General features: G+C 44.3%; 2 protein-coding genes across 2 annotated transcripts; both read left to right on the forward strand.

The window, feature by feature from the left end:
- The first annotated feature begins 10,744 nt into the window (after positions 1-10,744).
- Positions 10,745-40,493, forward strand: LOC137544840 (keratin, type II cytoskeletal cochleal-like). The gene is made up of 14 exons (XM_068265931.1): positions 10,745-10,758; positions 15,296-15,737; positions 16,181-16,389; positions 16,480-16,540; positions 16,640-16,735; positions 19,008-19,172; positions 19,355-19,480; positions 19,660-19,880; positions 21,623-21,657; positions 21,750-21,824; positions 21,948-21,995; positions 22,089-22,275; positions 37,887-37,995; positions 40,470-40,493. The coding sequence occupies exons 1-14, from the start codon at positions 10,745-10,747 to the stop codon at positions 40,491-40,493; spliced, it is 1,812 nt and encodes a 603-aa protein (XP_068122032.1).
- LOC137544033 (keratin, type II cytoskeletal cochleal-like) lies at positions 37,165-55,784 on the forward strand. The gene is made up of 10 exons (XM_068265102.1): positions 37,165-37,198; positions 40,917-41,377; positions 44,015-44,223; positions 46,588-46,648; positions 46,729-46,824; positions 49,026-49,190; positions 49,592-49,717; positions 53,926-54,146; positions 54,512-54,546; positions 55,430-55,784. Exons 2-10 carry the CDS (start codon positions 40,949-40,951, stop codon positions 55,540-55,542), a joined length of 1,455 nt encoding a protein of 484 aa, XP_068121203.1. The 5' UTR covers positions 37,165-37,198; positions 40,917-40,948; the 3' UTR covers positions 55,543-55,784.
- Positions 55,785-72,089: the final 16,305 nt, after the last annotated feature.

A 72,089-nucleotide genomic window follows, 5' to 3' on the forward strand; every position in this document is an offset into this window, starting at 1 on the left:
GGATCGCCACGTGGAGGCCCCCCCAGGATCCCAGGAAAAGGGGGGCCAACAGGGCACTCCAAGCACCCTCACTGCTCAGAGACCCTGCAGCCGCCCCCCCGGGGGGGAGGCTGAGAAGCGCGGGCGGCCCCCCCAAGCGCTGCCACCGCCAGAGAGAGCCGCCCCCACCCGCCTCCCAAAGGATAGGACCTACCTTAATTCGTACTGCGTCCAAGTGCATTATTATGCCAGGCCAAATGTGCGCAACTTGGGAGCACTACGAAAGGGGGGGGAGTGGAACAGAGGTCACCCCAAGCCAGGTAAAGCTCAGGGGTGACTCTACAGCTCCACACCCCAATGGGGAAGCAGGCTGCAGACAGCCCTTAGAGAGGGTCATCCACCACCTGCCTCCAGAAGAAAGAAACAAACAACATTTTGCAAAAAAGGGTGTGTGCATCAGCCAAGTGAACCCTTAAATACCTGGCTTAGCAGATGAGGCCTAATTAGCTTATTAACTGAGGCATAGCTCCAGCAAATCTGCATTCGCTTTCGCATGCCAGGATTTGCAGGGTTTTGCCAACTAATTCACCGCAAAATTTTTGCCCTGCGGGGGATTAGTTTGCGCAGCATTTAGCACTTATCCAGGATCGCCACGTGGAGGCCCCCCCAGGATCCCAGGAAAAGGGGGGCCAACAGGGCACTCCAAGCACCCTCACTGCTCAGAGACCCTGCAGCCGCCGCCCCGGGGGGGAGGCTGAGAAGCGCGGGCGGCCCCCCCAAGCGCTGCCACCGTCAGAGAGAGCAGCCCCCACCCGCCTCCCAAAGGATAGGACCTACCTTAATTCGTACTGCGTCCAAGTGCATTATTATGCCAGGCCAAATGTGCGCAACTTGGGAGCACTACGAAAGGGGGGGGAGTGGAACAGAGGTCACCCCAAGCCAGGTAAAGCTCAGGGGTGACTCTACAGCTCCACACCCTAATGGGAAAGCAGGCTGCAGACAGCCCTTAGAGAGGGTCATCCACCACCTGCCTCCAGAAGAAAGAAACAAACAACATTTTGCAAAAAAGGGTGTGTGCATCAACCAAGTGAACCCTTAAATACCTGGCTTAGCAGATGAGGCCTAATTAGCTTATTAACTGAGGCATAGCTCCAGCAAATCTGCATTCGCTTTCGCATGCCAGGATTTGCAGGGTTTTGCCAACTAATTCACCGCAAAATTTTTGCCCTGCGGGGGATTAGTTTGCGCAGCATTTAGCACTTATCCAGGATCGCCACGTGGAGGCCCCCCCAGGATCCCAGGAAAAGGGGGGCCAACAGGGCACTCCAAGCACCCTCACTGCTCAGAGACCCTGCAGCCGCCCCCCCGGGGGGGAGGCTGAGAAGCGCGGGCGGCCCCCCCAAGCGCTGCCATCGCCAGAGAGAGCCGCCCCCACCCGCCTCCCAAAGGATAGGACCTACCTTAATTCGTACTGCGTCCAAGTGCATTATTATGCCAGGCCAAATGTGCGCAACTTGGGAGCACTACGAAAGGGGGGGGGAGTGGAACAGAGGTCACCCCAAGCCAGGTAAAGCTCAGGGGTGACTCTACAGCTCCACACCCCAATGGGGAAGCAGGCTGCAGACAGCCCTTAGAGAGGGGCAATGGGAAGCCTCCTCGTGGCGCCCCTGGATAGTGCTATATAGCATGAACTAATTCCCGCAGGGCGATTGTTTTGCGGTTTTTGGTTTTTGACCCTGCATATTTAGGCATGCGAAAGCAAATGCTTATTTGCATGAGCAATGTCTCGTGATTAGCCAATAGGCCAAATTTGCAAAGCCAGATTTGTCAGGTTCACTTGGTTGATGCACACATGTTCTTTCTCTGTTGTGATTAGCATTGCATTTCTTTCTTCTGAGGGCGGGTGGTGAGTGGCTTGTTTTGGGAGGTGAGGGCCCTGGAGCAGGCTATTTGCACCTGTCCGCCCCTTATGTGTCGCGCCCAGGTTATGCGCATATAGCAGAACGCAATGGACGTCAAGGTAAGTGCCTGTTTTTAATCTTGGGAGGTGTGTGTGGGCGGCTCTTCCCGGCGTTGGCCACGCTGGGGAGATCGCCTGCACCCCCCAGCCTCCACCTCCGGGGTGCCGCTGTGTGGGTTCCAGGCGGTGAGAGTGCCTGGGACCCCCGCGGCCCCCCGGTTGTATGGGGGCAATGGGAAGCCTCCTCGTGGCGCCCCTGGATAGTGCTATATAGCATGAACTAATTCCCGCAGGGCGATTGTTTTGCGGTTTTTGGTTTTTGACCCTGCATATTTAGGCATGCGAAAGCAAATGCTTATTTGCATGAGCAATGTCTCGTGATTAGCCAATAGGCCAAATTTGCAAAGCCAGATTTGTCAGGTTCACTTGGTTGATGCACACATGTTCTTTCTCTGTTGTGATTACCAAAGTCCAATGAGTACCTTTAGGATTTCACAGGTCATTTTGCGACATTTGGTTGCAAATCTACTCCACACGGTTTAGGGCCCCTAAAATGCCAGGGCAGTATAGGAACCCCACAAATGACCCCATTCTAGAAAGAAGACACCCAAAGGTATTCCGTTAGGAGTATGGTGAGTTCATAGAAGATTTTATTTTTTGTCACAAGTTAGCGGAAAATGACACTTTGTGAAAAAAAAAATTAAAATCAATTTCCGCTAACTTGTGCCAAAAAATAAAATCTTCTATGAACTCACCATACTCCTAACGGAATACCTTGGCGTGTCTTCTTTCTAAAATGGGGTCATTAGTGGGGTTCCTATACTGCCCTGGCATTTTAGGGGCCCTAAACCGTGAGGAGTAGTCTTGAAACAAAAATGACCTGTGAAATCCTAAAGGTACTCATTGGACTTTGGGCCCCTTAGCGCAGTTAGGCTGCAAAAAAGTGCCACACATGTGGTATCGCCGTACTCAGGAGAAGTAATATAATGTGTTTTGGGGTGTATTTTTACACATACCCATGCTGAGTGGGAGAAATATCTCTGTAAATGGACAATTGTGTGTAAAAAAAAAAATCAAACAATTGTCATTTACAGAGATATTTCTCCCGAGTCCCACCCAGCATGGGTATGTGTAAAAATACACCACAAAACACATTATACTACTTCTCCTGAGTACGGCGGTACCACATGTGTGGCACTTTTTTACACTCTAAGTGCGCTAAGGGGCCCAAAGTCCAATGAGTACCTTTAGGATTTCACAGGTCATTTTGCAACATTTGGTTTCAAATCTACTCCACACGGTTTAGGGCCCCTAAAATGCCAGGGCAGTATAGGAACCCCACAAATGACCCCATTCTAGAAAGAAGACACCCAAAGGTATTCCGTTAGGAGTATGGTGAGTTCATAGAAGATTTTATTTTTTGTCACAAGTTAGCGGAAAATGACACTTTGTGAAAAAAAAAATTAAAATCAATTTCCGCTAACTTGTGACAAAAAATAAAATCTTCTATGAACTCACCATACTCCTAACAGAATACCTTGGCGTGTCTTCTTTCTAAAATGGGCTCATTAGTGGGGTTCCTATACTGCCCTGGCATTTTAGGGGCCCTAAACCGTGAGGAGTAGTCTTGAAACAAAAATGACCTGTGAAATCCTAAAGGTACTCATTGGACTTTGGGCCCCTTAGCGCAGTTAGGCTGCAAAAAAGTGCCACACATGTGGTATTGCCGTACTCAGGAGAAGTAGTATAATGTGTTTGGGGTGTATTTTTACACATACCCATGCTGAATGGGAGAAATATCTCTGTAAATGGACAATTGTGTGTAAAAAAAAATCAAACAATTGTCTTTTTTGATGAATATAATAAAAAGTAAAAATCGCAGCAGCAATCAAATAGCACCAAAAGAAAGCTTTATTAGTGACAAGAAAAGGAGCCAAAATTCATTTAGGTGGTAGGTTGTATGAGCGAGCAATAAACTGTGAAAGCTGCAGTGGTCTGAATGGAAAAAAAGGGTCTGGTCCTTAAGGGGGGGTAAAGCCTACGGTCCTCAAGTGGTTAAATGCAGATATAGAGTTTGCCATAACTACTTCCTGAGGTAAGATGTTCCAGATTTTAACCACTCTCACTGTGAAGGACTCCTTTCTAATTCTAAATAGATGCAAAAACTTTTTTCCTCCACACGCAAATCATGTCCCCTTGTGCGTTGTAAAACCCTAGGGACAAAAAGCTAATCTGCCAAGCTTTTGTATTGCCCTCCGATGTATTTATACATGTTAATCAGGTCACCTCTCAGTCGCCTTTTTTCCAAGCTAAATAAGCCCAGTTTGTCCAACCTTTCTTGGTAAATGAGACCTTCAATCCTTCTGATTAATTTAGTTGCCCGTCTTTGTACCTGTTCCAGAAGACCAATGTCCTTTCTATAGTTTGGTGCCCAAAACTGTATTCTATACTCCAGATGTGGCCTCCCAAGTGATTTATTCAGAGGGTGTAGTATACTAGCATTTCAGGATATTATTTCCCTTTTTATGCATGCTAGAATTTTATTTGTTTTAGATATCGCTGCTTGGTATTGTATACGATTATCTAACTGTTATCAACCAGTATTCCTTCCTACCATTTTATTAATTATGACCATAAAATTCAAACAATGAATATATCATTCTCACATACACTTCACACAAAGAAGGAGCTTCCTTGGCAACAGCATGCGGAATTTGAGTCTCTATGTACGGGAAAGGAGCCCATGCAGAAGACACTGTCTAGATCTTTTGGTGATAAAACAGGAGATGCCTCCTTTACCCTTTATGGACAAATTGGAGTCTAAACTATTTAGATCTTTTACCCCTGGTCAGAGAAGAAGGATGTACATATACGCTCACAAAACATCCCTGGCCATGAGAGTTCATGAGATTAACTATAACATTTTGACTGATTGGTACTGGAAACCTGTTAATCTTCAATGCATTTTTCGAGATAAGAACCTCCAACCCGCCACAATGTCGGGAACTCCCTCTACTGTGGCCATACAGAGGAGGACACAGGGGGCCAAATGGAGGACACAAGGGGGACACAAAGGGGCATAGAGGAGGACACAAGGAGGACAGAGGCAGACACATGGGGGACACAGGAGGACACAAAGGGGGAAGAGGAGGACACAGGGAGACACAAAATGTACAAGGGGGCATGAGGTACAAAGGGGGCATAATCCACAAGATGCTCCTTCACCATGGATGCACCAGGTTTAGTATATATTTATTTTCCCCTAGTTTTTGTCCTCTAAATCTAGGTGTGTCTTATGGTCAGGAGCACCTTATAGTCTGAAAAAAACAGTACTTCATTGGAATGGCTGGTCTATGAAAATTATCAGACACATTCTGAATGCAGCCAAATGTATTATAGTTTGCCATTGGAAGGATGTCTTGCCACCAGTAGCTCGGGAACTAGTCAATGAACTTGACCATGTCAACATTATGGACAAAAAAGTAGTGATAATAAAATTTGCACCCTGCAAAAAGAAAACACAGAGACAACAGGACCCCAAATGGTGCAGTATGTCACAGTACCAGAAGTAAATAAAATATGCAGATGGATTATACTCACAAAGGTGGGTAGCAGAAGTAAACCGACCCCTAGAAGCAGGTGGAGATGTATAACCCTGACTCCTCTCAGGTGACAAGACGGAGCTGGTTATGGTCACACTCTTGATAAAAAGCAAACCTCAAATGACCATAACTGGTGAAAGAGGCATGATCCCCCTCCGAAAGGAGGGTGAAGGCACAGGATAAAGGGGAAAAAGGCTCCCCGAGAAGATAAAATGCGTTAAAAACAAATAAAATGAAAAAAAGTGAGGTGGCTTACCTCAGTGAAGACAAATTCATGTATTAATAGAATTTTATTGCACTGGCATCGCGTTTGTGGGTGCATACCTACTTCCTCAGGCCAAATAGCAGTGCCTAATAGTGCTTGTAGCCACAAATAAGGCACATTATTATTTGCGGCTACAAGCACTATTAGGCACTGCTATTTGGCCTGAGGAAGTGGGTATGCACCCAAAAAATGCGTTTCCAGTGCAATAAAATTCTATTAATACGTACATTTTTCTTCATTGAGATAAGCCACCTCACCTTTTCATTTTGTTTGTTTTTAATGCATTTTATCTTCTCTGGGCGCCTGTTTCCCCTTTATCATGTCAACATTATGGAAGATATGGCTCATGCAGCCCTCCACAGATCTGAGGCTTTTCAAAAGACTTGGGCCTACTGGGCGATGTTTCAAGAGTCAGAAGCTGAGAGGAGTTGATGATATTTAAAAATTAAATATGATATTGATGATTCAGGGAGGGATGCGAGGTCGCACCTGGGAAGGGAGGTACAAGGGGTCTCTTTCTAGAGATGAGCCCTCCTGCTTTACCTATGCAGGGTCCTGAGCAGAGTGTAATTGAGGTTACTAACCTGGGTCTTGGCATTCCACTGACCTGATCTCCCTTCAGTCTGGGCCACCTCTAGCTACCTATGATGGGCAAGGTATGTAAGGGTGAAGTGACAGCAGGGCCAGCCAGCACACTTGCGGTGCAGTTTGGTGGGTGTTTATTAGTTCATGGAGGGCGAAGTCTAGGGTGCCAGGACATCTGTGCCGATAGGCTCCTGTGATGTAAATCCGGGCCTGTGAATTAGACTAAGGATTTTACATTCTTATCTTGTATACTGCAATCATTTATTTGTATAGATTTGAAGTTTGTTTGTATTTCATTGACGACATCAAATGCAAAATAAAAAATATTTTAAAAAAGGAGCTTCATGGTGTCCCTTAAAAAATACTAATATAAGTAGGTAGTTCCTTCCACTTAAAAATTACATGATCAAAAAGATTCACCCTTAAAAAGTCTTTCAGCAAAAAAGTAATCTCTATATATGGTAAAAACGCTGCTGCTTCCTATGGCCAGGTACTGTGACCCGTGATGTCACTTACTGCTTGTGTCGTTGATGTTCGTTCCGTGCGTTCCCACGCACTCAGCCATTTTCCTCTGTTACTTCCTGAATACTCAATCCTCCACCCATTGCTGATGTTTCCTTGCGATCCACAGCCAAGGTACAATCACAGTGTTATATGTGGCGATGTAGGCACAGGAACTGAAGGTGGCTCCAGACATACAATACAGATTAGATCAACATGTTTTGACGGACGCAGCCATCTTCCTCAGGATCAGTGGGTCTCTCCCTGCCATACTTGGGCTATATATGCTAATCAGATCCAATGTGTCATAACACTTCACCCATCTTCCTTCACTCAATTTGTTAAACGAGACAGGTCCTATTTAAATCACACAATCATGTAAATTCCTTCCAGCTCTTCAATAATACATGGAAAGATAAAATCATCTAGTTGTAAAACGATAAATCCAGATTGGAAGATCTCCCCTATTGCCATAATTAAGCATAATATAATTAAAATACATAGAAGAGAATAGAGAATAGATAAAACAGTTACTTTTCACTAAAGGTATCCATAGATTTGAGATTATGGGCAGATTCGACAAAGAGACAAATTTATCTGTAATCGAATCTGATTAGAGATAAATTTGTTTTTTGTTGATTCTGCCTCTACACTACAGTCCGATTCCCATCCGATTTCAGCATGAAATTTTAAGGGAATCTATTGAGTCAGCACCACTGCTGCCCCCAATGTATAATGTGCCCCCCAGTGTGTGCATTTATACGTTACCTGTCCTGTAGCAGCCTCCACACAGTGTCCATAATCCTCTGGGTGGCTATCCATACATGCCATTGGCGCATAGCATCTGACGTCAGACGCTATGCGCCATGATCAGACACTATGCGCCAGTAGTGTGTACGGAGAGCCGCACGGAGGTTGCAGACACCGCGCGGAGGCTGCTACAGGACAGGCAACATATAAATGCACACACCAGGCACATTTATACATTGCGACGGTAACGCCGGGGGCTTTGTCGTCTCGTTGCTCGTTCCTGAATTTTTTGATGGGAAATGGCATAGGTGTCTCCTAAAAGATAATAAGACGATGTACAAAAGGCATTAGTGTGGGGAAAAAAACATTTCTCAGCTTTTATTTAAATTTGAGCAAAAAAGTGTCCAGTCCAAAATTATACATACCCTTCACAAACTGTCACAGTCTCTGGGAAAATCCAAAGTTCTATATCATTCCAAATAGTCCAAACTGTTCTAAAGCATCCTAATTACCCTGATTAATTGGGAACAGCTGTTTTAATCAATTGAACAGGTGAAAAACAGCAGCTCTCTGCAGTTGGTTTATGGGCAGTCATGGCTAAGTCAAAGGAGCTCAGTGAGGACCTGCGCATTGTGGCTGCTCACAAGTCAGGAAAGGGCTAGAAGGCCATTTCTAAATGTTTTCCAGTTCCAGTGGCTACAGTGCAAAGTATTATTAAAAAATACAAGATGTTCTGCACTGTGGAAAATCTCAGAGGACATGGTCGGAAGCCAAAAGTGAGACCTGTGCTGGCCAGGAGGATATTGAGAGAGGTGATAAAGAATCCAATGATCACCACCAAAGCCATCCTGGTGAATCTGGGCTCTGCTTGTGGTAATGTCTCAAGGCAGACAATCCAGCGGACACTGCACACTGCTGGATTCCACTGATGCAGAACAAGGAGGACACCACTTCTCTAAATAAAGCACAAAAGCTTGCTTAGCCTTTGCAAATGCTCATTTGGACAAAAAAGAAGAAAGAGGTCTTCTGTGAAACAAATATTGAATTGTTTGGTCACAGCGATGTTTCCTTCATTTGGCATAAAAAAGGAGAAGCCTTCAGCCCAAAGAACACCATCCCCACTGTCAAACATGGTGGTAGGAACCTAATGATTTGGGGTTGTTTTTTCAGCCAATGGACCAGGGAACCTAATCACAGTAAACGGCACCATAAAAAAGAGTAATACATGAGGATTCTCAATCCCAATGACAACATCAGGTAGTCTGCAGAGAAACTTGGCCTTGGCCACCAATGAACATTTCAGCATGACTATGACCCAAAACACACAGCAAAAGTGGCAGAGAAATGGTTAGCAGACAACAACATTAATGTTTTGGAGTGGCCCAGCCAGAGTCCTGACTTGAATCCAATTGAGAATCTGTGAAGGGAGCTAAAGATCAGGGTGATGGCAAGAACCTGAAAGATTTGGAGCTCACTGCTAAAGATGAATGGGCAAAAATACCTGTGGGGACATGCAAAAAGCTGTTCTGCAATTATAGGAAGCATTTGATTGCTGTAATAGCAAATAAAGGCTTTTCTATTGATTATTGAGAAGGGTATGAATAATTTTGGACTGGATACTATTTGCTCAAATGTAAATTAACTGCTGAGAAAAGTGTTTTTTCCGCAATAATTCCTCTTGTACATTGTCAAGTAGAAGATGGAGGAGCACCCAGTCAAAAAGATGAACTTCTGTGTACCCAAGCCAAAGATCTCAGTACCAATAAGTTCTATAAGCCACAAAAAAATAAAAGTAAAAATTAGCTCTATATTTTCAGCCATCATTTTAATAACATTCTAATAAAGAGCTAATTTTTACTTTTATTTTTTGTGGTGCCAGCCTTTTTGTGTACTTCTCTTGTACATCGCCTTATTATCTTTTGGGACACACCTATGTAATTTCCCCTCAAAAATTACTTGAGTACTTTAGTTGAATAAAAGTAATTTTAAGTCAAAATTTGCCAGGGTATGAATAATTGTGGGCAGCACTGTATATTCAACCAGTAGTGTTTGTATGCACCATGCTAACGAGATACAATGAACAAGCCACAAAGAAAAATTGGCTCTTGGGTGCATAAAAAACTTCTTTTATTTAATCCCAGATGAACAGGACGTGGTCAATAAAGTGTTTCCAGAGGACCAGGTCCATGCCGGAGCTACCACGCCTGTAAACATGGGATACTTTCCAATGTTCAATGAAGAGATTTGCAAACCCCAGTGTGAATTGGGTCCCCATCGTCGTCCCGCTCACCTGAAGGTAGAAATTTTACCTGGAGGTAGATGACCAATTTCCGCATGCATCTTCTGTACCTCTGGGCGCTTCACTAGTGTGCACAGCTTGAAAGTTGCTCCTTTTGTATTTTTTTCTGAGGAAGTGGGCTTGAGACCCGGGAAACGAGTTGCAAACTGTTTTTGAATTAAGAATAAATACCTTTTTTCTTGTGCTTATACAATATTTGCGTTTTTGTCGGGTAGGTAAGTTCACCCTTGCTGCTTATTTTATACCTTTTTAACTTGATACTTTGACTCTGTTGGCGCCTCTGTATTGAATTGTCTAAGTGATAATTATCCACCCGGTGGGTGGGTTTGACCACCCTTCTTTCTTGTTCTTCGGAGAGCAACTTCTTAGCCTGATTGGGGATGGGCCTAATCTCCCCTCTTGTTTTTTGAGTGGTTGTCTGGTCTCTGCAACCCATACTTGTGAGTATTATTCACTACATACCATATTTACATTGTATTATCAATAATACATGATTGGGGCTCTCAATTGTCTACATTCTTGTTTTACATATCTAAAGCAGAAGGTAACTGAGTTATGTCAACTGCAAGTGGACTTAACACATATGGATCAATGCAGAGAACTGAGACCAGGGTCCAATACATAAATCAACAATTTCTCGCTATGCTGTGCCTGTTATTAAATTATCTCGAATCAGGAATGGATCAACAACCTCAGGTCATAAGCCATTTTCCCATATTTTTTCCAACATCTCAAAGAAGTTATCTGCAGACATGTACACATTTCTCTAATTAGAAATGTTTATCCATATGCTGGACTGAGAAATGGGGCACAGGAGGTGTGTAATTTTTCCAGTGTTTAAAGGTTAAGATTCTTGCCTTGAAGAGAGATCTGTGTATCAATAAACCAGTTAGGGTTTGTGTATCCAATAAGTCTTTGGGATGTGAAGTAGGAATTTGTACCTAAAATATATTTTCCAAAAGTATAATGATTAATGATATCTGTCCAGGATCTAGCCAGTTTGGGGCATTTCCACATGTGATGTAGGTCACCATGATCTACACATTGCTTTTAAATTACAAAATCTTGCAGAAAACTGGTATACAATGCCACCATTTATGATATTAAACCTCTTGCCGAAAGCCTAACACCATATGGCGGCAGCAGAGTGGCTCTGTTGTTCCTACGTGCCGCCATATGATGTCATCTCACGAGGAGTGAGATTTGACGGGAGCTCGCACGAGCTCCCGTCACTGTAAAACAGGGGACTCTAGCGATCAGCCTGCCAGCGAACAGAGCTGGCAGGCTGTTTATTTAGGTAAATATTTCATTTTTATATAGCACTGACATCTTCGGCAGCACTGCACAGAGTATATTGTTTTGTCACTAACTGTCCCTCGGATTGGCTCACAATCTAATCCCTGTCACACAGGGACCGATCAAGACCAAGTTGCACCTGGGGCAAGGTCAGGTTTGGGCACCTAAAGGTCAGGTTTTGGCGCCTAAACTGCCATTCATTTTGCCGCCTTTTTAAGAATTCAACAAACTGCGTCTGGGGCAAGATACCCGCTTGCCCCCCCCCCCCCCCCTAGATCCGTCCCTGCTGCCACAACCATATGCCATGTATAGAATATGTATCTAAGTCTAGGACCAATTAAGGGGGAAGCCAATTAACATATCTGTATGTTGCTTTTTTTAAATAAAATTTAGTGCTTTTTTTATTAATTACAATTAAATAAAAGTAGCAGCAGCAAACAAATACCACCAAAAGAAAGCTCTATTTGTGACTAGTAAAGGTAAAATTCATTTGTGTGCTAAGTTGTATGACCGAGCAATGAACCGTTAAAGTTGTGAAGTTCTGAATTGTAAAAAATGGCCTGGTCACTAGGGGGGTATAAACCTCTGGTCTTCAAGTGGTTAAATAGGCTACAAGACTGTACAAGCTGAGCATCAGCCTTGGCACAGCTTTGACAAAGGGATTTTACACCCTGAAACATATGTTGGTATAACCTCCAGTGGTTTTTGCTGGTTCTTAAAGCCAGTGTTACCTGACATATAAAAACAAAAGTCAGATACTCACCTAAGGAGAGGGAAGGCTCTGAGTCCTAATGAGCCTACCCTCTCCTCTTCCGGTACCCTCAGGATCCTCCGATCAAATCCGTTTAAGAAGCCGAGTCCTCCCGAAGACAGACGGCTCCGTACTGCGCACGCGCGAGTGCGTCATAGAGGGCGCTCGCGTATGCGCAGTACGGTGCGGCCCATCTTCGGGAGCCCGAGTGCTCCCGAAGACTTCCAAAACCTCCCTGCGGCGGCGGAAGTGGCAGTATTTGACCGAACTGGTCGAATACTGCTACGGGGGATCCTGAGCGGGACCGGGCACCGGGAGAGGAGAGGGAAGTCTCATTAGGACTCAGAGCCTTCCCTCTCCTTAGGTGAGTATCTGACTTTTGTTTTTATAGGTCGGGTAACATTGACTTTCACTTTCCCTGAGCTTGGTACAATTTGTGTTTTATATACCAAACTTGGGTTTGAGTCCACCAGGAGAAAAGTGTGATATAAATGTTATTTGTCTTGTGTGTCTTTACTTTGGATATGCCAAGATGATTTTTTATACGATCTAAATTTTTATTCCAATTAAAAAACGTAGCAGCATGCAGTACTTTCTTAATCAGAATCAAAAATCGGATTGTATAAAAAAATCAGAATCACATGTAGGGGTTGATTTACTATTGTGCGATAACTGCTTTCACAGCAGTTATCATGCGAACTGGCAGCGGCAAACATTTTCACGTGAAAAGCCTCACTTCACGTGATAAAAGAATGTTTGGGCGCGATCGCTGTGAAAGCAGTGTTCACGCAATAGTGAATCGACCCCCTAGAGTGCAAAAAACCTTACACTGTAGTTATCATGAGAAAGCAACCTGTATAATGTTTTCACTCGTTTGCTTTACTTCACATGATTGGGAAACTGTGAAAATGCTTTTTCTAAAGTCAAAAATGTTAGTTTTGAACAAAGTGGGTTGAGGCTTTAAAGGGACACTTAAGTCTGAGGGAAAAAATGAGTTTAACTCACCTGGGGCTTCTTCTACCAGCCCCCTGCAGTTGTCCTGTGCTCACACAGTCTCGCTCGGATCCTCCTGTCCCCCGCTGGCACCTACGTTTACTTTCGGCGACAGGCCCGATAGACACATCTGCTTCTTCACGTTCCTTACCGTAATAGCAGCATAGAGGGCGCTATTGCAGACAGGAACGTGAAAAAGCAGACGCCTGACCAGGCCTGTCGGGCCTGTTGCCGAAAGTGAAAGTAGCTGCCAGCGGGGGACAGGAGGATCTGAGCAAGACTGTATGGGCACAGGACAGCTGCAGGGGGCTGGTAGAAGCCCCAGATTTTTTTTCCAGTCTTAAGCGTCCCTTTAACTTTGTATGTTTATGATATTGTATAACGTTGTAGATCTTTGATGTGTCCTGCAACTTATGTCACATTTGGGACATTCATGGCTTCAATGTAAGCCCTGGTGGTTCCCAAAAACAGGAAATGTCTGGCAGCAATAAAAACTTGATAAATGTTCCAATTTTTCCTCATTATGGAAAGATAAAAAAACAAAAACTTGAATTTACTGATTTACTTACAACTTCCTACTAGAATAGATCTCTGCTCCAGTATTTGATATTGGCCATGCTAATTGAATTTTCTGAAGTTTCTGAAATGTTTGCTAAAATGAGCAGCCAACCTGTCTAACTCAAAATATAGTCCTAATCTGCAAACAGAAATGCTCAGCGCTTACCAATCAATCGGTCAATCCACTACTGGAAGACCTGCAGTCACCCGGTGTTTAAGATGCAACAAACAGGCCGTCACCACAACAACCAAACAGGAGATCAGTAATCTTGTAAAATGAACACAATTTTGTTGAACTTTTAAGATAGTGAACAATACTTACATGGGGGACCCCTGTAACAATCTTACCAGGGAAGAGAGACTGGGCACATCTTTCTGCACTGAACTGTGTATATTGCATAACTTGGTTAAGCTCAAGGCGAGATTTTACTCCTGGGTCCTTGTTATAGGGGCCCACAATGTAAGTACCATTTACCATTTTAAACAGCCATCTGTTCATTTTACAAGATTACTAAACCTCGGTTTGGTTATTGTGGTGGCGTCCACCTGTTTGTTGCACCTTGACCACCAGGTGACAACAGGTCTTCCTGTAGTGGATTGACTGATTGATTGGTAAGTGCTGAGCATTTTCGTTTGTATTCTGTTCCACTGTGAAGTGGTAACCTTGTAAGTAGCTTGGATATACGTTTACCAGTCATGGATTCAGTGGAGTGCTTGTGTCTTGTCTGCAACATACTACAGGTAGTCACTGGTTAACGAATGAGATAGCGACTGTAGGTTCATTTTTAACCTGAATCTATCTATAAGTCAAAACACTGTGCCATCCCTGTCCCTGGTACCTCCTCTATACCCCATGTGCTTCCAGTATCCCCCTCTGTGGCACCTTTGTTCCCCTGTGCCTTCAGGTTCCCCTCTGTTCTCCCACTGTGGGGCCTCAGTCCCCCGTGCCCTCAGTGTACTACCACAAAATTTCATTTTACCAGTTTAGAAAACAATTTATCTTTGTTTTATTTTTTTATTTGATTTTTTCAAATCAAGAATCAAGTTTCCCATTTTCTACCTGCACTTTGCTTCTGCATTAAGGCTAAACCAGATATACTGCAAGCTGAATTGATTTAATAACACCTGATTTACATTCAGATTTATGTATATTCCAAACACTGATACATTTTTACGACTGAATATTTTTTTAATGAAAGGAAAGTACACTAGTATTATTTTTTTAAGAGAAATAAAAACTCGTAGAGTATACAAGAACAGTAAAAATAACTAACTTGTAAAGTTCAGGCAAGTTTCTAAAATTAACTTTATGTGAGTTTTTATTTTTACATACTAGGCCAGGCCAACACATTTAACTAGTCATCGCTAGTCAACTAGTCATCACAATGTCAAAAAGTAAGTCACTATAATGTATATAATTATTTTCTCCATTCAGCTAAAATTGCTGAATGTTGTTTTATAGGTACAAAAATAAGAAACCATATTTTTTATCCAAACATAATTTACACTTTGGAAGGTGTGTAGCTGTTTAGGTTCTGAAAATGATGGAGCCATGAAATGCTATGCCAGCATATTAAAATCATAAAAATACAATGACAGGGTAATTTTTATTTCAAGTGGACTGCCAAGCCCATTTGACAAATTATAAAAGGAGACTGTGCCTGTATTGTAGAATACATTTTGAGCCTTCATTGTATTCAGCCACTTCAGTATTCTACCCAGCCATGTCTTACCTAGGCAATCACTGCAGCAGTAGCAGCTCTAGCTACAAAAATTTCAGCTCTTCTTCCTTGCCAAGAAACGTAAGAGGAGGAAGCAGCATGTGCTCTCCAAGAAATGTCAGTGGAGGCTCCCGAGTGCAATCACACTACAGCAGAAGTGCATACAATGCTGGAGGAAGTCGGAAGATTTCAGTCGCTAGTAACACTGGAATGAGCGGCTTTGGATCTGGTGGAGCTGGTTTTGGTGGTGGCTATGGGTCCGGATACGGCTCAGGAGGATCAAGCTTTGCTCGAGGTGGCTATGGGGGTCCTGGTTTTGGCAATTGTGGACCTGCTGGCATCACAAACGTCACTGTCAACCAAAGTCTTCTGGTGCCCCTTAACTTAGAAATTGATCCATCTATTCAAAAAGTCAGGACAGAAGAGAAAGAGCAAATCAAAACCCTGAACAACAAATTTGCCTCCTTCATTGACAAGGTATGTATTCATGGATCAATATTCTTATAAAGTTTTATGTGCTCTTATATGTTTCTAGTAGTGATGGTCATGTCTAGGAGAACTCATGGAGAACATGTGATTTTTTTCATCCGCTGATAGATTTACAAAACTCTGATTTCATGTGATCATATCCTGCTTCAGCACATGATCATGTACTTACATATCTATCACCTGACCAAATTGATCACATGCTTCTCTGTGAGTTTTCCTACACATGACCATCACTAGTTTCTAGCAAGTATACTACACTGTGAATTATCAAATATGTGTAAAAGAGAGTGAATATTATATAGGCTTAAAAAACAAATCTTTTTGCCTTTTATTAGTTGTTGCCTTTATATAGACCTAATTTAAAATATTCTGTAGGCATTATTTCAACCCTAAGTAAGAAAATGACAAGATTTATCGCTTGAATTCTACAGGTGAGGTTCTTAGAACAGCAGAATAAGGTGTTGGAAACAAAATGGGCCTTCCTGCAAGAGCAAAAGGCCGTGAAGAGCAATATGGAACCCCTGTTTGATTCCTATATTAGCAATCTCAGAAGGCAGTTGGATTCCTTGGAAGCTGAAAAGGCACGTTTAGAAGCAGAGAAGAAGAACATGGAGGACTTAGTTGAGGAATTCAAAAAGAAGTATGATGATAGTCTTAAAACAGCAGAATGATGATGTAAGATGTGGACGCATCAGTATCATTGATTTATATTAATTTACATTCCATTTAGGTATGAAGATGAACTCAACAAGCGTACAGCTGCAGAGAATGAGTTTGTGATACTTAAAAAGGTACGTAAAGCACCTTATGTGAAGATAAAACCTTCCTCAATCAGTTTATGGCTTTGTAGCTCGACACCTCTTTTTACCAAAACTTTTATTTTGTTATAGGATGTTGATACAGCTTTTATGAACAAAACTGAACTACAGGCAAAGGTCGATGCCCTCAATGATGACATCAACTTCAAGAGGATGGTGTATGAAATGGTAACTTTGAATTTTGGCTCAGACCATTACAAACTTAACATCTTGGCTTCTGAGATTGATTTCTAAATGTTTTCTGAGTTATAAAGCCACATTTCAATATAACATAAGGTTTTAGAAAACATAATTAACTATGCAGTATAGAATTGCACCATATTATCCATTAAAGCAGGAACTTTTGAATCAGGATGATACATTTATTGGCCCGGATCAGTGAATAATGGTGCACAGCGCCTATGCATAAAAATGGCGCTGCATTAAAAAGATACGCTTATCGCTATTTATCGTTAGTACTGCATAATAATGGCGCACAGGGAAAAAAAAGAAAAACGGCACACACTAACGTTATTTATCAATAGTGACACACACTGACGTTATTTATCAATAGTGCCGTTCATTTGCCAAACAGCAGACGTTATTTAACTGCAAAAAGGTGAATAGATTTAATGTAAACACTGTGAAGGTTAGGGTTAGGCACCACTGGGGGGGTCATAGAGTTAGGCACCATCAGGGGGGTCTTAGGGTTAGGCACCACCAGGGGGGTGGTTAGGGTTAGGCACCACCAGGGGGGTGGTTAGGGTTAGGCACCAATCGGGGGGGTCTTAGGGTTAGGCGCCACCAGGGGGATCTTAGGGTTAGGCACCACCAGGGGAGTCTTAGGTTTAGGCACCACCAGGGGGGTGTTAGGGTTAGGCACCACCAGGGGGGTGTTAGGGTTAGGCACCACCAGGGGGGTGGTAAGGATTAGGCACCACCAGGGGGGTGTTAGGGTTAGGCACCACCAGGGGGGTGGTTAGGGTTAGGCACCACCAGGGGAGTTTAGGGGTTAGGGATAGGTACAGAGAGGGTTCTGTGTGTTAACGGTAAATAACAATAAGGCTTTAACGTTAAATAACAATAAGGCTTTAACGTTAAATAGCGATAAGCGGCAAACGGATTAGCGGCAACACCGTGCGCCATTATTCTCAGGCGCCATTTTCAGATGGATCCTTATTGGCCAACTTAAAAGAAAAAGCTTTCGGCTAATAAGCCTTCTTCCTGTATGCTAAGAAGATGTTAGAAGACACAGCTACATTTAACATCACAACAAGGTACATAAATTGTTTTGCAAATTTAAATACATTTTATTTGGAAGCCTTAATTACAACAGAACATCCAAAGGGGGTCTTGAAATGATGTTTGCTAATCTATGTTAAATACAATAACATTTGTAAAGCGATTTTCTCCTATAGGACTCAGAGCAGACATATCTCATATCAATACATAATTACAGAGTGAACAGTGTTACAGAGGCATTAGTCAGGTTTTTATAAATGTCAGACTAAACAGGTGGCTTTTCTGTTTGGACTTCAAGAGGAACTCTAGTGAAAATAACGTAATGAAAAAAAGTGCTTAATTTTTACAATAATTATGTACAAATGATTTAGTCAGTGTTTGCCCATTGTAAATTCTTTCCTCTCCCTGATTTACATTCTGAAATGTATCATATCGTGACATTTTTACTGCTGGCAGGTGATGTCAGTGGAAGTAGCTGCTGCTTGCTTTTTTGGCAGTTGGAAACAGCTGTTATTTCTCACAATGCAACAAGGCTCCCACAGTGTGATGTCAGCACCATGGTCCTGACATCACACTGTGGGAGGGATTTCAACACAATATCAGCCATACAGAGCCCTCTGATGATCCATTTGAGAAAAGGAAAAGATTTCTCATGGGAAAGGGGGTATCAGCTACTGATTGGGATGAAGTTCAATCCTTCGTCATGGGTTCTCTTTAAATATTTCCAGGGATAGAGATGTCCTGATTGGGTGTGGCAGGGAGACCCAAAGTAAAGTGGCAGCATGACAGAAAGCTCTGGCTCCAAAAGTTTTGAGATAGACTCTGAGAAATAGATAAATAAGACCCTATAGATAAGACCCTTTGTTTACTCACCCCTCAGACAACTAGAACTCAGGCTTGCTTGAAGAGATTGTAAATTCCGAGTTCAAAATTTAAATTAGAAGCAGAATGGAAACAGTATTTGTTCAGGATGGAACAAATAATGAACTATGACATCAGATGAACATGTCAAGCATTAAAGCAGTCAGCAGAGGGCCAACTTAAGTTCATGGCATGAATGATCTATTAAACATCACTTGGAATTTAAGTGCTTTGAGTGAAGATGAAGACTTATTATTTATGTGTGTCTCTTAATATATTACAGTAGAAACAATGAAAAGGTATATTTTCCTTCACAGAAAAAAATGACTAAATTCATGCCTATATTTCTCTTTAACAGGAAATTAACCAGCTGCAGTCTCAGATCTCAGACACCTCTGTCATTGTGTCCATGGACAACAACCGCGACCTGGACATGGAGAGCATCATTAATGACATCAAAACTCAGTACCAAGATATAGCTAACAAGAGCAGACTTGAAGCCGAATCCTGGTACCAGTCTAAAGTAAGTCCATGTTGCAAAAAATCCACGAAATACTGTTAAGTTTTATTGTTGCTTGCTGAGTACTACTGACTCAAGTACATTTTGAAAGCTATAGTCTTCCTTTCTCTGTGGGCAAACCGTTCATTTCATTGGTCTTTTATTCAGGCGTCACTAACTTGTAATCTTTGTTATCTTTGATACAGTATGAAGAGCTTCAGGCTAAAGCAGGGAAACATGGAGATGATCTGCGCAACACAAGAGATGAAATTGCTGATCTCAACAGACATATCCAAAGACTCAAAGCAGATATTGAAAGCATGAAAGCTCAGGTATGGTATGATTCTCAAATGTATCCATCTGATAAACTATTAGTAACCTGGATTGAATATTTTGTGGTATACACAATAGATTTAAGCAAATAATTTAAATAAAGCAACTTTTTTACATCTCCCCACTAGACATAGGATGGGCTATACTATGTAGACTCATTTGTATGTATTTTATCTAGCGAGCCAAGCTGGAAGCTGCCATTGCAGAGGCACAGGACCGTGGCGAGATGGCTCTTAAGGACGCCAAGAACAAACTGAATGAACTGGAGGACGCACTACAGAAGTCTAAGCAGGACATGGCTCGTCAACTGAAGGAATATCAAGAACTGATGAACACCAAAATGGCTCTGGACCTTGAAATTGCTGCCTACAAGAAACTGTTGGAAGGGGAAGAGATCCGGTGGGTGCATGACTCTAATGTTAAAATTCAACGGGTCTAAAATATTGATTATGATAAACATCTATACTGTATGGGAGACACGTTCCTTAAAAGCAATACTGGTTGAACTCGATGGACGTATGTCTTTTTTCAACCAAAATAACTATGTAATATAAGGGGAAAGTCCACACATTTTTGAAGCACCTTGGGTGTTTATGCAGGAAGAGGACCTGTGTATCCTTGGAATGATTGTTTGGACAACTAAAGCCACTTGGATCTGTGAAAACAGGCTACTGCTACAAGAGTGTTTGGATCCTCCCCATATATTGCTTGGCCACTGAAGGTCATAGCAGCCTCTTTCACTTTGAACTCTACAAGGTTGTTCTACTCCTAGTCCTTAACATATGGACTTATTTTTAGAAAAGCTCACATAGGCCAAGGTCTAGGGGAACTACTGCCTATAGTGACCAAGTAAGGAATTTGGAAAGGGGGGGAGGGGGACTTCTGCATTTGAAGGAACAGGTTGCAAGCGGAAAAGTAAGGCTGCAAATAGGGATCTGTGCATAGAAGAGGGGTGCTGCTGTCCAAAAGATGGAGATAGAGAGCAGCTACTGTACATGGAAGTTCCAAATGGGAGGGGGAGCAGCAGAAGAAAGTTCAGCTATGAGGTCAAGCAATATAAATGTGGCCCTATACTAATTATTTTTTGACAAGTATTGAAAAGTTTATCCTAAAATTCCTGTATGAGTATCCTCTTTTCTCCTGTCTGACACAATTTTTTCCCTTTTGTACTTTTTGAAACAAGAATGGTCCTTGTATTTCACTGCTAGCTTCCTCTTTGTGTGTAAATTCTTGTCTAAACCACTTTTATCTGCTGTGTCTGTGATAAAGTAATCTGAGCTTAAAGAATACAAAGAGGAAAAAACTTGGATTGGTTAGGTGGTGGTTAGAAGAAAGAGTACAGACCCACACTGATGTTTTCTGAAATGTGCTGAGATCATACAAACTGACGGTCATGGGGAACATTCTCTGACATAAAGTTTAAACTTCATAGGCCAAAGAAATACTGGGCAGAATAAAGAGCATCTTCTCCGTACTTTCTCTAAGACTTTTCTATATCTCATAATACTTTTTGAGACCTTTGGAACATATGTAAAGAAAAATGTGACTTTGTTCAGTGTCAAGGACAAGGGGATGTAACCCATCTCTGATACCCAGGGGAAGGTGGGGGTAGGTTCCCCAATGCATGGGGGGTTACATCCAAGTGGTAACATATGGTAGAATCTGGAAGCCGACTTTAGTAAAGGGGACTCTGACATATCAAATAACTGGAGTGGTGGGTAAAATATGAATGGCAGTACACAGATTTTATGCCGTGGAATAAAGTTTTCATGACACTAAATATTAATGTTGGCTTTTTGTGGCACCATAGCTGGAGTCTAATCAGTAGAGCTCCAGATACCAGTAAAAAGACGGATCGCTGCAACCACCAGCGTAACCAAAGGGAGCCTGGGATCCAAGTGCATCGATTCGGGCAGTAGCAGGGAAAGCATGTCCCGCTACACCGTTGTGAGGGTAAAAAGGATTTCTGATAGTTTAGAAGGTCTCCAGGATATCATTGAAGAAAATGGGTTTCAGATAAGAACATAATTGCTTTATGAAAAATATTACAGGCATTTATGGAAACACATACATTTGTTTTGTGATAATAATCTCCACTGGCTTTGTAACTTTAATACTAAAGTGTACATGTTTATATTTAGGCTCTCTGGAGAATGTGCAGGATCAGTTAAGATTTGTAAGTAATCTGCTTTAATATTTAGTTACTTTATTATGTAGACTGAAGTATACACTGAGCGATACTCATACTGTAAATTCTTGTTCACACAGCTGTTGTCACATCCTGTTTCGGAGGATCCACAGGAGGCGCAGGTGGTTACCATGGTGATAGCGGCATGAGTTCTGGTGCTACCACTGGAAGTATGAGCTCTGGAAGCAGTTATGGAGGTGTGAGTTCTGGAAGCAGCAACAGGGTAATGAGTTCTGGAAGTACCACTGGAGGAATGAGTTCTGGAAGCAGTCATGGAGCAGTGAGCTCTTCTAGCAGCAGCGCCAACAGAGGAATGAGTTCTGGAAGTAGCTATGGAGGAATGAGTTCCGGAAGTACCACTGGAGGAATGAGTTCTGGAAATAGCTATGGAGCAGTGAGTTCTGGAAGTAGCTATGGAGGAGCAGCAAGTGGCGGTATGAGTAGCAGTAGCAACCAGCTCACTCCTGGAGGAGGCTTCAGCTCAAGCAGCAGTTCTTCTACTCGTGGTTACGGCTCTGGTCCAGGATACTCAAGTGGGAGCACCTCAAGTATGATTAGCACTACTACTACTACAACAAAAAGTGTTTCTACAGGCCAGAAGAAGATGTAAGCCTATAAAGCAAAAGAAATTATTGAAAGCACAACTGATGTATTAACTTCTCTGGCATATCTAGCTGCAACCTCCTGCTTGATCTAGTCTATCTTTAACAGTCACAAATTAAGAATAGATATTAAAGGGATACTGTAGGGGGGTCGGGGGAAAATGAGTTGAAGTTACCCGGGGCTTCTAATGGTCCCCCGCAGGTATCCTGTGCAAGTGCAGTCACTCACCGATGCTCCGGCCCCACCTCCAGTTCACTTCTGGAATTTCAGACTTTAAAGTCTGAAAACCACTGCGCCTGCGTTGCCGTGTCTTCGTTTCCCCTGATGTCACCAGAAGCGCACGGCGCAGGCATGGCAACGCAGGTGCAGTGGTTTTCAGGCTTTAAAGTCTGAAATTCCAGAAGTGAACCAGAGGCGGGACCGGAGCATTGGGGAGTGGCTGCACTTGCACAGGATACCTGCGGGGGACCATTAGAAGCCCCGGGTAACTTCAACTCATTTTCCCCCGACCCCCTACAGTATCCCTTTAAGGCAGAACCATCATCAAAAGCCTTGAAAAATCCTAATTTCTTTGTACAAGCCCAAAAGTTATTTGTTATTTGAAAAATTCTAAATTCAATATTGCAGAATGATGCATATGTATTAAATGATATTTAATAGATGTGTTGTCATCCGGCAAATCAATTATTAGTATAAAGAAATTCCATAGATACATAATACTTCCCGCCGTGAAAGCATCCTGGCCAATACATTGATACTCACCTACTGAATACATTCATTGCTTTCTATTTTCTTCAAAATGTTTCCAACTGCACTTCTGTTAAATAAACTTCAGTTCATTCAAAGTATCTTTGTCTTTTAAATTATTGCTATTAGAAGTGGCACAAAACTTTCTTGATTTCCAAAGTTGGTGAATCTTTTTCACACTGAATGGTGTCTGATCGGAAAATGTTAAATTAGTCCCAGGTGAACCAAGAAAGCATGTAACACCTGTTTTACATTATTAATTGATTAATTTATAGAACAAATTAAATCAACAGTCTTATTCCCATGTAAAAATAATGTGGATCAGTGTTTTTAGTAAAATAGTAAGCACAATATTCTGTTTTAACTGATAAGATTCAGAACGATTCGTAGTCAGTTACCTCAAAAATTATATTTTACCTAGCAATTAAAGTGATGGATTTACCATAAAGTTTCTACCAGCATACTATGGCAAGACCTAAAGTAAATTCTAGAAGAGATGATAAAAAAATTGTTGATGTACAGTATATCAACCTGGATAATATTGCAAAACACTGAAAAAAAAACACAATAAGAACTGTTATTCTCAATGGAAAATATTTTGAAGTATTAAAACACTCAAAATTCCAAAGATTTTTGAAGGGCAGGTGCTGCTGACTCTTTCACTGTCAGTAGGTGCATGCTCTCCGAAGGTGTAGAATCTAAGTTTAGACTACAGACTATAGTTTTTTTTCCTAGAGAACCCCACAAAGGATGTCCCACATTTCTTTGCTGTTTAGTAGCCACCAGGTGGCAGTCCTTGGGATTGCCCCACCAGTGACATATGAGTAGTGGTGCTCAGCAGAGCTCGAATATTCGAGTAGCTCGAATATTCGAGCTCTTTTTCAGCTATTCGAGCTCGGTATTCGAGCTCCGAATAGCTGTAGCTATTCGAATGGGCTATTCGAGAACACTCGAATAGCCCATTCACTATTCGAGCTATTCGAGCAAACCGGCGCTATTCGAGCTCGGTACCGAGCTCGAATAGCGTCATAGCCCAGATTGATGTGCTTAGAGCCAATCAGAGGGCTCCCAGGCCCTCTGACGGCAGCCAATCACAGAGGGGGACCCTGGCCAGCCCCTACCCTATAAATAGCGGCCGCCATGTTCGGGTTTTCCATGCTTGCCTGAGACTTGTACAGAGAGAGATCTGCTCCTTTGTGCTTTGGCTTAGCAAGTGCTCTATTGTGTTCATTTACCTAGCGTTTTTGCTCACCTACACCTGCCATATACACCTGTATTGTTGTTATTTAGATAGACATTGTATTTTAGTTAGTAGCTTGTGTGTTACATTAGAGACAGGCAGCTGCTGCAAGCTTACAGGTTTAGGCCTCAGGGGGGCCTTGCCTCTGTGGGCAGCTGTCCTCTGTTTATTTCTCTCATCATCTATACCAGTATTTCTGCTGTCCTTTACTAATAGTATTGTAGTTATACTGTACTAGGAGTAGGACACTCACTGACTGTCACTGTTTATAGGCTACTAGCTAGCTCCTGCGTGTGTGCACTCACTCACTGTCTGTGTGTACACACACTCTATTTCCTTCTGATTACTGATTGATTATTGTTAGTTGTACTTACTTACTACTTACTCTTACTGTACCCGTAGGGACACTCACTGTCACTGTTCATATAGGCTACTAGCTCCTGCGTGTGCGCACTCACTGTCTGAGTGTACACACACAACACACACTCTATTTCCTTCTGATCGCTGATTGATTATTGTAATTAGTTAGTTCTACTTACTGTTACTACTTACTCTTACTGTACTAGGAGTCTAGGACACTCAGTCACTGTGTTCATAGGCTACTAGCTCCTGCGTGCGTGCACTCACTGTCTGAGTGTACACACACCCACACTCCATTTCCTTCTGATCGCTGATTGATTATTGTTATTAGTTAGTTCTACTTACTGTTACTACTTACTTACTCTTACTGTACTAGGAGTCTAGGACACTCAGTCACTGTGTCCATAGGCTACTAGCTCCTGCGTGCGTGCACTCACTGTCTGAGTGTACACACACCACCCACACTCCATTTCCTTCTGATCGCTGATTGATTATTGTTATTAGTTAGTTCTACTACTTACTGTTACTACTTACTGTACTAGGAGTCTAGGACACTCAGTCACTGTGTCCATAGGCTACTAGCTCCTGCGTGCGTGCACTCACTGTCTGAGTGTACACACACCACCCACACTCCATTTCCTTCTGATCGCTGATTGATTATTGTTATTAGTTAGTTCTACTACTTACTGTTACTACTTACTGTACTAGGAGTCTAGGACACTCAGTCACTGTGTCCATAGGCTACTAGCTCCTGCGTGCGTGCACTCACTGTCTGAGTGTACACACACCACCCACACTCCATTTCCTTCTGATCGCTGATTGATTATTGTTATTAGTTAGTTCTACTACTTACTGTTACTACTTACTTACTCTTACTGTACTAGGAGTCTAGGACACCCAGTCACTGTGTCCATAGGCTACTAGCTCCTGCGTGCGTGCACTCACTGTCTGAGTGTACACACACCACCCACACTCCATTTCCTTCTGATCGCTGATTGATTATTGTTATTAGTTAGTTCTACTTACTGTTACTACTTACTTACTCTTACTGTACTAGGAGTCTAGGACACTCAGTCACTGTGTCCATAGGCTACTAGCTCCTGCGTGCGTGCACTCACTGTCTGAGTGTACACACACCACCCACACTCCATTTCCTTCTGATCGCTGATTGATTATTGTTATTAGTTAGTTCTACTACTTACTGTTACTACTTACTGTACTAGGAGTCTAGGACACTCAGTCACTGTGTCCATAGGCTACTAGCTCCTGCGTGCGTGCACTCACTGTCTGAGTGTACACACACCACCCACACTCCATTTCCTTCTGATCGCTGATTGATTATTGTTATTAGTTAGTTCTACTACTTACTGTTACTACTTACTTACTCTTACTGTACTAGGAGTCTAGGACACCCAGTCACTGTGTCCATAGGCTACTAGCTCCTGCGTGCGTGCACTCACTGTCTGAGTGTACACACACCACCCACACTCCATTTCCTTCTGATCGCTGATTGATTATTGTTATTAGTTAGTTCTACTTACTGTTACTACTTACTTACTCTTACTGTACTAGGAGTCTAGGACACTCAGTCACTGTGTCCATAGGCTACTAGCTCCTGCGTGCGTGCACTCACTGTCTGAGTGTACACACACCACCCACACTCCATTTCCTTCTGATCGCTGATTGATTATTGTTATTAGTTAGTTCTACTACTTACTGTTACTACTTACTGTACTAGGAGTCTAGGACACTCAGTCACTGTGTCCATAGGCTACTAGCTCCTGCGTGCGTGCACTCACTGTCTGAGTGTACACACACCACCCACACTCCATTTCCTTCTGATCGCTGATTGATTATTGTTATTAGTTAGTTCTACTACTTACTGTTACTACTTACTGTACTAGGAGTCTAGGACACTCAGTCACTGTGTCCATAGGCTACTAGCTCCTGCGTGCGTGCACTCACTGTCTGAGTGTACACACACCACCCACACTCCATTTCCTTCTGATCGCTGATTGATTATTGTTATTAGTTAGTTCTACTACTTACTGTTACTACTTACTTACTCTTACTGTACTAGGAGTCTAGGACACCCAGTCACTGTGTCCATAGGCTACTAGCTCCTGCGTGCGTGCACTCACTGTCTGAGTGTACACACACCACCCACACTCCATTTCCTTCTGATCGCTGATTGATTATTGTTATTAGTTAGTTCTACTTACTGTTACTACTTACTTACTCTTACTGTACTAGGAGTCTAGGACACTCAGTCACTGTGTCCATAGGCTACTAGCTCCTGCGTGCGTGCACTCACTGTCTGAGTGTACACACACACCACCCACACTCCATTTCCTTCTGATCGCTGATTGATTATTGTTATTAGTTAGTTCTACTTACTGTTACTACTTACTTACTCTTACCGTACTAGGAGTCTAGGACACTCAGTCACTGTGTCCATAGGCTACTAGCTCCTGCGTGCGTGCACTCACTGTCTGAGTGTACACACACTAAATTTACTTGTGATTACTACTACTGATTATTGTAACTGCTAGTTGTACTTCCTGACTGTTAATACTTACTTACTGTACTAGGGGACACTCACTCAGTCACCTCACCAACCAACCCACTCCATTAAAGTACCCCACTTTTCACCCGCCCTTTTACAAAACTTTTGTCTATACGCCCAAAACATTGAAGATGTCTGGAAGTGGCAGCCAGCGCGGTTTGGGCAAGGGGAAGGGCAGCAAGGGAATCAGGAAGAGAGGGAGCAGCATTGTGGCAAGCCGCGGCCGCGGGCGCGCCACCATGCACAGTTCCGCAGCAGCAGCAGCAGCGTCAGTGGCTAACATTCCTCCCATAGCCACTGGCCGTGGACGCCTTGGGCGCCGCCCAGGAGGAGCATCTGCAACTCACGCTGCAGAGACACAGCAGCAGCAGCGTGTAGCACCTGCTCCCATTTTCCTCCAGCCGGGTCGGAAACGTCCCATTGAGGAAAAGGATGCAGACACTGTGGTGCAACTCATGACGGAGGATGAGCAGCCCGCCATCAGCTCTGCATCCGAGGCCTCCACCCTCACCACCACCACCCCTGTTCGCAGCAGCCGCCCAGCAGGGCCTGGGGAGGAGGCCAGTTCACCGTCAGTCGCCGACCTGTCACTCAGCACTCTTTTGACCCCAGGCATGATGAGTCAATTGAATGCTGTTGTTGGCGATTTGGAGGAGGAGATGCTGATGGGCACTTTGGGGGAGGAGGGATTGGACAGCAAGACTGTGGCGACAGTCAAGCGTCCCATCCATGCATCAGCAGAGGAGTTTGGGGGGTCATCATCAGAGCAGGACATGTTTCAGGAGGGGCATGATGATGATGACCCGGTGACAGACAGAGACTGGGTGCCAACACATCCAGAGGATGTCGTCCTCAGCAGCTCTGAGGAGGAGGAGGAGGATGCGGTTGTGGGCCTTGCAAGGAGGCGCATCATTGCAAGCATTGGCAGCGTCCCACAGCCTGCTGGTGTCTCAGGCTCAGCAGCAGCAGCAGCAGCATCAGCCAGTACCACCACCAGCCGCACCCAAGACCCCCCCCCCCCCCCCAACCACCACAGGGAAACAGGCAGCAGCGCTTCCATGCCGTAGGGGGATGTTTTTGTCACCAATCTGGCGGTTTTTCACCATGCCCACAGTGTACAGCAAGTACGCCACTTGCAACCACTGTCAGCGGAAGTTGAGCAGAGGTGCAGACCCCTTGAAGTTCAGCACCAGCTCGCTGATCAACCACCTTTCTGCGAAACACTTCCACCAGCATGAGGAGTTCCAGAGGCTGAAGGCATCTGGTGCTGGCAGTGGCACCAATCCCATCACTGCACAGCCTTCAGCAGCAGCAGCAGCAACAGCAGCCACCCGCCCTCCTGCTCCTCCAGCAGCACCAGCAGGAGTGCGGAAACGCCCTGCTCCTCCCCCCTCTGCAACTCCTGCCGCCGACACTGAGGCCTGTTCTGGCAGCCAGTCCTCAGTGGCCTCCTCTGCTCCGTCTGCTGATTCCCGTGCCAGCAAAAAGGCACGCCAGAGCCTTTTGAGCGAGTCCTTCCAGGGGGTGGTTAGGGCTCTGCCTCCCAGCAGCCGTCGCGTGCGGCAGCTGAACGGCTTGCTGGCACGGGCCATGTGCTCCCAACTCCTGCCGTACACGCTCGTGCAGGAGGGGAGCGACATGCGGGCGCTGCTTGCTTGTGCAGCCCCAGACTGGCAGCTCCCCAGCAGACACTTCTTCGCCCGCAAGGCCATTCCTGCACTGCACCGCTTTGTGATGGCCAATGTGGAGCGAGGGCTGGAGCACGCGGTTGGTGAAAGGGTCCACGTCACCATGGACTCCTGGAGCAGCCGCTTCGGGACAGGCCGCTACCTGTCCTTCACTGTCCACTGGGTCAGCTTGGTGGAAGGGGGTGAGGATGGGAGAGCAGCAGCGGGCACAGCAGCAGCAGCAACACAGTGGGTGGTGCCACCCCGCAGGGTCAGGGGAACTGCAGCGGGTTCCTCCGATCCTCTGCCATCCTCCGCCACACCTGGCCAAACCCCCCGCCTCAGCAGCAGTGTGAAGGCCCGCCACTGCCAAGCGCTGCTGCACTTGGTCAGCCTTGGCAAGACCAAGCTGACGGCAGCCCACGTGTTGGCCAAACTCCAGGAGCAGGAGCGGATTTGGCTGACCCCCAGAGGCCTCAGAGTCGGAGAGGTGGTGTCCGACAATGGGGCCAATCTGGTTGCTGCCATAGACAGGGGAAACCTGACCCACATCCCCTGTCTTGCCCACGTGCTGAACCTGGTGGTGCAGAAGTTCCTGCGCACCTACCAGGGGATGGACGAGCTGCTGGAAACGGCAAGGAACGTTGTGCGTCACTTCCGGCGCTCGGCTGCAGCCTGTGCGAGCCTGGAAGACGTGCAAAAGGAGCTGGATCTGCCACGCCATCGGCTGATCATTGACGTTCCGACTCGCTGGAACTCCACCCTGGCGATGTTGGAGCGTCTGGTTGAACAGAAGCACGCTGTCAACCACTACCTTGCCCTGGCCACTGTTTCCGCAGCTCAGAGAAGGGACAAGACCAGCAACATCCCGTCCATCGTCCCCGATGATGACTGGAGGCACATGCAGCAGGTGTGCTTAGTGCTGGCTCCCTTCCTGCAGGCCACAAACATGGTGAGCAGGGACCATGCTATGGTCTGCGAGTGGGTGCCCCTGGTTTCTCTGCTGAACAGGGCACTCGATGCTTTGCTGGCACAGGGAGCGGCAGCCTTGGACCAGCAGGAGCGGCAAGCAGCTGCACAGTCCACCTCTGAGGGGGAGGAGGAGGAGGACTTGGTGGAGGTCCCTGACCTGGCTGCTGATGAGGGGGATCAGCGCAGTGCAGCTGAGTTGGTGCGGGGGTGGAGAGAGGATGAGGCAGCAGAGGAGGAGGATGAGGAGGACAGCACTGACGTCGATGTGCCAGCAGACGTGGCCCGCCTCTTCCCAATGGCAGCGCACATGCTGACGTGCCTGCGCAGGGACCCCAGGGTGATCCAGATGAAGCAGAGGGAGGACATCTGGATCAGCATGATGTTGGACCCACGCCTCAAGGGGAAGTTGAGCCAGTTCCTGCCGCCTGCAGGAGGAGACCCAGCGCAACAAATAAGGAGCTTGCAGCAGGCCCTTGTTGAGCGCTTGGAGGAAGCCTTCCCCCAGCCTTCCACCCCCACTGTCCAGCAGCCAGCACAGAGGCAGCAGCAGGTGCCTGCATCCAGCAGCAGCAAGCGCCCCACAGACCTGCTGTCTCTCAGCCACGAGCTCTACAGGACTGTAGAGGCTCCGGCAGCAGTGACTAGAGAGGAGATGCATGCAGCAGCATCCTCCTCCGGTCACAGCCAGCGCCTGACCCGCATGGTGGCTGACTACATGGGGTCCTACAGCGGGCTTGACAGCGATGCCCCTGTTGATCCCATGGAGTATTGGGTCAAGCGCATGGAGATCTGGAGCGAGCTGGCGCAGTACGCCCTGGAAGTGCTGTCCTGCCCCCCTTCCAGCGTGCTGTCCGAGCGCTGCTTCAGTGCAGCTGGTGGCGTGGTCACCGAGAAACGCTCACGTCTGTCTCACAAGTCTGTGGACAGACTGACGTTTCTCAAGATGAACCAGGCGTGGGTGGAAGGCGAGTTCCTGGCCCCTGTTGTCGGCGAGAGGGGGACATGAACTGGCTGCCGGAACTTAGTACCATCGTTAATGTGCCTTACCACCCTTTACCACCTCCTGGCTCCTGCTCACTAAGCCAGCCTGGTTCACTTTGACTATTACGTCGCCTGCAGCCACACATTTCACACCTACAGTGGGCTGCTGCTGTGTACTGCCCTTCTGCTGTCTGTCTGTGTTTCCCACTGCCAGGGTACACAGAATTACCTTCTGCTGCCACTCTGCCACCAGCTATTACGTCAAAACAATAGCTATATTGGTTGTAAAACCAAAACCAAAAAAAACCAATAAAAAAAAAAAAAGGTTTAATTTTTCTGAGGTGCCCGGGTTGAAAACTGTGTTGTCCCAGTTGTGTATTGGACACAATGTGGGCTGCACGACCGCTGTCTGGGACCTCCTGTTGTGTTTATTTACAGCCCTGGTATCACCGCTAGGTACCAGGGCTATTATGTCACGCTGCCTACCTGCTGCCACACTCACACTGCTCCTCCATTCCTCCTGCTGCTGCTGTCTGTCTGTGTTTCCCACTGCCAGGGTACACAGAATTACCGTCTGCTGCCACTCTGCCACCAGCTATTACGTCACAACAATAGCTGCTCACACTGCTCCTCCATTCCTCCTGCTGCTGCTGTCTGTCTGTGTTTCCCACTGCCAGGGTACACAGAATTACCTTCTGCTGCCACTCTGCCACCAGCTATTACGTCAAAACAATAGCTATATTGGTTGTAAAACCAAAACCAAAAAAAACCAATAAAAAAAAAAAAAGGTTTAATTTTTCTGAGGTGCCCGGGTTGAAAACTGTGTTGTCCCAGTTGTGTATTGGACACAATGTGGGCTGCACGACCGCTGTCTGGGACCTCCTGTTGTGTTTATTTACAGCCCTGGTATCACCGCTAGGTACCAGGGCTATTATGTCACGCTGCCTACCTGCTGCCACACTCACACTGCTCCTCCATTCCTCCTGCTGCTGCTGTCTGTCTGTGTTTCCCACTGCCAGGGTACACAGAATTACCGTCTGCTGCCACTCTGCCACCAGCTATTACGTCACAACAATAGCTGCTCACACTGCTCCTCCATTCCTCCTGCTGCTGCTGTCTGTCTGTGTTTCCCACTGCCAGGGTACACAGAATTACCTTCTGCTGCCACTCTGCCACCAGCTATTACGTCAAAACAATAGCTATATTGGTTGTAAAACCAAAACCAAAAAAAACCAATAAAAAAAAAAAAAGGTTTAATTTTTCTGAGGTGCCCGGGTTGAAAACTGTGTTGTCCCAGTTGTGTATTGGACACAATGTGGGCTGCACGACCGCTGTCTGGGACCTCCTGTTGTGTTTATTTACAGCCCTGGTATCACCGCTAGGTACCAGGGCTATTATGTCACGGCGAGCTGCCTGCCTCATTGACTGCCTGCTGCCACACACTCATCCTCCTCCTCCTGCTGCTGAATTTACCTCCTGCTGTCTTTGTGTTTCCACTGCCAGGGAGCACATACAATGGCGCTTCCAACATGCGTGCGCCCACCAGCTATTTGTTACGCTCAAAAATAGCTGCATTTCTTTAAAAAAAAATTTGAAAAGAGAAATACGTGAAGAAGAAGAAGAAGACGATATTGAAAAAGAAGGAGAAGGAGAAGATGAAGAAGAAGATGAAGAAGAAGATGAAGAAGAAGAAGATGAAGATGAAGAAGATGAAGATGAAGAAGAAGAAGAAGATGAAGAAGAAGAAGATGAAGAAGAAGATGAAGAAGATGAAGATGAAGAAGAAGAAGAAGATGATGAAGAAGATGAAGAAGAAGAAGAAGAAGATGAAGAAGAAGAAGATGAAGAAGAAGAAGATGAAGAAGAAGATGAAGAAGATGAAGAAGAAGATGAAGAAGATGAAGATGAAGAAGAAGAAGAAGATGATGAAGAAGATGAAGAAGAAGAAGAAGAAGATGAAGAAGATGAAGAAGAAGAAGAAGAAGATGAAGAAGAAGAAGAAGAAGATGAAGAAGATGAAGAAGATGAAGAAGATGAAGAAGAAGATGAAGATGAAGAAGATGAAGATGAAGAAGATGAAGATGAAGAAGATGAAGAAGATGAAGAAGAAGAAGAAGATGAAGAAGAAGAAGAAGAAGATGAAGAAGAAGATGAAGAAGATGAAGATGAAGAAGAAGAAGAAGATGATGAAGAAGAAGAAGAAGAAGAAGAAGAAGATCTAGAAGAAGATTAAGAAAGATAAAGAAGAAGAAGAACAAGTATATACAGTAACACTACACTACTGAACCAAATTAAGGACACAACTTCTCTTTCCACATTTTTTTTTAAAGGAACATCCCCACATAATCACTTGCTGTTGTTACTTGGAAAAAAAGATGTTTCTTGCATCATTCACCCTCAAAACAAGTGTTGGAAGCTATTTTGGGCCAATTCGAATAGTCAGCTCGAATAGTGAGCTCGAATACCGACTCGAATAGTGAGCTCGAAGTCCGAGGTCGAATCGAATAGTAAAAAATATTCGACTCGAATATTCGACTGACCTCGAATAATTTACTATTCGAATTCGACCAAATTCGAATTTTTAAAAGGGGTATTTGAGCACCACTGCATATGAGAACAAGCCTCACTGCAGTACAGAGCAGGTGTACAAGGACAAGGTCAAAGGTCATTCTGAAGTCAAGAAGGGTGTGTGCATTTGTAGTTAGTGTAACAAGACAAGCTTGGAGTAGGTGGCACGCAAGCATAACATGGGGCACACAAGCCAAGGTCAAGGCAGACAAACAGCATGCAGAGTTAAAGTAGTTTGAAGTCACAAGCCAAGGTCGAGCAGATCAGATAAGGCATTGTTAAATGAGCCAAGTCAAGTAAAGGAGGAAGTCAGGCAAGCCAAGAACACTGGTGTTCACTAGGAGGTAAGGCACAGCCCTGCGCTTTAGAAGACAGGTGTAGCAACAAAGAGAGCTGGCGAAGGGGTCTTTAAAGTGTAACCGATGCGACATGTGACATGATGAGATAAACATCTGTATATTCGGTGTAAAACACACTAATAGCCAGGCTGTTTCTCTTGTTTTATTTTTCTGTCTGAAAGAGTTACTTTTCAGGCATGGAAGTGACAACTTCTGTCTTGTCAGCACCTTGCTGGGAATAAAGAAAACATCACTGATAAGCAAATTACAGCCATAAAAGTGTTCCTGGCATAATACGACTTCTGAGGGCAGAGGAGAGATAGAAAAAGGTCGACAGTATACAACAAAACATTCAATCTATTTTGTAAATGTTTAAATATAAACATGAGCTATCCATAAAAAGTCATTTTAGAAGTAGGAGACTAAATACAATTGTTTATATCATCAGTTTATGTTCACATTGGGTATGCTTTAAATAAGCTGTATCAGTTGGCACTCTTGAGCACCTGCAAATGCAAAATCGTGTGCAAGTGAAGCATTGTGCTGTACCATACACACATGCACACACCCCAGCCAAAGCCTCTACTGGCAATGTGTTCATGCATGGATCTGTCTGAAAAGCTGGGACTAGACAGGACTGGTGCAGGGACCCCTAAGGATGACACCAAAATTCTTCAACCAACTTTGACTGCTGTTGACCTACAGTAAAACTCATATTAAACTGACTAAACTGAGGTGAAAGGTCTGTGTACAGTAGGCCTTAAATAGAAACTAAAGTAAACCTGCACAACATACACCGATTATAGGGTAATATAGGGTATTTAGGGTATATATAGGGTATATAGGGTTATCCACATAATTGAAGGTTACCTACAGTGAGAGATTAGAAATGATTTAGGTAGAATAAAGTAGGTGAGTGGATCTCGTGTGACAAAAAAAAGATGGTAAGATGGTCTTACCTTCAATAGGTCATTCCAACAATGCAATATTCTCTAAAAAAAAATTCAAGTTTATTGTGTACATAGGACAACGCATTTCACAGTGCAAGCAGCTCCATCAGGTCAAATAAAAGTGCCATAGGAGGAGTCGCTCAGGGCTGATGCAGCTCTACTCCTCTACTCTATAGCTCTACTCTACTAAGTTAATAGTGATCCCTATGCTTTGCTTATATTGCTTTCCCTTGTGGTCCCCCATATACAGTAGGATGCAAATGTTTGGGCAACCTTGTTAATCGTCATGATTTTCCCGTATAAATCGTTGCTTGTTACAATAAAAAATTTCAGTTAAATGTATCATATATGAGACACACACAGTGATATTTGAGAAGTGAAATGAAGTTTATTGGATTTACAGAAAGTTCACAATAATTGTTTAAACAAAATTAGGCTGGTGTATACATTTTGGCACCACAAAAAAATAAATTAAATCAATATTTAGTAGATCCTCCTTTTGCAGAAATTATAGCCTCTAAACGCTTCCTGTATGTTCCATGCAAGCGTCTGAATTCTAGTTGAAGGTTTTTTGGACCATTTCTCTTTACAAAAAATCTCTAGTTCATTCAGGTTTGATGGCTTCCAAGCATGGACAGCTCTCTTTAACTCACACCACAGATTTTCAATTATATTTAGGTCTGGTGACTGAGATAGCCATTCCAAAATGTTGTACTTGTTCCTCTGCATGAATGCCTTAGTGGATTTTGAGCAGTGTTTAGGGTCATTGTCTTGTTGAAAGATCCAGCCCCGGTGCAGCTTCAGCTTTGTCACTGATTCCTGGACATTGGTCTCCAGAATCTGCTGATACTGAGTGGAATCCATGCGTCCCTCAACACAGCCCCACAGCATGATAGAACCACCAACATATTTTACTGTAGGTAGCAGGTGTTTTTCTTGGAATGCTGTGTTGGTTTTCCTCCATGCATAACGCCTCTTGTTATGCTCAAATAACTCAATTTTAGTTTCATCAGTCCACGCAACCTCATTCCAAAATGAAGCTGGGTCGTCTAAATGTGCTTTAGCATACCTCCAGCGGTGCTGTTTGTGCTGTGGGCGGAGAAAAGGCTTCCTCTGCATCACTCTCACATACAGCATCTCTTTGTGTAAAGTGTGCCGCATGGTTGAACGATGCACAGTGACTCCATCTGCAGCAAGGTGATGTTGTAGGTCTTTAGTACTGGTCTGTGGATTGACTCTGACTGTTCTCACCATTTGTCGCTTCTGTTTATCCAAGATTTTTCTTAATGTGCCACTTTGCGCCTTAACTTCAACTGAGGTCTTCCATTTCCTCAATATGTTCCTAACTGTGGAAATAGACAGCTAAAATCTCTGCGACAGCTTTCTGTATCCTTCCCATAAACCATGATGGTGAACAATCTTTGTCTTCAGGTCATTTGAGAGTGAGTTGTTTTGAGACCCCATGTTGCTACTCTTCACAGAAAATAAAATAGGAGGGAAACTTACAATTGACCCCCTTAAATACTCTTTCTCATAATTGGATTCACCTGTGTATGTAGGTCAGGGGTCACTGAGCTTACCAAGCCAATTTGAGTTCCAATAATTAGTTCTAAAGGTTATGGAATCAATAAAATGGCAACAATGTCCAAATTTATGCACTTGCCTAATTTTATTTAAACAATTATTGCACACTTTCGGTACATCCAATAAACTTCATTTCACTTCTCAAATATCACCGTGTGTGTCTCTTATATGATATATTTAACTGACATTATTTATAGTAACAACCAACCATTTATACTGGAAAATCATGACGATTAACAAGGTTGCTTAAACTTTTACATCCCACTGTAGTTTTCCTTGGTGATCTAGCGGCTCTTCTTCCCCTTCTTATATTACATGGACCCTGGTGGCTTAGTGGTCACGTTTTCTTACATTAATTTCCATGGTAGTATAGTGGTCTACCCCTTATGTAGCTTTCCCCTGTAGTCTAGGGGCCCGTCTACCTCTTCTTATATTCCCCTCAACCCTGGTGGTCTAGTTATCAGTCACCCCTGTTATACTAATTTCCCTGGTAGCGGTCCCCTCTCACAAAGCTTTCCTCTGTGGTCTAGTGGTTCTTTTCTCCCTTATTATGTTCCCTGGACTCTAGTAGTCTAGTGGTCCCTTCCCTTACATTAATTTCCCTGGAAGTCTAGTGGTCAAGCCCCCCACCTCCCATACAGTAGTCTAGTGGTCCCCAAAGGCCTCATAGAGATTTCCCTGAAATTCTAGGGGCACTCCCTTAGCTTTTTCTGGTAGTAAAGTGGCCCCTCCCACGCCTCCCTCCCATACAGATTTTGCTTCCCGGGGATCTAGTGGCATTGAGGGTTCCCTTGCATACTTACCGACAAGTCTACTTTAATTCCAGGGCTCCTGTCGTAGTCAAACTTTGTAAGGTTACAATCCAGAGAGACAGCACCCAGGTGTGACTGCCTAGGAGTATGCCGGTGCCTAGCCTCGACCGGATTGCCCTGACGGTCACGGACCAACCAAAAGTAAGTAAGAGGTGGCACACCACTGGCTACAAATATTTGCTGTATTGCGGAACAGTGATACTACATGTTACGGACACGCAAGTCCTTCATCAGGTGCTGGCTAACGTTGCTCATCTTCCTACTCTGAGGCTGAAACTAACAACTAATTGCTCTGTCGGGGAAGGAGGTATTAAGGCACATCAACAGAGCACAGCAGAATAAAAGTACCTTCAAGAGGGACTATTTTTCCACCTGCTCCTACCATCTCATACACAGCTTCCCTTTACCTACTGTCCTATCCCTTAAACCTTTTGACTGTGGCCCATACACTGGTCGATTTCAGCATTCGAATGATCAAATCGATCGCAAATCGATGCACAATCGAATGGCTGATCGATTTGCGGTTGATTTTAATAGATTTGATTTACTGCTGGCAGCAGATTGATGGCCCATAGAGTTACATTGGATCTAATGGTGCAGTAATGCCTTTAGATCAATTTTCAATAGATTTCCAATAGATTTCATTCTGAAATCTATTGGAAATCTGTGCCTACTTTGTGGCACACATCAGATAGATTCCTGTCAGATTCACCTGACTGGCTTCGAACATCTTTGTATAAAAGACCCTTTCGGGGAAAGGGGCCATCTCCACTCTCTATAATATCCTCAACGAACCTCATGCATCTTTTTCACATCTGTTGGTGTCCAGATGGGAATCTGACCTGGGGAAAACTAAAACTATAGACGATTGGAGGGAGGCCTTGAAGACCTACTCGAGACTGTCTATAAATCTGGCAATAGTAGAGTCGGCATACAAGGTATCCCTCAGATGGTACTGGGTTCCCGCCAGGTTGAGGCATGTGGCGGGTAACGCTTCCAGTCTCTGCTTCCGCGGCTGTGGCGCTTCTGGGGACATTCTACATATCTTCTGGTCCTGCCCTATGTTAGGGAGATTCTGGACCAAAGTTTTTAGGTCGCTGACCCAGCTTTTCAAGGTCTCAATTTTTAGGGACCCCTGGATAGCCCTGTTACATTTTGAGATTGCCTCCCTGAATAGATCCCAGCAAGTGCTGGCCCACTTTGTTATAGTCGCAGTTAACCTATTTTGGTTCCTGAACGTAGTTTCTACGTCCAGGAACCATGCGCGCTACCGCGCGCCCCCGCGGCCGATCGTGCGCGTGCACGCGCACTCCCGGCCGCGGATTCGGTAGCCAAGGAATCAATGTATCGGGCTACGGAGCCCGATCATTGATTCCTCTCCCCCGCTGAAAAAGCGACAGCTTCTCACGGAAGCTGAGCTTTTTCTGGCCGTCTTCTTCCTGATGCGTCACTCTAAGCGCGTGCTACGCTTAGAGTGACGTCATGTAAACAAACTCATGGCCGCCATCTTGTGGCCAAAAAGTAATACTACACCTGGAAAAAAAAAACACAGAATTAACACACATTTACCTTATAAATCTATTGTTTACCTCCCACCCTCCCAAAAGTACCCTAATAAAATTTTTAGTATAAAAAAAAAAAAAAAATCATTACAATAAAAAAAAAAAACATGTAAATATTTACCTAAGGGTCTAAACTTTTTAAATATCAATGTAAAGATGAAATATTTCTATATTTTTTTTTTATTTTAAACTTGTAAATAGTGATAGATGCAAAATGGAAAAAATGCACCTTTATTTCCAAATAAAATATTGTCGCCATACATTGTAATAGGAACATAATTTTAATGGTGTAATAACCGGGACATATGGGCATATACAATACGTGAGTTTTAATTAAGGAGGCATGTATTATTTTAAAACTATAATGGCTGAAAACTGAGAAATAATGAATTTTTCAATTTTTTTCTTATTCTTCCTGTTAAAATGCATTTACAGTAAAGTGGCTCTTAGCAAAATGTACCCCCCAAAGAAAGCCTAATTGGTGGCGGAAAAAACAAGATATAGATCAGTGCATTGTGATAAGTAGTGATAAAGTTATAGGCTAATGAATGGGAGGTGAACATTTCTCACGTGAAAACGACGGAACCTGAATGGGTTAAACAAAGTATAGCCAGGGCCTGGAGAACTCAATTCGCCTCATTTGAGGAAGTCAAGAGCAGGGTGACGTCTTTTATGACTCAGGAAAGGATGGCTGCGATCCTTGAGGACAAGGTAGATAAATTCAACAAAATCTGGGAACCATGGCATGCGCTCATTCTCACCTCCTGAGCCATAAGCTACTGTTAGTCTGCAGGATGGAGCCTGTGGGCCCCCAACACCATTCCCCTTTCCCCCTTCCTCTGTCCCCCAGCTTTCCCCCACCCCCTCCCTTTCTTCTTTCCTCACTTTTATTTTCACCCTTTTCTTCTATTTTCTACCTCTATCTTAATTTTTAGGGCATCTGCCCTCCAAACAGTATAAGAAGACAGAACAAGTTGGTTAAGCTGTGCCTTGCTGTAACATATTATGTTATTGTTGGATGAGTTGCCTAGGGCTAACCTAACGAGGCTTTTAGTTTTAATTAAAAGACTCTACTATACTTGAGCAATGTCTTCTTACTATATTGGTCCATGACCATTGTTGTATGTATCTATTTTTGAAAACTTAATAAAAATATTGAAACAGATTCGACCTGACAGGCATCTGACAGAAGTCTATCGGATGGTCGAATCTGCTCCAAATCTATCAGTGTATGGCCACCTTAAGGCCTTTTGGCCTGAATTCTCTTCCCCTTTTGTCTCACAATCCTGTGTAATGTGTGTATACCTCCCACTCCTGTGTATCCATCTGTAGTTGATTTGTTCACTGCATCAGCGGTAATCCACCATTGTCTTGGTTTTGTATTGTTATACCCTGTGTGCTGTTGTACAGCGCCACGGAAGATGCTGGCGCTATATAAATCAATAATATTGAAAATGCCAATATTCTTTTCGCATTCATTTTCATGAAAATAATCTTAAATTCAACTAAGATAAATTTGAATAATGAGTTTGTGATTTCATTTTCTGTGAATTTTAACGCTAAAATTAAATGATTTTTCGCATTTTCACAGTAAAAATAATGATGTTTTTGTGAAAATTTACTTGACTGGTGAAAAATTTGCAAACAACACTGATAATAATAATATAAAAAGTGGAAAAAAACATTTGATATAATAATATCAGTTGCATAACATGCTTTCAAGATACAGACAAGCCTCTGCAAGTTGAAAAAAAAAAAAAAAAGAAGGGACATGAAAATTATACTAATTAGCTAATGTCGCAATATAATGCCCAATTAATTTGACGTTAATATCTTATTTCTCTTTCCAGACATTTTACGAAGATATAAAATAAAACCAAATCCCTGTTAAACAGCAGTAAGCCAATGCTGATGTGACATTATATGACAAACTGAGTACTAAAGACCCATAAAAGGACTTTACAAGCTGACCCCTATTTATGAAATGACACTCATGTGTGTGAGTGAGTGTGCAGAAAATGAGGTGTGCTCTATTACAGAGAAAAGTCATTAGCATTAAGGGCTTTTCATCTCTAAATATTCTAGGTGTGTTTTATTTAGCTGTTCTATTAAATTTCATTAACTCAGGATGATGGGGGTGTAAAAATGCCACGGTTGATGCTCACAAGATGCAATTATAGGGTCTTTACAGCACATTAAAGTAACCAGGCCCACATGCGGTGAGTATATAAAATAGGACACTTTCCACAGTGCTTTCAGAGGGACTCACTCAGAGCTTGTTCTGTTCTCATCCATAGATCCACCGCAGATCCCAATTAACTTCCTCAAGATGTCTCATCATTCTGGACATAGCAGCCATGGACACAGAAACTTCACCTCATCCTCAGCTTGCTTACCGGCTGTGAGCAGACACAGCATTGGCTCCATCTCCACCAAGAAAGTCTCCATCGGCCACAAGGTTGTTCCTTCATTTAGCAGCAAGAGTGTGTACAGTGTTGTATCCAGCGGCCATAAACTGTCATCCGGACTGAAGCATGGACATGGGTATAGCCTTGCTGGAATTGGACATGGACTTAGCGCTGCTGCCTATGGATTTGGTGCACCAATTTGCTCCGCAGGCATCACACCTGTCACAGTCAACCAAAGTCTACTGGCCCCTCTCAATTTGGAAATCGATCCCAACATCCAGAAAGTCAGAATTGATGAAAAGGACCAAATTAAAGGACTGAATAACAAGTTTGCTTCATTCATAGATAAGGTAAGATATGCAGGCAAAGTTTAGGCTAAACCAAAATATCTCAGATAGTTGAAGTATTTGCAAAGGTAGTCATCTGTGCCATATCAGGCTTTCCTGTGATTGATTTACATGATCTGTTCTGTTTATATTTGTGGATTCAGGTAGCATGTAGGTAAAGTAGACTACAACCACTCACCCATTTATCATTATAGACAGAGGTAAGCCAACTTAGAGAAGATCAATAGTACTCAATATTTTTCTTGCTTGAGAGTTGTGTTAGATAGATTTATATGATCATCTTATACTAGTTATATAGCTCAATAGCCAGTGTATCCTAAAGTTTCCACCATGCCTAAAGAAAAAAAAAACAAGAATGAGCTTAAAGAGGAATTCCAGTGAAAATAATGTAAAACAAAAAGTGCTTCATTTTTACAATAATTACAGTATATTCTGGCGTATAAGACGACTAAGACGACTGGGCGTATAAGACGACCCCCAACTTTTCCAGTTAAAATACAGAGTTTGGGATATACTCGCCGTCTTCCAATGCACACCAGATAAAAAATTTAAAAAATCATATACTGGTGCTATGTATGAACAGATACTGGTGCTGTACTGTATGTTGTACCCGGTATATAGGAGATTGACTGGTTGAATTGGTCAGCTCTCCCAGTCTCCCTGTTTATCAGAGAGGTATAGAAGAATAGACTGTGCTGTGCCCATAAAATACGCCTCTTTCACCCTTCTGGCCCGCCCTTGTATCCTTCTTACCTTGTTCTCCCCCTCTCAGACCTCACACATGGTCGCCTGCGCCTCTTCACTACAGTCCTCAGCAGCGAGATATGAGAGTTGGTAACAGGATAGGGCATGTCACCCGGCACCAATGACACCCGGCGTATAAGACGACACCCAACTTTTCAGATGATTTTCAAGGGTTAAAAAGTAGTCTTATACGCCAGAATATACTGTATGTATAAACAATTTAGTCAGTGTTTGCTCATTGTAAAATCTTTCCTCTCCCTGATTTACATTCAGACATTTATCAAATGGTGACATTTTTGCTACTGGCAGATGACGTCACTGGAAAGAGATGCTGCTTGCTTTTTTGGCAGTTGGAAACAGCTGTTAACAGCTGTTATTTCCCACAATGCAACAAGGCTCCCACAGTGTGATGTCTGGACCTCAGAGCTGTGACGCGCTGACATCACACTGTGGGAGGGGTTTCACCACAAAATCAGCCATACAGAGATCCCTGATTACCTGTTTGAGAAAAGGAATAGATTTCTCATGGGAAAGGGTGTATCAGCTACTGATTGGGATGAAGTTCAATTATTGGTTACTGTTTCTCTTTAAATCATCTCTTCTATGTGGTTTAAGGTTATTACACAAACATACTTGTTACTACTCTGGTATTTCCCAAGGCATTTTTTGTAACTCTGCTTGCCTCTTGTAGAAAGCTGCTTTGCATGGCTCTCAGCTGTGAGTGAGATGGGATTAATCAATCCCAGCTACCTTAAAGGAGGTTTGTAACATCCAAAAATACACATTTTGTCTAAAATAGCTCCCAATATGTCCCCCATTTTTTATTTCTTTTTTCCCTAATCTGGGTGCCTTTGCCTAACTACAGGAACTGTGCATTGCCAGCAGGATTGTGTGAAGTTTTTTCAGCTACAGTAACAAGCTTATCCCAGCATGCAAATAACAGAAAGCTTGCTATGTTGGATAAGAAAGGGACACGATGAACAGAAGGTAATTGTACCCTTCCCCCACTTTAAAGAGTTTACACAGTGATGTACTGTAAGTCTGTTGTCTACGTGACGTTTTCTGTGGGAGGAAAAGTAAGTTTTGGCAGTAGGGTGAGAAAATTAAGACTGAGCTGGGTTGTGGGGAAAAAAAAGAAAAGAGCTGAAGATATTGTATGTTACTTTTGACGTCACAGAGAAACAGTAAAGATGGAGACATAACATTTCTCCTAAATCTGACAGTGAACACTAAAAACAACAGGATAGGTAAATGACTTAAGTAATTTCTTATTTAATTAATTTTATTTCAGTTAATACGGAGTTTCATCCCACTTTAAATGCAGGGCCAACATCCTGTGCATGTGTGGACCTAACCAGTGTACCAATACAGTGCAATCAATTTTACTTTCTGCTTTGTGCAGACAGATGAAATAAGCAATGAGACATTCAGAGTGAAGAGAATTCTGGGTGTCTTTTACTAAGTTTTACATTGTTGCCATTGTTTACAAAAAAATAAAAAAAAATGATAACTGCCATAGACTGAAGCTAAAGAATAATATGTTTTCGCATTCAGTTGCAAAATGTCCTGTTTAATAGCATATGTTGCTGCATTTTCCCTGTGCATTATGTGACAGGTTGAAAAGCACTTGCTACTAATGGTATCCAGTACAGCCACTGGAATGCTACAGCAAATTGTCAATGCAGCTCCAAGTTGCCGTATTGTGCTATAGCCGTTAGCAACTGCATTGGATAACATTAGAGATAACTGATTAGCAAGCTGAGAGAGTTTAGTCCCAGCTACAAAGTCTCCCATGTGACGTTGGCTTACAGAACATCTGGGCAATGAGAATCATTTCATCAGTATTTGCTTCTGGATACGGCATATTAATAATCCATTCTGCTTCACCCCTTACAGGTACGATTTTTAGAACAACAGAATAAGATGCTTGAGACTAAATGGGCTCTTCTGCAAGAGAAGAAACCTGCCAAGAGTCACATTGAGCCCTTGTTTGAGGCCTACATCAGCAACCTGAGAAAACAGCTGGAGCACCTGGGAAGCGAGAGAGCTCGCCTGGAGGCTGAAAGGAGAAACATGGAGGATGCTGTTGAGGAATTCAAGAAAAAGTAAGATCCTTTGGATGGATGTTTGGAAGGAGGAAGCATCAGAGTCATGTAAAATGCAACGTGACTTGCACGGCAGTGAACTCCTCCTGACCCTGTCCGCTTGTTCAGTGCTGAATAGCAGGAATTGGGAGTATTCTAGTGTTCTGAATCGGCTATGCCAAATTTGATCATCCGCACTAGTAAGGAAAAAAGCCATTGGGAATTAGTGTTTCAACATGCCAGATCTTTACATGAACTCACAGTGGATTCTGTGCTAAGACTCCATCTAGCATGTATATGTAACCTAAGAAGTAACCAACCTAAGAAACGACTAAAGTGAAAAATTGTAGAATTTAAAATACATAATATACATATAACAGAGTACAGAGTAAAATACACCATAAAATAATTTTCCTCTATGTATCCATCACTTAAAATAGGTAGTAACAATCTTATAAACTGTATTGGTTTTGGACAAGTCCATCATGTCAGGGGGATTCAACAGTGCTCAAAGAACAGCAGAACAGAACGATGGTTTCTCAGTCAAAATAGTATGCAAACTATAGATAGGGAGGTTGGCCAGCATCTTTATATAGCACCTTTTCAGGAAGTGCTTTTGTAAAGAGTAAAGTAAATACTGAGAATCCCACATGAGGAGATGGACTTGCCCAAAATTTGTCAGTTCTGTTTTTACTGCCTACTGTAACTGACAGTGGCATAGGACTAAAGTAATTTATGGTGCATTTTATTCTAGGAGAAATAAATGTCATATATGTGTACACATATTTTACAATTCTTCATGATAGTAGTCTTTTAAAGTGGGATTGTCAGCCACACAAGATCATATTCCATTTACCCAATGCTTTGAATCTTATCTCAGTCAGCCTGGCTCTATTCTGGTACATTGCCGAGGAGGGGGAATCTTGTTATCTCCCCTCCCACATTCCTGCTCCTCACTGATTGGCTGAGGGCAGTCCAGTGTGACACGAGGCTGAGAAGGGAAATACACCTCTTCCCTCTGCAAAAGCTGCTGAAATACGACCTATGCTAAGCTCACATATGTTTACAAAGCAAGCTAGATATGACAGTGCAGTTGCTAGGAGAAAAAAAAGAATAAGTAGAGTTGGAAATGCCTGGAACAGTGTTCTCTTTATTTACTATATACAATTCACTGAAATGAAAATGTGGACAGTACAATACACATGTAATGTAAGTAGAACAAGTATTTATCTACACTACTTGTATTTGTGTGTATTTTTCCAGGGATGGTATGGCTGTCACTGCTGCTTTAGTTTCAAAAGGGTTTATTGAGTAGTAGCAAGAGATAGTGGCCAAAACGCCAATAAAACCCATGCAGGGGCTATCACTGTATAGTAGTTGGATAGTTAGATGACCAGTTAGGAAATGGCATATTAAATCAACAATCATAACAATAATATATGACCAGAAATCTCAGCTGTGTCTCAATATACAAGGTGTGTGATGTAAAGAACACAATGTATATCAGTAAAAATGTAATATATGGGAAAGACCAGTGTTCTCCAGCCATGTGATCCAGGGTGACCATGTTTCATAATACCTTTTCATATTATCTGTAACTTTAGCTGTTATGTATGACGCTAACATAGTCTCAGAAAGTAGTGTGAAAACATCTTCTCCTGGAAGATGGGGGGTTGTCCCTGCTGCTGTTATCTCCCCTCCCACATTTCTGCTCCTCACTGATTGGCTGAGGGCAGTTCAGTGTGACACGAGGCTGAGAAGGGTAATACACCTCTTTCCTCTGCAAAAGCTGCTGAAATACGATCTATGCTAAGCTCACAATGGTTAAAAAGCAAGCTAAGAAAACACTGTTAACTAAGTTAACACTGCTAACAGTCCATATTGATGGACTCATCTAACTAGATCTAACAGAAGTGCAGAGAAACAGCTGAGGGAGATATTGGCACAGCAGATGGAAAGATAGCCTCGGTAGTTCTTACCTTTTTGCTTCGGCTTCTTTATAATAGCATTGCTAAGAAGATCAGAAGCCGGGCTAATGTACCAAGTCAAAGCATCTGTAGAGAACAAAGGAAGCATAATTGCTTAAATCACTAAACTGAAAACTTTCATTACAAACAACAGAGGGCAGCTTGATAACTTCATCCATGTCACTTAGCTGAGGGGTGGAGGTGTGTTTAGCTATCAGGGTCTGTTAGATGACACGTTCTTTCTCTAAATCATCATTATTAAAATCATTATAGGAGCTTTTAGTTATTTAAAGCTATGAGTCACTGCTTTAAATGACCTCTTCTGTGTACTGGTTATGGTAAATAAACAATTCAGTGATAAAAAATGATGATGTCTGGCAAACTTTCACAATTTCTGTGTTGTTTTTTTTTTGAACAGGTATGAAGAGGAGATCAACAGGCGCACAGCTGCAGAGAATGAGTTTGTCGGACTTAAGAGGGTATGTACCGACATTATAAAAGTGACAGGTTGCCACGAAAAGCAAATGTGCAATACTTACTTGTACTATTTACCATGCAGGATGTGGATGCAGCCTTCATAAACAAAGCGGAATTGCAATCTAAAGTGGATTCCCTCACTGATGAGATCAACTTCCTGCGCACACTCTTTGATGCGGTAATTGCTGAACGTTCTTGCAAACTGGTTCTGTATAAGATCAAGTTATACCCACACACCACACTTAATTGGTATTATTATTGACTTAGACAGAGCAATCTATACAGAGTGAGAAACAAACATGTGCACATAATAGTCCAGACACTGAAGCATAATAGTTAGTAGACAGCATAATGACACTATTCCAAATAAGGCCATCTGTTTTAAAAGTCAAAAGTAACTGGTTTCTAAGAGTAAAACTGATCACATCCCTAAATATAATGTTCCAACAATTTTGATCAAGATTCTCAAGCTAAATAGGAAAATTAGCTATCGGCTTTATGATCACTGGTTATTGGCCAGCATACTGGGTTTGTGCCTCTGCCTCTGTGCCCTTGCCCGGCAATTCAGAGCCAAGTGCTGTACAGATGTGTTGCTGGGTTCTGATGTTATAGGGGAGGAGGGATGATGGGATGGCGCACAACAGAGAGGCTTCTGATGGGTGGGATAAGGAGGGGAATAATGCACTTACCCGACTTAAGGCAGCACTCTGAATTTTTCGGTGTCACATCAGGGCAGCTGTACACTCACATGCTAAATTTCCAGCAGAGATTTCCCCCTCTGCCGAGTTTACTTATCACATCCTATGCCAGTGATGTCTTCCACACATGTTTAATCGTTAGAGGCAAGACAGCACCTTAAAGAGGAACTCTAGAGAAGATAATGTAATGAATACAATTGCTTGTTTTTTTATAATATTAATTCATAAGTTATTTAGTCAGTTTGCCCATTGTAAAATCTTTCCTCTCTTTGATTTACATTCTGGAATTAATTACGGGTGGTGACATGTTTAGTCCTGGCAAATGATCTCTGCAGAATGTTTGTTTACTGAGAGCTCTGAGAGTTCTGAAGCCAGTTCAAAACATACCTTGTCTCCTAGAATGTGCATGGGAAGGAGGGGGGGGGGGGTCCACATAGCTTAACAGTCTAGGCTACATATCACTGGGAAGGCAGAGATATATACCAATATACAGCAAGATATACATATAGGAAGTGTTTCTGATTCTAAAACCACTACTGTAAAAGTGTGTATCCTAAATTATTTACAACATTCTATACATGTCACTACAGTGCCTCTTTAACTGAAATAATGTTTCACTGATAAAGTTGGCATTTTTATTAAAGCATACCTGAAGTGAAATAAAAATTATGATATATTGAATTGTATGTGTAGTACAGATGACGAATAGAACATTAGTAGCAAAGAAAAGAGTAACATATTTTTATTTTCAGTTATATAGCTTTTTTATAACATTGCATCATTCTGTCATGTTTGCAGTTTAGAAACAGTTTTTTTAAGCTATAAAACAAAACAGAAATAATGATCCTTTAAACTTTCCTACAGTAAAACCTTATCTCACTTTGTCTCTCACTATTTCGTGGCTGTTTAATAAAGGGACTCTGACCTCTAAAAAGAAATGAAATTGGTACTCACCTGGGGCTTTCTGCAGCCCACCACTAGTCGGGAGGTCTCCCGGCGTGGTCCTGGCTCCTCTCCCGGTCCCTCTGCCGCATACCGCACCGGGGACACAGGCTCCCACTTCCTGAACAGGGACGCTCTTCGTCAATACGCCGGCCGCTGCGCGTCATCACAGCGGCCGGTGTGACAGTACTGCGCATGCGTGATTTAACCACGCATGCGCAGTGCTGTCACGCCGCCTGCCGTGATGCCGCGGAGCGGCTGACGTAATGATGAAGAGCGTCCCTGTTCAGGAAGTGGGAGCCTGACACCCGGCCCGGGTGTCGGCGGTGCGGTATGCGGCGGAGGGCCCGGGAGAGAAGGCAGGACCACGCCGGGGGACCTCCCGACCTACGGTGGGCTGCAGAAAGCCCCAGGTGAGTACCAATTTTGTTTCTTTTTAGAGCTCGGAGTCCCTTTAAGTGCTTCAGAAAACAGAACTATGGGTCAAATAGCTCAGAGAAGCTCTTTTATATAGTTAACAACTGAAGTTAAGTTTTTAATAACTGGAAAACAATATGAGACTCTTCTTTGTTAATGTTCTATTCATTTTCTGTCTTACATATACAATTCATTATCTCACAAGTTTATTCTCGCTTAGGTGATTATATTATTTTTAAATATATAAACAGATCCTACATAAAGTGAGGTTAGTGGGGGGTTCCTTAAAAATATGTTTATATGCATTTTTGCTTTCCTGCAGGAAATTGCTCAGCTCCAGGCTCAGATCTCAGATATCTCAGTTATTGTGTCTATGGACAACAGCCGAGGTCTGGACATGGAGGGCATCATCGCAGAGGTCAAAGCCCAGTACGAGGAGATCGCCAACAGGAGCAGAGCGGAGGCTGAGGCCATGTACCAGTCAAGGGTGAGTGAGACAAGCGCTGGGAATTACTCATAAATAAATAACTGCTACAGCCCAGCAAAATCCCTCCTAATCTGTAATGTATGTTTTCACGATTAAGGAGATTTACAGAGATGCTTTGAAAAACATGACCTAATCTGCCCATACTTATCTTGTCATTTAGTTTTTTCTATATAAAATAATTATAGGGGAATGTTGTGCTGTAATTACAATACTCCCCTGAGACTTCTAAGAAGTATGAAATCTCTGCATTTGATAGGGACCCATTATCTGCTAACTTATAAATAGTTTAGAAGGGTTCTGGAAGAGGGAGTCCAAAAATAGAGGCATTGCCTAATGCTGAAACTATGATAACAATAGATGGATTTTTTTTTGTAATAATCTCCCATCCTTGTATTCCGCAGTATGAAGAGCTGCGTATGACAGCTGGAAGACATGGAGATGATCTGCGCAATACTAAGCATGAAATCACTGAGCTCACTCGTCTGATCCAGAGACTGAGGGGTGAAATCGAGAGTGTGAAAGCACAGGTAACATCAATAGCAATGCTCATTAAATGCAATATCAACAGTGGTGTAACTAAGGTGCTTAGGGAGTATTACATGGGGCCCCAAGCACTCTATTGATGTTGAGCCCCAAAACCTACCAAGGACAGCTGCAGTGTCAGAGAGGTGTAATCAGAGTAAGGAAACAGTTTGTGAAGGATTACCACTATGCAATGCACATACAGAGGTGTTCATTACCAGCATTGCACCAATGCAAAGCTAATGAGATGGATGAAGGAGGACCCCTAGTGGGTGCCTCTAGTCCAGGGGACCCTGGTGCGGTTGCACCCTCTGCATCCCCTATTGCTACACTACTGAGTATCAGTACAACTGAGCCTTTCATTTTACATTGTTTTGATACATACAATAGCAGATTTTTAGCATGCCAACTAAAACGTTGCTAATATTATGATATGGTTGTGATGGGAAAAACAGCAAGATCAAAAACTATTTATAGCTGGTATTTCGCCAGACAGCTATGAATAAAATATAAAGTTGGATTTCGCTAGCATTGATTAGCGAAAATGCCAATACTCTTTTCGCATTAATATTCGCTACAATTCAACTTCCGAGCAAAAATGCCATTGAAAATCCTTTTATAATAAGTTTGTGATTTTTCACAAATTTTCACCCTTTTCAAAAACTTTCACAGTAAAAAAAATTTTTTTTTTTGCCTTTTTCGCGGATTTTCACATCGGAAAGAAAAGTGTGTTTTCTTTGACCATATTGCGAAAATACAATGGGGGTGATTCGCTATAACAAATAGTGTGCCTTATCAGAGTAAGCATGGCTTATGAGAGTTAGCATGCCTTATCAGAGTAGCACAACGAGCGCTACAAACCTATGCCTGTTAATTAGTAATGACGAGAGCTCTATGCGTCCTGCTCTGAGCCCCTGCGGGTCCAATCACTTTAAAGGACATTATCCTCGGACTTTGATTGGCCCAATAGGCTTCCTGTCACTTGACAGGAAACTGGCCTAAGGTAGAGTTTGATGGAAAAGGTGAGTTTTGTGGGAGCGTTTAAAGATATCAAAGGTTGGAGAGTGACGGATGCGATGTGGCAGGGGAATCCAGAGGAGGAGCGAAGCATGTGATAAATATATATAAAATGTAATATACAAAGAAATATAATTCATACTGTATTAAAGCATACAAAACAATAAATGATAAAAAAAAGCAAAATTCGGAATTTCTCAGTGAAATAATAACATTTACAAGAATAGAGAAATGACTCTGCAAGCCATTGCTGAATCTAGAAAATCCATCCATCCATAGTCGATAAGATAATGAAAGGAGGACTTATTGGGTAATGAAACCACTGGTCCCAGCTAGTTAGAATTCATATTATTTAAACCAAGGCAGCACAAGATGGATTCTGAATGGTTGCTACAGGTTTTACACTTTCTACTCTTTTTCTGTTCAGTAAGCCAGCACTTATTCAGTAGGTGACCTTGGGCAAGACTCCCTAACAGTGCCACTGCCTATTGGGCATGCCCTAGTGGCTGCAGCTCTGGCGCTTTGAGTCCACCAGGAGAAAGAGCGATATAAACGTTCTGTGTCTTGTTGTGTCTACTTTGCAGCATACATTTTCTGTTGAATGTGCCCACACAGGGTGCTGGCAAATTAACCTGACGCTGATAGAAAATCTATTTGATGCCGTGTTAATTATATATTGCCACTAGTTCTTTTATCTACATTTCACCAACAAAAATGATCACCGATTATATCATCTTTCATTCTTCAGTTCACAGGCAGATTTTGCAATGTGTTCCAAAAGCTCTTAGCAGCATTAAACTCAATACCTAGACACAACAGACCCATCCTAGACTAGCTGAAACAGCAGATCCTTTAAAGCCCTGCAAAACTCACTTTTATTTGAGATAATGGCACAATGACAGGCAAGAGGCGGAACAGGTTTGGGTGCTAGGTGAGGCATGGGAGAATTGGTTTGGTGTGATGACTTGACATTACTCACATAGTTATAGTGATTTACTTTGCCAGACATAAGTCTCTGATTCAGCTCAGTGTCTGAGAACTGCTGATAATGCACCAGTCCAGGGAAGCTCGCTTTTTTGACATGGAGTGTCTACAATCTTTATTGAGGGTAAAGAGACACTGGAAAGAAAAAAGGAGTCCCTAGGGGGTACTTACCTCGGGAGGGGAAAGCCTCTGATTCCTAATGAGGCTTCCCCTGTCCTCTTCAGCCTCGGGGATCCAGCGCATGCGCAGTAGGGGATTCAGCGCGTGGCAATATTTACCTGGCACATGAGGTACAAGCTTTCCCTCGGGCCCTGACAGAAACAGCTGAACCTGATCAAGTATGCTCTACTGCTCAGGCAACTCGCTCCTACGCTGTACAGCGGACCCGATCGTGCTCGGCTATTACTGCCAGAGTCCGGGGGAAGCTTGCACTGCACTGTGCTGAAACACGGATAGGTAAATATTGCTGCACATGGTTTGGTGGCTGACAGCTCTGAAGAGGATGGGAGGAGTCTCATTAGGATCCATTAATTACATTACAGTGACATTTATGACTGCTGGCAGGGCTGCCATCAGGAATTTTGGGGCCCCTCACACATCATCAAGCCTGCCCCCCCCTTCCCTGGGCCCACCCACTGGTTGCTGTGACCGCCCCCATGTCCATGCGTGAACTGCGCTGCGGCAAAAATGTGCATGGCTCCGAAACTGAAGAAAGCGGCATGCACAGCGCGATGCGGCAAAAAGTGGGCGTCACCATGGCATGGTGTGGGTGGAGCCAAACACTAGCAACATACAGGTAGTCCCCAGTTAACAAATGAGATAGGGGCTTGTAGGTCCATTCTTGTCCTTTATCCGTTCTCTTTTGTCCCCCTCTTTTCTTCCTGGTGCCTCCAGTATAGGTATCCAGGTATAGGTGCCCCCAGTATAGGTAGCCAGGTATAGGTTCCCCAGGATAGTATAGTAGCAGGCTCACTCATCTACTCCCCACGTTCAAGCGCTGATGTCACTCCTCTTTTAGTGCTGGTACGCGGTGCGCTGGTTAGTGAGCCACAGGCCCACAGCCAGCAAATGCGGCCCTTCCAGCGATTTGTGGGGGTCCCAAGGCCCCCAGAAGCCCTGGGCCCCTCACGTCAGTGTCAGTTGTCCCCCCCTGATAGCTGCCCTGACTGCTGGTAACATCCTTAGTCCTGGCAGGGGATCTGTGCAGAATGTTCGTTACTGAGAGCTCTATGCACAGAGGGGGATACTGCTTGCTTGGTAGCTGGAAAAAGCTGTACAGCAAACTCTCAGGACCATGGTCATGACATCACACTGTGGGAGGGGTTTCACCACAATATCATTCATACAGACGCCCCCGATGAACTATTTGAGAATAGGTAAAGGCTTCTCATGGGAAAGGGTTTTAACAGCTACTGGAATGAAGTTTAATCCTCGGTTAAAGTTCCTCATTTAACATCTGAACAATCTTTTTATTAACTGGCCATGGTGGAAAGATTGAACTGGACAGGTATTGTACCTTTTACTTGTGCCAATCCAATCAATTTAGTGGATTGTTCAGAAAACCTGTTTATTTAGAGGTTTCTGTGTATAGCCTCTGTGGAATGAACAGAATTTTATTTAATGCTATATTTTTATAGCGTGAAACTGCTGTGTAACTGTGTAATTATCTTATGCCCCTTTAGGGTTTTTCTCATAGTATTATAGTCAATAAATGTCATTCTGCCAAAAACAGGAAAAAAACATTAACATACAGAAGCAATAATACTTGTTTAGGTGGCTCATAAAATTAATGATGAAAGATTACTTGCTATTCACAGCTTGATCCTGCTGGAGGAGCTCTTTGCTAAACTTTGAGCACATTCCCAAAACGAGAAGTTTCTGTGAAGCTCACTGAGCCTAAAGTATTCTGGTCTGCATAATACTTGCCCCTTACAGTTGTTTTACTATAGGAGTGACCAGAGTTATGGCCAAGATATTGGGGTGAAGGAAAACAGTAAGATAGAACATTGGAGTTACAATTTTTATTCAAATATTTAACCAGTTACAGCTACCACCTACACGGTTGGTTTTATAATGCAGCAGAAAGAGGCCATCCAAAACTTCAGACTGGGGTGAGGGAAGTCAGGAATCATGGATTATCTTGCTGTTGAGATATAATGGAATAGCTGTTCTTCAGTTCACCTAATCTGATCCTTTAATGTGTTTCACTCAGCGTGCCAAGCTGGAATCTGCCATAGCTGAGGCTGAGGAGCGTGGAGAAGCAGCAGTCAAGGATGCCAAACATAAACTTGCTGAGCTGGAGGGTGCTCTGCAGAAGGCCAAGCAGGACATGGCTCTCCAACTGAGAGAGTACCAGGAACTGATGAATGTCAAACTGGCCCTGGACATTGAGATTGCCACCTACAGGAAGCTGCTGGAAGGAGAAGAGGGCAGGTGAGTAGCAATGTTGTCCAGAATATAAAAACACAGTGATTGCTTAGCCCTGCCCTCTATTCCACTCTTTCATTCTCCTGGCACTTGATATGATCGCACAGCTTACTTTAGCTTAAAAGTGGGACTCTAATCACCTTTGAAAGCTTTTGATAACAACTGGGAAGAATTCTAGGCAGACTTATTGTGATCGGTTTGGTGGTAAGTTCCTTAAATCATTTCTGCCCTCTAGAAGGAAGTAGAAATCTTCCAAACACAGACAGCAATAAGGCACTTTGTTTTTAGAGCAGGGAAGGGATAGAACTCCCTTTGTTGGATCTTTGTTGATGTGTGTCCACTCAAACGTTTTACATTTACTTCTCTTTTAGGATGGTTGGAGAAAACCAAGGATCCGTTAGCATCTGTAAGTAAAGAATACAAAATAAAATGAATCTATAATATATGACAAATGGCTTCATTTATTAACTATGGAGGAAAGTGGAAAAGGTTAAGAAAATAAGTAATCCAGCAAACCTGCGTTCTCATTGCGGGTGCTGTGGAGGGCTGATAATTTACTACCCTTCTGGCAATCCTCTCTTTGACTTATAATGATCCAGTTGAGAGTTTCAAAATGTTGCCACCTAACAGCAAATAATTATTAAAAAAAAAACTCAGTCCGAGTTTGTGTTCTTCCATAGGGATGGTCAGAAAATTCCGATTTCCGCCAATGCCGATTTCCAATTCTGCAGATTTTTGTTTTCCGAGGAGTCTCTTTTTGGAGTCATTGTTTACATTCTCTGATTGGCCAAGTACTTCCAAATTAACTCTGCATTTTCTCATTGGTCCAATGCTTATGAGTTCTATGAGTGGGCTAATATTACTGAGTTGCGGTAATGAGTTATTTCCCCAGACATCCGATTTCCATTTTCTGAGTTCCGCAAAATCCGAATGAGCATCCCTATTCTTCAGCATTCACTAAGTAAACTCCTAACTCACTAACTCCTAACTCACTAACTCAAAACTAAATATGGTCAAAGAGATGCTAATAATTGTGCTTTGCATGCAAATTTTATGCACCTTAAAATTGGCCCGCTCAAAATCATCATCAAAATCATCAGGAAGTGCAACTGATTGGCCCATTCCCAAGCTGTGTACACTGTGCATTTAGTTTGCAGGCAAGCCAGAATCCTTTGCATCTTACCCAAATGAACAGCTATGAGAAAAAGTTAATAAATCTTCCAGTTTATGAGGTTACATATTCTTACTTATATTCTTATTCTCATCCTTCAAAATGTGTTTCTTTTCAGCCGTGGTCAGCAACTCTTCTGGACACAGCACAAGCAGCCAGCATCACCACCACGGAAGCTTCAGCAGCCACTCCTTGGGAAAACATGGTCATGGACATGGCCATCACTGTTAGATGGAGGACCGCTCCACTAGGTCTGCACCAGTGGCAACAAATGATTATTATATATCCCAAATCTTCCAGTCCTGTGAATTGCACTGTACTGAGCCTGTGCTCCGAAACAAAATCAACCGCTGATATTAATCATTTCTTGAGTCTATATTTCTGCATTCTTTACAAGTGTTTGCCTAAATGTGGGGCTTTTTGTTGTGTTACAGCTGCCTCTGATTAAATAAAGTCTGTGTTGCTATGCATAACTTTGAATTTCTTACGTCTTATTTTCTGTGTAACGTGTCTAGTGTTTAAAACCCAAACCCAAGCAAATAGAATACCCAGATGTATGTGATTTTTGTGCCAGCAAAATTTGTGATCTGACGCAGCTCAGCGAAAGAAAGCAGGGATTATGGGCAGGGCTTTCTGCTACAGCTTGACTATAGCCTCATCATGCTGCTCAGACTGCAAGAGGGCCAGACCTGGAGAGCTGAGATGGGATTGGAGGGTGGTGGCCAAAACCGATAGGACAGCATCCGGAAAATCTGCTGTGCTAAAGTTGCAATGGCTTTTGACCGCACCCCCTCCCCCCCCCCCCAACCTAAATCTGTAATATAGTCTTCAGAGAAGAAGTTTAACTGAGGATTGGACTTCATTCCAATCAATAGCTGTGTCAGGATCTACTGTAGCATGTTCTGTCGCTTGCAGTAGAGCTGCAACTGGGCAGTTCTGACTTGTCTGCTTGCATTTGGTTGCGCATTCGCAGAAAGTCTTATTGTCATTTGCAATCACTCTGCAGTTCAGAGCAGTTCAGGATGCTGTCAGGATTCCTCCTATGGTTTGTTGCAGTTGAACTCCAGCCAGATAGCCCTGGATTAACTGCATGCATGTTGTTGCACAGTACTGCATGCATTTGTTATATTAGTATTTCAGTCTAGCAAATGGTAATAAAACCAGCTCAGGATTGAATGATTACCATTCAGCTGTGTGGGAGTTTGCATACCTGCATCCATTGGCTGATGCCAGCATAAAAGTCTGCCTCCCATTTCAGACCCGGCCCGACATAGCGTTCAGCTCTCTGAGTTGTCGTTGGGTCTATGCTGTGAAAGTTGTTATTGTAATGCCTATTATAATGCCTTGCTCTGTATTTTCCTGTCTGCTGGACATTTTCTGACCTGCGGGGGTCAGTGAAGTCCTTCTGATCCTGATAGTTTGGATTCTGCCAGCACCACGTTGGTGACTGGTAGTATTCCTTTTAGTTTTGTTCTTGCCTTGTTCTTGAGGACGAACTATAGCAGCGGTTGCCATTAGTTTCGCTCCTACCTGTTAGTCTTGTCTATCTCAGTGTGAATGTTGCCGTCGCTGAAACAGCGACTAGATTGGCTGAGCATTATGTCAGTTTGTCTGTTGTCTGTCTTGTTAATTGTCAATATTGTGCTTTAGTTAGTGAGTTATTGAAAGCTTCATTTCATATATTGCGCATCAGCACAATATATATGTACTCTAGTCAGTCAGTGAAATGTTGTATATTGTATTGTGTACATACCTTTGACTACCTCTCGACTACGAATCTGCCTAATCCTTCCAATACAACTGACATCTGAATTAACGTGTATGACCCAAGCCTGTTACCGACTATGTCTGTTGTGTATTGTATCACTTAGCATCTAGCCTGACAGGTAGTTGCTCTGGGCAATCTTACTCCCTTTTCTCAATTGTTTTTACAGTATATTTTTATTCATTTTTGTATAAGAACAAAAGTACAGAGGCGAACAGTTGCTGCAACAATAACAGCAGTCCTTGTAACAACTTTACAAGGTAGTATCCCACAGTTCTTTTAAAACAGTAGGAGTTCTGGTCTGGTTGCACCTTCCCCACTTGAGATCTATATTGTCTTATTCACCTCTTCTCAAATATTTCATCAGGGGGGTCTGTGTGGCTGATAGTGTGGTGAAACCCCTCCCACAGTGTAATGTCATGACCATGGTCCTGTCAGTTTGCTGTCTGTGAACCACATAGCATTGTGGGAATTAATGGCTTTTTCCAACTGCCAAGCAAACAGTATCTCCCTCTGTGCATAAAACTCTCAGTAACAAATATTCTGCAGAGATCATCTGGCAGGACTAAAGATGTCACTGCCAGTGATAAATTTCAGCATGTTAATCAGGGAGACGAAAGATTTTACAATGGGCAAACACTGACTAAATAATCTATCAATGAATATTGTAAAAAATAAGCAATGTTATCAATTATGTTATTTTCACTACAGTTCCTCTTTAATTGTGCCACAGCATTCTGGGAGGCTTCATAGCGTACCTCCACTTTTTAGTACTCCTCCTAAGTTACCCTATATTTTACCTAAGTACCTAAGCCTACATACTATATCCCTGGCCTATGTGTCCTGGATTTGCAGTGTTCAATACTAAAAGAGAGACTGGGATGTCTGCCTGTAAGCTGTGACTGATGACAGACTAGAAGACTGACTATGACTGTTAACACAAATAAGGAAGCTGTATTATGACTGCTGGCAGAGTTTGGGGGATAACTGTGTTTGCTTTTGCAGACTTGGGGACCATATCTGACTGCTAGCAGCAGGCCTGGATTTACCTCACAGGATCCTATAGGCACAGATGTCCTGGCAGCTTAAATTTCACCCTTTGTGAACCTAAAAACACCCTGGTCAGTGTAATTCCAAGAGCAGAGCGAACAACCTCTTTTTTATACTCTCATCAGGACTGTATAGGGAAGGAAGGAGGGAGGCGCTCAGGAGGGGGAGTAAGCCACCTTTTCATCATCAGGCGCCTGTAGGCATATGCCTACAGTGCCTTATGGCTAGCAGACTCTCATCACAGACTGCCAGTCTAAAGACTGGGTGGTGCCTGTGACAGCTGGCAGAGATTCAAGGTCACCTTTAACTGCTGGCAGAAATTGAGGGTCACTTGTGACTTCTTTTATAGATTCAGGGCAATACTGCAACACCCACCATCTCCACTGTGCCTCTGCTAGATAAACACTGCTCTGTGCAAGTAAGCACAGTTTCTCCTGCTTTCTGCCTCCTGAGAATGGTGTTGCATGATGTTCTCTGCCTGGGGATTAGCAGACAAGATAAGGAGTGACTGCTTTTTACAATGTATAGCCAGCAGACAGGAGCACAGTACATGAAGGGGAGTGGCAGGGTATGGCTCCAGATCTGTGCCAGCAGTCAGTGTGAGCACAATGATTTATGAGGAGAGAGCAGGTAGAGAAAGAGATGTATCTGTACACAATCTATGGAGCCAACAGAGACAAAGCTCCTTTGCTGCTGATATAGAAAATGTATGGTAACTTGGGGAGCTAAAGTGAAAATCTAGAGGGAAGGCATTTTGCTAAACTTCTCTATTATGATTTGTGAGCCTAAGGAAGCTATACTTTGCATATTATTACTTACGCAGTATTGACATATTTTCAGTTGCACTTTACACTGTTCTTTGGAAGGGGTTTTATAATGTATTTATTTACAGTTTTTAGTAGTTATATAGCGCTGACATCATTTGCAGCACTTTACAGAGTACATAGTCACATCACTAACTGCCCCTTAGAGGGGCTCACCATGCATACGTAATAAAAGGGCACCTGGAAATTTGGAAGCCCAGGAAAGCCAATAGTACAATATCTGTAAATTTACCAATATTCGACTTTTAAAGTGCAAAGAAGGATCGTAAAATATTGTTATTAAGGGTAGGAACACACTAGGCAGAATCACATATGTGCTATGGAAAACGCATATGCGATTCTGCCTAGTGTGTTCCTACCCTAAATACAACAACAAAATATTTGTAAAGCGCTTTTTTTCCCTGAGGACCCAAATCCCAATATTTTACTAAAACTAAACCAAACCCTATTCCTACACAGAACGCTACCCCCGGCGCCTAACCCTAACCACTCCCTCCCGCACAGACACTCTCCCTGATGCCTAACACTAACCACCACTCCCCCCACACACCTCACCTTGCACAGACAGCACATGGCAATATTACCCTTACTTCTGCCAGCAAGTACGTTATGCTATTACCTACGGTACTCGAGTAGGGTAACCATTGCTATGGTAACCAGACCCAGATTTACAGGAGCCTATAGGCACAGATTTTACAGCACCCTACACTTCTCCCTCCGTGAACCTAGAAACTCTCACCGAACTGCACTAGCTGGACCTGCTGTAACGTCTCCTTTGCTTCCCCTGCCAGGTGTAGGTAGCCACAGGTGTCCTTTAATACTGAGTGTACCTCTGGCTACCTATTACTAAGCAGCTAGAGGTACCTCCAGAAATTAGATAGCTAGAGGCAGCCCCAACAGAAGGGTGATATTGTAAGTGGGAATGTCGGGAGCTGGGTGAGTAACCTCTCATTTATGTTCCACTTGGGACTCTGCATAGGGAAGAAGGGAGGCACTAGGGGATGGGATTGAGTCGCCTTTCCACCATCAGGTGCCTGTAGGCACGAGCCTACAGTAACTTATGGTAAGTCCAGCCCTGACGATAACGTGCATTACTAAAGTGTGTTACTGTTAGTAACAGTCCTTACCATAGCAATGGTCACACTACTCCAGTACTGTGGGTCGCACAAATAGCATAACTCATGGTACTTGCTTGCGGACGTAAGGGTAATATGTCCATGCCGTCTGTGCACTGCAGTATTACCACAGCTATGTGCACCAACAGCCCTTTGTGAAATAATTTTCTTGAAGTAATAACAGTTCACCTATATTTTATTTGTGCTTAATGACATGACATGAACCCGTCCTACAAGGAAAGCAGTGTAAATTGTGATAAATACAATCCTTTGTGTTTATGCGTGGATGCTTACAATAAATCAATCCCTCTTTTCTGCATGATCACCTGATCAGTTTTGACATGTGATAATAGAATATATGTGCTTTCATCACTCTCATACTTTCCAAGTCTCTGCAAAATTAGATGAAGTGTTTATACAAAAGACACACCCTCGTCACACACTCTTCTCACATACTTCAACTACGAGAGTCCTTTTTTAAGCATTTCAGCTTTGTAACAACAATAAAAATGGAGAAATACTAAAGGTGCATGTATTGGTGTAAGTACAATTTATGGGGCCCCCCAGCAAAACTTTCATGGGGCCACACAATGTTCACACCCCTTCCTTGCCCGCCTCCCCCCTTGGTGCCCTTCACGGCTTTGGGGCCCATCTCGCTAGAGTCTTAAAACAGGTGTGGCCAATGGCCATCATTATCTTCACACCCATAACAAGAGTAGCCACAACAACACCTGATCTAAAGTATAGTCCTCTGTATTGGAGGAAGAGAATGTTAGTAGTTGGGGCCCCCACAGCTCTGGGCCAGGGCCAGGCCAGGGCCTGCTCCCCTCTAGTTACACCCCTGGTTGCATGCACTTGCACAGAGAATGTCACCCAGAGAGGTCAGGACCCCATCCCTTGGGCAACAGCTTGTAGCTGAGTATGTACAGCCATGTCATGAGGCTGCAACCTCGCAACATGTTCTGTTGGTGAATGATGGTCGGCCATTAAACCCATAATGTGAAACCGTGGGGTTCACAGATGTCCAAATGTATTTGTTTATGTTTTTGTTTCAGGCCTTATTTCCATACTTTGGAAACGAATGCAGCACCTGTGCTGCTGCGAGGCCACAGCTGAATAGCTATAAGCGTGCCATGCGCGATTATAGGGCACTGGATGCCTGTGGGGTAGACAACGTTTCCCCCTGCAACTTTGATCTTGGCAAATGCTGCGTATTCCACACAAGTGCAAATGGGTGGTGAAGCAGTAGGGGGATCCATGGCAAAAGTCCCACCAAAAATTATGTAGTTGATGCAGAGTCGTATTTTAATCTCTAAAGGGCAGAAATCACAGTACATTCCTAAATTTCTGGAATTAAGTGCTTTAAAACATCCAGCGTGTGTACATGGAGTTGGAGATAAGGATAAGAAAGTGTAAGGATTAGGCCTGGTTCACACTGACAGACAAAATGCCACATTAGACGTACCACAAACAACGGCAAAGAGCTTTAGTGATAGTGCAATGTATCCGCTGTGCAGGACACGGAACCAGCCGCACCGCTATCCGAGCACGCAGCGGTTTCTCCGCGTTCCGCCATGTGGATAGATGTAGGCCTATGCGTGCAAACCGCCACGTCGGACGCGGAATCCGCTGCCTTGTTTACTGGGCATGCGGCGGTTTCTCCGCGCACCGTCAGGCTAGTGGATGCAGGCTAGTGGATGCAAACTGCCATGTTGAACGCGGAATCAGCCGCCTTACCTTGAGTACTCGCGGCAGCTTTTCCGCGTTTTCTCACACTTAGACATTATTTGCACACTGTAATTTTAGAACGCTTGGGTATCGATAGTATTCCTTTAATGCAAACAGATGTTTTATGCAGTGTCACCCACAAACAGAGCTATGCTATAGTAATTTCAATCACGAATACAGTGGAAAGATATGCACTGGCATAATACAGTGTGCTGGTGGACTACAAATGCCAGCTGGGATTGTGGGCTATATCTATGCAGTGTGTCACCCACAAAGAGACCTATGGTATAGTAAGTTCAATGACAAATACAGTGGAAAGATATGCACTGGTATGATACAGTGTGCTGGCGGACTACAAATGCCAGCTGGGACTGTGGGCTGTATCTATGCAGTGTGTCACCCACACAGAGACCTATGGTATAGTAAGTTCAATCACCAATACAGTGGAAAGATATGCACTGGTAATACAGTGTGCTGGCACAGTACAGCAAGGGACAGGGCTGTGACAGGGCTGTATCTATGCAGTGTCAGTGTCACACACACACACACAAAAAAAAGACATCATAAGAATATTAGCCATCAAATAGCTTTTTGGGGTGGTTTCAGCAACAAATTTCAGCAAGGAGCAAGCTAACAAGAGCCTAACTAACGCTTTCCCTATCTCCAACAATGTCTCTCCCTTCCTCTCACTACAGCAGCAGCCAGAAACTGAGAACATGGCTGATGCTGCTGCATTTTTATAGGGGAGGGGGCGGGGGTCCGTGGGGGAGTACAGCCTGATTGGCTGCCATGTGTCTGCTGACTGTGATGTAGAGGGTCAAAGTTAAGCCTAAAGATGAGGTATAGGGGGCGGGTCGAACACGCTATGTGTTTGCGTCCTGCCTCAGACGCAAACAGCTGAAATTCATGCGAACTACCCACCCGGCGAACTGTTCGGGCCATCTCTAGTCAGTGCACTACTAGGAATAGCAGACCTGTCCCCAACAGCTAACTTGTGCGCTGGACACAAAGCAGCAATACAATACCAAGAAAAACAATGTACAAGCCCTAAGAAGGGTTTAGCTGTTCAGGACCATGTGGTAGCAGCAAGAATCTACACTGAGGACACAAAACACAGGCCTACCTAACACTCTCCCTATCTGCAGCATATTCTCCCTGATCTGCCTAGCACAGAAGCCAAACACAGACTGCAAAATGGCTTCTGTGTTGGCTTTCTGATAGGTGTGTGTGTGTGTGTGTGGGGGGGGGGGGGGTCCAGGTGGGAGGGATAGCTGATTGGCTGCCATGTGTCTGCTGACTCTGGGGTGAGGGATCAAACTTTAGCTCCATTATAATATATAGGGGTAGGTCAATCACGCAATGTGTTCATCTGAGAGGGCGAAGGCGAACACCCCTTAGAAGAATTTGGGCCATCTCTAATTCCCTTAGTAAGGGAAGGGAGACACCGAGAGCCCGATATGGTGCAGTATGTACTGGTACTGTAATGTGGGTGATATAATTGGTAGGAGTGATACTCACAAATCTGGGTTACCCTCCAGGTAACCACTGTATAGGCAGGCGGGGAGATTAAACCTGTCCCCGCTCAGGAATAAGAAGTCGCTCTCTGTAGATCAGGAAAAAAGGGCCAAAACCCCTCCACCCAGGGGTGGATACAATATAATCAGCAGTGTAACAGAGGCGCCAAAAGTGTAAAAACAAATAAAATGTTTAAAAGCAGGGAGGTAATAGGTGGACTTACCTCCCCAATGCAGACACAGGAAAAAAATCGAGTTTTCGACAAAATAACGTTTAATCTATAAACTCCAATATTTTGCAACGCGTTTCGCGGGTTTAACCCACTTCATCAGGCTATAAAAGGAGCAATCAAAATGAACTGTAGACAGAAGAAACAAAGCTACTGAGTATTTCATTCTAATCGGACCCAATACGGGTAGTGAGCTTATTGATTATAAATAAATGCATACATATATCTTTACACAGTCCCAACAGAATCTCTTTCAGCATAAAAACAACCAACAAAGACTGACATAACATAGGTGTCGACAGATGTACAGTCCAAAATAAATGGGATGTAGTGATGGAAGGTTGCACTATAAATTATGAAATAACATGGTGAAGAGTTACACTCTAAACTATGATGTTGTTTAGTGACCAGGTTTTTTGGTGGTGGGTACAGACATTAGTGAAGAATATAAAGTATAATTATAAGGTGAAAACAGGTAAATGAATAACATGTACATAACCAACAGCCTAGCGCTGTGTGCAATCTATGGTAAAAATGATAGTCAGACCTTAATGGTGAGAGCGCCGGGTGGAGTAACTGGAATGAAATTCTTACCTGTGAGCAGTCTCAGCAAGCTTAGCGCCTCTGTGCCTTGCTGCTGTCTCACTGTTAGAGATATAGTGTGGCTAATCCGTTGATTGGGGCTAATTAGCCCCAGTTTACGACAGGTGATGAATCGTCTGTGTGCGTCGCGTCATTATGACGTCACACGCCTGCGCAGATTTGGACTAATGTCCAAAATAGTAGTGGCAGTATGGGCGGAGGTGCGTGCGTTCTTGCCTCTTCCCGCACGCGCTGTGGGATACGGCAAGGGGCAGTGTAGATTGGGCGGGTGTGCGTCATCGCCTGCTCTCGCATGCGCGGTAGGATGCGGCGAGTGCGCTGCCGCCATATTGGTTTAGGGAAAGTTCACACCCCTTCCTTGCCCGCCTCCCCCCTTGGTGCCCTTCACGGCTTTGGGGCCCATCTCGCTAGAGTCTTAAAACAGGTGTGGCCAATGGCCATCATTATCTTCACACCCATAACAAGAGTAGCCACAACAACACCTGATCTAAAGTATAGTCCTCTGTATTGGAGGAAGAGAATGTTAGTAGTTGGGGCCCCCACAGCTCTGGGCCAGGGCCAGGCCAGGGCCTGCTCCCCTCTAGTTACACCCCTGGTTGCATGCACTTGCACAGAGATTGTCACCCAGAGGGGTCAGGACCCCATCCCTTGGGCAACAGCTTGTAGCTGAGTATGTACAGCCATGTCATGAGGCTGCAACCTCGCAACATGTTCTGTTGGTGAATGATGGTCGGCCATTAAACCCATAATGTGAAACCGTGGGGTTCACAGATGTCCAAATGTATTTGTTTATGTTTTTGTTTCAGGCCTTATTTCCATACTTTGGAAACGAATGCAGCACCTGTGCTGCTGCGAGGCCACAGCTGAATAGCTATAAGCGTGCCATGCGCGATTATAGGGCACTGGATGCCTGTGGGGTAGACAACGTTTCCCCCTGCAACTTTGATCTTGGCAAATGCTGCGTATTCCACACAAGTGCAAATGGGTAGTGAAGCAGTAGGGGGATCCATGGCAAAAGTCCCACCAAAAATTATGTAGTTGATGCAGAGTCGTATTTTAATCTCTAAAGGGCAGAAATCACAGTACATTCCTAAATTTCTGGAATTAAGTGCTTTAAAACATCCAGCGTGTGTACATGGAGTTGGAGATAAGGATAAGAAAGTGTAAGGATTAGGCCTGGTTCACAATGACAGACAAAATGCCACATTAGACGTACCACAAACAACGGCAAAGAGCTTTAGTGATAGTGCAATGTATCCGCTGTGCAGGACACGGAACCAGCCGCACCGCTATCCGAGCACGCAGCGGTTTCTCCGCGTTCCGCCATGTGGATAGATGTAGGCCTATGCGTGCAAACCGCCACGTCGGACGCGGAATCCGCTGCCTTGTTTACTGGGCATGCGGCGGTTTCTCCGCGCTCCGTCAGGCTAGTGGATGCAGACTAGTGGATGCAAACTGCCATGTTGAACGCGGAATCAGCCGCCTTACCTTGAGTACTCGCGGCAGCTTTTCCGCGTTTTCTCACACTTAGACATTATTTGCACACTGTAATTTTAGAACGCTTGGGTATCGATAGTATTCCTTTAATGCAAACAGATGTTTTATGCAGTGTCACCCACAAACAGAGCTATGCTATAGTAATTTCAATCACGAATACAGTGGAAAGATATGCACTGGCATAATACAGTGTGCTGGTGGACTACAAATGCCAGCTGGGATTGTGGGCTATATCTATGCAGTGTGTCACCCACAAAGAGACCTATGGTATAGTAAGTTCAATGACAAATACAGTGGAAAGATATGCACTGGTATGATACAGTGTGCTGGCGGACTACAAATGCCAGCTGGGACTGTGGGCTGTATCTATGCAGTGTGTCACCCACACAGAGACCTATGGTATAGTAAGTTCAATCACCAATACAGTGGAAAGATATGCACTGGTAATACAGTGTGCTGGCACAGTACAGCAAGGGACAGGGCTGTGACAGGGCTGTATCTATGCAGTGTCAGTGTCACACACACACACACAAAAAAAAGACATCATAAGAATATTAGCCATCAAATAGCTTTTTGGGGTGGTTTCAGCAACAAATTTAAGCAAGGAGCAAGCTAACAAGAGCCTAACTAACGCTTTCCCTATCTCCAACAATGTCTCTCCCTTCCTCTCACTACAGCAGCAGCCAGAAACTGAGAACATGGCTGATGCTGCTGCATTTTTATAGAGGAGGGGGCAGGGGGTCCGTGGGGGGGTACAGCCTGATTGGTTGCCATGTGTCTGCTGACTGTGATGTAGAGGGTCAAAGTTAAGCCCAAAGATGAGGTATAGGGGGCGGGTCGAACACGCTATGTGTTTGCGTCCTGCCTCAGACGCAAACAGCTGAAATTCATGCGAACTACCCACCCGGCGAACTGTTCGGGCCATCTCTAGTCAGTGCACTACTAGGAATAGCAGACCTGTCCCCAACAGCTAACTTGTGCGCTGGACACAAAGCAGCAATACAATACCAAGAAAAACAATGTACAAGCCCTAAGAAGGGTTTAGCTGTTCAGGACCATGTGGTAGCAGCAAGAATCTACACTGAGGACACAAAACACAGGCCTACCTAACACTCCCCCGTATCTGCAGCATATTCTCCCTGATCTGCCTAGCACAGAAGCCAAACACAGACTGCAAAATGGCTTCTGTGTTGGCTTTCTGATAGGTGTGTGTGTGTGTGGGGGGGGGGGGGGTCCAGGTGGGAGGGATAGCTGATTGGCTGCCATGTGTCTGCTGACTCTGGGGTGAGGGATCAAACTTTAGCTCCATTATAATATATAGGGGTGGGTCAATCACGCAATGTGTTCATCTGAGAGGGCGAAGGCGAACACCCCTTATTCGCTGCGAACCATACGCTGGCAGAAGAATTTGGGCCATCTCTAATTCCCTTAGGGCTCTTTCACACCAGAGCCCACTTCTGGCGTTTTAACGCAAAGTCTATACTTTGCGTTAACCATGGTAAAAGGAAAGTCCATAGACTTTCCTTTTACCTTTCACACCCGACGCTGCGTTTCGATACGTTGCGGTACGACGCGTCCTGGCGCATTTTATCGTTGGGAATCGCCGTTTCCCCTTCGGGGTAATTAACTACTACCGCCGCTGCTCAGCGTCGCACCGGAGTTTCCCGACGACACGCCGCAACGCGTGCAGGAGCCGTTCTCCTTTTGGTGTGTAACGAGCCTGAATAAATGCCATGATAAGGGTATAGCTTAGTGTTGGGCGAACACCTAGATGTTCGGGTTCGCGAACGTTCGCCGAACATCGCCGCGATGTTCGGGTGTTCGCGCCGAACTCCGAACATAATGGAAGTCAATGGGGACCCAAACTTTCGTGCTTTGTAAAGCTTCCTTACATGCTACATACCCCAAATTAGCAGGGTATGTGCACCTTGGGAGTGGGTACAAGAGGAAAAAAAATATTTGAAAAAGAGCTTATAGTTTTTGAGAAAATTGATTGTAAAGTTTCAAAGGAAAAACTGTCTTTTAAATGTGGAAAATGTCATGTTTCTTTGCACAGGTAACATGCTTTTTGTCGTCATGCAGTCATAAATGTAATACAGAGAAGAGGTTCCAGGAAAAGGGACCGGTAACGCTAACCCAGCACCAGCAGCAGCACACGTGATGGAACAGGAGGAGGAGGCGCAGGAGGAGAAGGCCACGCTTTGTGAGACACAACAACCCAGGCCTTGCATGAGGACAAGAAGCGTGCGGATAGCATGCTTTGTACCGCCATGCAGTCATAAATGTAATAAAGATAAGAGGTTCAATAAACAGGGACCACGCGCCGGCAACGCTAACCCAGCAGCAGCAGACGTGATGGAGCAGGAGGAGGCGCAGGAGGAGAAGGCCACGCTTTGAGACACAACAACCCAGGCCTTGCATGAGGACAAGAAGCGTGCGGATAGCATGCTTTTTACCGCCATGCAGTCATAAATGTAATAAAGATAAGTGGTTCAATAAACAGGGACCACGCGGCAACGCTAACCCAGCAGCAGCAGACGTGATGGAGCAGGAGGAGGCGCAGGAGGAGAAGGCCACGCTTTGTGAGACACAACAACCCAGGCCTTGCATGAGGACAAGAAGCGTGCAGATAGCATGCTTTTTACCGCCATGCAGTCATAAATGTAATAAAGATAAGAGGTTCCATAAACAGGGACCGTCACCGGCAACGCTAACCCAGCAGCAACAGCAGCAACAGCAGACGTGATGGAACAGGAGGAGGCGCAGGAGGAGAAGGCCACGCTTTTTGAGACACAACAACCCAGGCCTTGCATGAGGACAAGAAGCGTGCGGATAGCATGCTTTGTACCGCCATGCAGTCATAAATGTAATAAAGATAAGAGGTTCCATAAACAGGGACCGGCAACGCTAACCCAGCAGCAGCAGCACACGTGATGGAACAGGAGGAGGCGCAGGAGGAGAAGGCCACGCTTTTTGAGACACAACAACCCAGGCCTTGCATGAGGACAAGAAGCGTGCGGATAGCATGCTTTGTACCGCCATGCAGTCATAAATGTAATAAAGATAAGAGGTTCCATAAACAGGGACCGGCAACGCTAACCCAGCAGCAGCACACGTGATGGAACAGGAGGAGGCGCAGGAGGAGAAGGCCATGCTTTTTGAGACACAACAACACAGGCCTTGCATCAGGACAAAAAGCGTGCAGATATAGCAGCAATGCTTTTTGCCGCCATGCAGTCATAAATGTAATACAGATGAGAGGTTCAATAAACAGGGACCGGAAACGCTAAACCATCCCAGATGTTCATTGGTCATGTTACTTGGTTGGGGTCCTGGAGTGTTGCGTATGATTCATTTTAATTTGAGTCAGACGGTCTGCATTTTCTGTGGAGAGGCGGATACGCCGATGTGTGACGATGCCTCCGGCAGCATTGAAACAGCGTTCCGACATAACGCTGGCTGCCGGGCAAGCCAGCACCTCTATTGCGTACATTGCCAGTTCGTGCCAGGTGTCTAGCTTCATGCCCGGTTTCAGGTCCAGCGGTGCCAGCCACAAATCCGTCTGTTCCTTTATTCCCCTCCAAATTTCCTCCCCTGTGTGCTGCTTATCCCCAAGGCAGATCAGCTTCAGCAACTCTTGCTGACGCATGCCAACAGCTGTGCTGCACTGCTTCCACGATCCTACTGCTGCTGGGTTAGCGTTTCCGGATGAGGTACAGCTTTGAGATGCGTTGGAGGAGAAGGAGTCAGAGAGGTAGGTGCTGCTGTTGTTATCCAGTGGGAGGGACGGCGGTGCAGCTGTTTGCGGCGTGGGCAACACCCGCGCCGTAGCAGGTGAGGAATCGCTGCCAGGCTCCACAAGGTTCACCCAGTGCGCGGTAAGGGAGATGTATCGACCCTGGCCGAACGCACTCGTCCAGGTGTCAGTGGTGAGGTGAACCTTGCAGGCAACGGCATTCTTCAAGCTTCGGGTTATTTTGCTGACCACGTGCTCATGCAACTCAGGCACTGCAGAGCGCGCAAAGTGGTAGCGGCTGGGAACCACATAACGTGGGATGGCCACTGACATCATGCCCTTGAAGCTGTTTGTCTCCACCACTCGATATGGCAGCATTTTGCAGGCCAGAAGCTTGGCTATGCTGGCTGTTACTGCCACGGCCCGGGGGTCATTTGCTGGCAATTTCCTCTTGCGCTCAAACATCTCCGAGACAGACAACTGAACCGTAGGGCTGCACACCGAAGGGCTGTTGGTTGTTGTGCTTGATGAACACTGGGAGACCTCAAGAGCACTACTCCGGAAAGTGACAGTGTCAGCGTCGTCTGATGTTTGTGAATGTTGTGAACCACGCAATGGCTGGGCTACTGCTGCTGCTGAGGCGGGTCTGGTGGTGAGTCTGGTGAACCCAAGGGAGGCAGTGTTGCTGGTGGTACCCTGTCCTGCCGCGTTTGCCCACAGAGTGGGATGTTTGGATAGCATGTGGCGGCTCATGCTGGTGGTGGAGAGAGGTTGTTAATACTTTTCCCCCTGCTCAGGCGGGTCTTGCACACCTTGCAAATCGCCATTGTAACATCCTCAGTGCAGTCTTCAAAGAAAGCCCAGACTTTGGAGCACCTGCCTTGCTGGCAATTTCTGTTTGCGCCTCTTTTGCCTCTCACTTGAACTTCCACGCTTGTGGTGCCTGAAATTGCGCGCCGCCTACCTTGTGGCACAAGGCGAACTCGTGCAGCAGTGGGTTCTTCAACAGACTCATCTGTGCTGCTGCTACGACGGCGATGTTCTCGTTCACAAACAAAATCTGGGTCTATGTCCACATTGTCCATACCCTCCTCTTCCATCTCCTCAAACTCGTCATATGTCATTGTGGGGGGCCGCCGCCGTGGAGTAGAGCTCCCCAGAACAACCTCTGCGCAGCTCACTCCAACGTCGTCTGGTTATCTGGCAGTTGTGTGCGTGGTGTCACTGCCGGTTGTGTCAGCTTTGTGCCCACTGGCTTCTTGTAACTGGCTGAGGACTCGGACCTTGTGCGTGATGTGCTGGTGCTGCTTAACCCACTGCTGGACGCTTGAGACGTCATCCAAGTAATTATCTGGTCCTGTTCTTTTGGATCTGTGAGGGTGGTTGTCCTGGACAACATGGGCGGTATTGAGTGGGTTTTCTTGGGTGCTCCCCTGTGGCCTGTACGTGAACCGTCAGGGGAAACACCTCTTCCCTTGCCCCTCCCTCTTTCACCAGATTTCTTCCTCATTTCACTTATCCTTAAAGTACACGCTGACTGGCAGCAGTACAGTGGCAGTACAGAAATGCTATACAGTGGTGGGTGAGCGGTGAACCACTATTGCCAGCAGTGACACAGAGCACAATGCTATACAGTGGCGGGTGAGCGGTGTACTACTGTTCCCAGCAGACACAGAGTGGCAGTAAACACAATGCTATATAGTGTGGCTGAGCCGTGTACACAGAGTGGCAGTAAACACAATGCTATATAGTCTGCTATATAGTCACCCCGAACGGGGTGATGTTCTGCAGAACCCGAACAGTGGCGAACACTGTTCGCCCAACACTACTGGGAACGCAGATTTTAGTACCTAAACACATGATACAACATGTTTTCCGGGGTCGGACTCTGAGGCACATACAGATGGTCCCGATCATCATCCTCATCATACAACTCTTCTCCTGAGTCTGACCCACCCACCACCTCTGCCACCCCAACATCCCCAGACACAGACCCCTCATCGTCCTCAACATTAACTTGGGATGCTGGCCTGAGCCAGACCTCCTCCTCCACATCAGGCCCCATCATCTCCTCAATGGCAGCCCTCATTAATTGCTCTGGCGACGGACCGATGGACACAACGTTCTCCTCCGGGGAGGGCTGCTGCTGACCACTGGCTGCTGGGGTGGATGTTATAGCTTGCGTGGGGCGTTGGCTGTTGCTGTTGTTGGGAGTGCTGCTCACAGCGGAGGTCTCTGAGGAACTCATGGTGAGCTCATATAGTGGTTGGCGGTGAGTGGAGTATTACTGATCCCAGCAATATACACACTGACTGGCAGAGTACGCAATGCTATATAGTGTGGCTGAGCGGTGTACACAGAGTGGCAGTAAACACAATGCTATATAGTCTGGCTGAGCGGTGTACACAGAGTGGCAGTACACACAATGCTATATAGTCTGGCTGAGCGGTGTACACAGAGTGGCAGTACACACAATGCTATATAGTCTGGCTGAGCGGTGTACACAGAGTGGCAGTAAACAATGCTATATAGTGTGGCTGAGCCGTGTACACAGAGTGGCAGTAAACAATGCTATATAGTCTGGCTGAGCGGTGTACACAGAGTGGCAGTAAACAATGCTATATAGTCTGGCTGAGCGGTGTACACAGAGTGGCAGTACACACAATGCTATATAGTCTGGCTGAGTGGTGTACACAGAGTGGCAGTAAACAATGCT

This window comes from Hyperolius riggenbachi, chromosome 2, assembly GCF_040937935.1.
Source record: "Hyperolius riggenbachi isolate aHypRig1 chromosome 2, aHypRig1.pri, whole genome shotgun sequence".
NCBI lineage: Eukaryota > Metazoa > Chordata > Amphibia > Anura > Hyperoliidae > Hyperolius > Hyperolius riggenbachi.

Coding starts and splice junctions, on each gene's coding strand:
- LOC137544033 (XM_068265102.1), top strand. CDS start 40,949: ATGTCTCATCATTCTGGACATAGCAGCCATGGACACAGAAACTTCACC. Junction 49,718..53,925: donor TCGAGAGTGTGAAAGCACAG/GTAACATCAATA, acceptor TGTTTCACTCAG/CGTGCCAAGCTGGAATCTGC. Junction 54,547..55,429: donor CCAAGGATCCGTTAGCATCT/GTAAGTAAAGAA, acceptor GTTTCTTTTCAG/CCGTGGTCAGCAACTCTTCT.
- LOC137544840 (XM_068265931.1), top strand. Junction 21,825..21,947: donor TGATAGCGGCATGAGTTCTG/GTGCTACCACTG, acceptor GCAGTCATGGAG/CAGTGAGCTCTTCTAGCAGC. Junction 22,276..37,886: donor TCTACAGGCCAGAAGAAGAT/GTAAGCCTATAA, acceptor GTTGGTGTCCAG/ATGGGAATCTGACCTGGGGA.